Raw genomic sequence first — 69,668 nt, 5'->3', positions numbered from 1 at the left:
GCTGCTCTGGTCTGGTGGAAATGCTCATGCTAGGGTAGGATGCTCTAGGAGGGAGATGGACACCTGGAGTAAGTCCATCCAAAAATAGGTACTGAAATATTTCTGCACAGATGCAAAGCAGAAGACTTGGCTCCTTTGAAGGCCAGTTAGTGATTTCAAGTAGCAGAACAAGAAACTGAGATGCGCATGGCATTACCATTTCCCAACCCTGGTCCCAGTCCACATACAGCTTTCAAAGCAAGCAGCCACAGTGGGACGTCCCCAAACACAGAGCAATGCTTATCCCAAGGCAAGGCATGGAAATCCACCAGGACATCGGGTCAGCCTTTCTACACGAGGTCTGCGGTGCCTCAGCTCCATACCTGCTGCTTCCATCAGAGCTCATTTAAAAACACACCATTTCTGTGCATGCACCTAAAAAAAAAAAAAATGCCTTCAGACATATCATCTGTTACTTTGAGTCACCAGCAGCTTCAGAGGCCATTTGTTCAGTTTGAAAAATCGCATCTCTGAAGGTACAATATTAGCTTTAAGCTGCAGCTATCACTGTCTCATACATCAGCTCATTAAGAACACAGCTCGTCTCGATGGGGCCGATGCAGATGATAAGAGACATCAAGTAGCAGCCTGTGACAGGAGGAGCATGAGAGCCCTGGCCAGGCTGATTGGACTCAGCTGTCCTTTCCTCCCCATCCCCAGCTCCGCGAGGAATTCAGAACTAGGTCTTATTTTCATGGTTGCTTTTAGATTACTCTCACTCAAGTTACAGCGAGACTTCTTGTTTGTTTTTATTCTCTTTTCAGGAAATGCATCATTTTCTTCCTCGCCGCCTGTAAAAATTGGTGTGCTCACAATGTGTCCTCTGCAAATCCAAATCCTTGCTCCACCGAGGAAATATGTTTCTCGTTTTTCCGGTGTCATTTTCTCAGAAGTAATTTCTGTATAAACTTTCCACCCTTCTTCTCCTGCTGTTTTCTGTCTTGTGTTCAAAAGGCCTTAAAACATGTCAATTTTCAGTTTCCTCCTGTGGTACAGCAATCTTTTTAGTAACTATGATAAGCATCTCTGCTGAAGATGCAAAAACGATTCACTGCTGTTGGCTGTGTATTTCCCTCACGTTGTGTACGCACCAGGAGTAAGCAAAAGATTACTTAAAACTCACAAAGTCTAATGGGATCTCTGAGATTAATACAAACACTAGAAAAATACAATCGATGTCATTAAAAATTTTCATTTATTCTGTATTTGCATGTACTTGGTTATTTGCTGTATTCCCTAAACCTAGGAGGAATGGCACAAATCTTATGCTAGATGGAAGCCTTATGGGTGAGGAACATGGGCAGGATTAATAAGATATCTAAGGTTGTCAGGAATTTTTCTTCTGTAATATTTGCTGTTGTTTCTCATGACCCCACTCTGAGAGGAAAAGTAGTTGCTGCTGTTTCAAAAGCACAAGAGTGGGGGTGATTTTATCGCTCAGATTAATGAAATCAAGTTTTCAGCCTTGGTTTCTGACTCCTGCGTGGCCTTTGTTGGGTCTTTCCACCTCCTCACCCTCCATCTTCCCCTCCAACAGTAAACTCGGGACTATGTCACTGCTGCAACAAGAAGCTCTCTTCGTGCCGGTGATGCCATCGCCTGGATGTCACACAATTCTCTGGACAACACAATTTTCTCTTAAAGTGTGAACGAGTTCTTGCAAGGTGAAAAGTTCAGATCAAAAATATTTCCATCCTGAGCCTAACCTTCCTGCCGTCAAAACCGATTGCCAGATTCCTATTGATATAAGTGAAAGCAGAATCAGCGCTCGCATAATGGGAAGCTTTGTTTTTTCATGGTTTATTGTTGCTATCAGTGACTCCTGTGTTACTGAGGGTTTATTCACGCTGTCTCCTGGATATCTCTCTCTCTCTTTGCATATTCATCTTTCACTTCTTTGCACTGTCCCTGCCCGGGTGGATGAGATAATGGACCTGGCAGTGTTGCTTTTGGACGGCCTCTCACCTTATCAGATGGGATCAGAGTGTCCCATCTATCTGGCAAAGCCACACAGCCGGTGAATTCCACACTTCATAGGAGCTCATTTACCAAAACCAGTGTATTTGTTTGTGTGCCTAAGCATCTATTTGGTGAGAAAATGCCATCAGGAGCCACATCTCCCCTGGGCTCGTATGGGCAGTGGTGGGCTTGCCTGCTCCATGCACCCTGGGAAGCAGCTCTGACACCCTGGGTTGGGAACTCGGGAAGTGGGGAAGGAAAGCAGCCAACCCTGAGAGTCAACATTGTGTGGCAGCAACTGCGGGGTGATATGTTTCTGTCACCTGCTTTGCCATTCCCAAATGTTGTGAACTAGAGCTGGCCAGAAAAACAAGGGGAAAGGGCATTTTATTTTTTTTCCCCCATTTGGTCAGAATTTGAAATGGTAGGAAATCTTTTGCTGACTCTCAGAGTAATGCCTGATCTGCAGCTGTTCCCATATAAATGGGAGTAATTGGGAAAATGTCATATAATCCTGTGACTTTTTAAAACAAGAGTCTTCTGAAGAATGAGAAACAAATTGTTTCCCCCTCCCTTTGTCTTAAAAAAGATCACAACCCTCCAATTTGTACTGCATTTCAGCTTCCAGTCCAGCTCTTCGAAGGATGAAAGAGTTTATAGCAAGTGATAATCAAATTTATTAGCACTAGGGATGAGAAAACAGGGATAAATATATGGGAAGAGAGAAAGGGAAATGCAGGAGAAAACAGGAGAAGACAGAAATCACAACAAAAAAATATGTTCTTGTGACCGAACTTCTCAAATCCTTTCACCAATCAGTACACTTCTGGCAGCAGGTCCCACCTCAATGGCTAAGCTTCCCCTGGACTTGCAAAGCCACTTTCAAATGCCACAGGCCCGCATGGGGTCCTGACCCTTGGTTTGGGATCCCCAGCTGGGAGGGATGCTCCAGGCAGACAGACAGCCTTTATTGCACCAACAGACCCAAAGTTGCCACATCTTAACAAGTAAAAATGGCAAGAGCTGATGTCAGTGACTTGATCCCATGAATTTCATTCCGGTTAGTAAGGGAAACCTTTATCAGATGAGAAGGTTTTGTGGCATTTCTAAAGACAGACAAGCTTTGAGTTCACTTGACGTGCACCAGAAGCAAAGCTGATTTACTAGGAACAATATGTCTAGGGATGAGCGAGGTAGCGTGCTTAATCGCATGCCATCACCCAGCACCTCCAGCTGGCATCACACCAAAAGGATTCAGCATTCAAAACATTCCTTTGTTTTTCTTTGGGGTTTTTTCCTTTCAGTTTCTGCACTTCTAAGTCCCAACCAAGACGAGAAGAGCCCAGAGCGCCATCAGAGAAGACAGTTCACTCTTCACCAGGAACAGGGGGAGGAAGAAAATCAGAACATACTTTCAAACCAGATAAACCAGTTCCCAATATTTATCTTCTGTGATGCACCAGTTTAATTTTTACTCAGTGAATAGCCCATTCTCTCTTCAAAGTTCGCCTGCCAGAAAGAAGATTGATTAAATAAAGGGAAAGAGAACATCCCCAGAGCCAGTATCTAGTTAGCAGATGAACTATCATCAATAGAAGGAAGTTAGAGAATGATTTCTAGCAGTCAGAGGGGGAGGGGGAACAGGGAAAGCTGAAGATAGAGTTGGCATGTTTAAGAAAAAGATCACATGAAGTGGTTGACTGTGCTTGGAGAGAATTTGACTTCACAATCCAAATTTTCCCTCTCTACAAACTGTGTGAAATCCCTCACTGCCATTTTCAGCACAAACCGCACCTTTTAAAGAAAAGACTGAAACTTTCTCCAAAGGCAGCTGATTTGTTTTCCATGCGAGAGCTTGCAAAAACACCAATCCTGCTGCACCAGAGCGCAAAATCAGGGATCCCATGATCTGAGTTGTGTTAGGCATGAGAACCAAGGTGTGTGCAAATGAACAGCTTGTGACTGCACCATCGTGCTCTGCCTCTGAGTGAACCTATCTCTGCGGGGGAGAGTGAGGTTACAGCCACACTGGGAAGCAAAGCGCTAAGGCAGACACTATTGTTATGCCAGGAGATAATTGCCTATCTCTGATTTCTTCTCTAGTGTGCTGGTTTCTCAGGTGGAAGCAAAGCATTTACAACCTTTAACAACCTCTTCCAATAAAGCAGGGAGGAGGAGAGGTGGGTATCAATCCTTTGGCTGCTGGTGGGACCTCCGGAGAGAGTACTCTGTCCCAAGCTTCAGTCACTCAGAAGAAGCATGGTAAACAGATTAAAGGGACCTACTCGCTTAACTAATTTAGAAGAGAGGCATCATATCTGAACATAACCTCAGGGAGGCAGAAAACTGCCTGGAATCCACCGCAGCATCCCTCTGTGGGGTGGATGAAGGGGAAGGAGGACGCAGGAAACCTGGCTCTTGCCCACTGAGTCAGCCAGAGAGAAGAGCTCCAGCAGAGAAACACAGAGCAGCAGTGGGAGCTGACTGCTGCAAGCTCAAAAGGACCAAATCCAAAGCTGATTTATTTGCCCTCACTTTCACAGGCACTAAACGAGCCCGGATCCACCCAGCCCAATCTGAGGACAACGTGCGGGCTCTGTTTTACCCCCTGTCACCAAGAGAGGGATCCTTTCGCCTGTCCCTGGAGGCTCGCCTGACATTTCTTTTAAAAATTAAGAAAACAAAGCCGTGTGAGTTGAGTGAAAGTGCAATTACACAATGCTTTGAAGTGCCTTGCTAATCCTCTAGCTCCCTCGGGACATGAGGCACAGGTTTGTGGAGCGATAGCCACATCGCTTCACCCAAATGTTGATGCTGGCTCACAGCAAAGGCAGTGGAGGAACTGCTGTCTCAGGACAACGCCGTGCACGTGGACAGAAAGTGGCCCAAAACCCCTGTCCAGACAGACAGACCTTTGCTTCTAGCATTAACAGAGGAGACATCCCAGCAGAGATGATAATCCCAGTGGGTGCAGAAGCAGCCAATATTGGTGATAATTATGAAGTCAATCTAAGCTCTTAGGGATGAAACCAAGGAAGACTATGGTAGGAACAGGGTCTCTATACTGTTTATTATATCTCAATGCAGCTCGCAGGATGCTCTGTAGAAGTAAGGCCAAGCGAGGCTGGTGTGGACCCTACCCTGCCTTCTTCTTAACCCTGACACAGCTTTGAAAGGAGATGTGGCTTTGCCTCCTGCCTTCCCAGAACCTCCCTCCTTGGAGCCAAGGGATGTCCCAGCTGCAAAGACCAAAGAGAGCAGCGAGCCGCTGGGCTCGCAGAGGGACTCAGGAGAGGCGTTCCCAGCCGCCTCCAGCACATTGGCACAGGCATTTGACCCGATCTATTTACACAGCGTTTAATGCTCTTGATGTCAGTGTAGAGATGTGTTAATAACCCAATTAAACTGTTCATCCAGCTATGTCAAATCAAATCGCTTGGGGAAGGTTTGTGTGTTTTGCTTTGTAATTCTTGTACCACGTTACAGCATGCAAAAGTGATGTCCTTGTGGCTGACACCTAGCTCCAGCTCGTCATCAGCAGGATCTCATGAAACATTAGGCAGTGAAGTGCTAACAGCTAAAGTTGTCTTGCATGAACACCACCTGCGCTAGCTGACCGCTTCCTCCCCACCATGAGGATGGAGGCAAAGGCACACAAGTGCATGAGATCATGCGTGAAACTTGGCAGCCGTGCTCACCAGCAGCTTGTGGCCTTCTAAAGTGGGAAATAGCAAGGCAAGACCTTGGCAAATGGGCTGCAAAGGGGAGGGATTAAATGCCTATGGCAAGGACATTGCATTGATGGCAGGACAACCCAGCAGCTGCTCACCGGCAGGGCACGGTGCAGAGCATACGTGGCACCTACTGTGCCAGCTGTGGCTACGTGCAGGCAGTAGGACGAGGGCTCAGGTCTGCCTGAACATGCCCATGCAAGGCTGATGGGACCGTGTCTCTGCTTTCCCATCCAGCAAAGGAAGGCAGGAATGTGTCCCTGCCCCACTCAGTTGCTTGGGAGGTTCCAGTCACTCCTGTCTGTGGAGGGGTCAAAAGTCCCTATTTTGCAGAAGTGTTTACCAGAAAAGACCAGCTATTAATGTCCCTCTATCATTACCCTTGGCTGTCACCCGCTGGATATAAGTGAGAAGCCTGTGAAGCAGAGCACATGTACAGATATGTATGTGTCCATATATATCCATATATGTAGCAGATACATGCATATATATCAGTTTATTAATCACCTAATATTTAAATGATGAGGTTATATTTCCTTGAGATTGATCTGACTTCCTGCTCTATTGAACAAAATCTGTAAGCTCTGAGTGTCCTCAATACTGTCCCCTCAACTACGAATTTCATACAAACTTTTCCTGAAGCAAAGAAATTGAAAACTGTGTTACATGGTCTCACTTGAAGAAAACATCTCCCCTCCAGACAGTTCTTAAGCATGTGCTTAACTGTAGGCATGTTTAACGCCAGCTGGTATCCACAGAGCTGCAAAACACATGAATAAAGCTGAAGTTCGCTTCAACAATTCACTTAAGGGCTGTTCTGAACAGGGACTGACTTAAGCATGTGCTTAAATATTTTCTTGAATCTAAGCCTGTATTAGTGGAAAAGTCATTGTTCCATACTAGATTTTTATATGTCTGTGACTTTAGGGTAGTTTTAGTATTCTCAATAGATCGGTTCTTTGGATGGATTCCTCCACTCATCATTAATATTTGGCGTCAACTGTCTTTCTTTCTCATCCATTCCCAGAGACAAGGAAAAATTTTCCCTTCTTTCCACGGATGTATTTATGTTCCCCATGGAAATTCTTCTCTATGATATATGAACTATTTTCAGAGAAGTTTAGCAAAGCCTAAATCACAAAGGGGAAGAAAACCTCCTCGGCTTGAGTTCATAAGGGGAAAAGTTGGGATTGCAGTGACCTGTAGTGTGAATTTTTTTCTCAAGTTTAATTGTTATTTCCATTCAAATCCCTTATATCCTTAGCCATAAATAAGACTCCTGAATAATCCTTAATTTTTGTCCCCATATCTGCCACCCATAAAATTAGGAGGGAATATTTAGGATCTGTCAAGATGACAAAGTGTCCTTTATGGTGGCTGAATGAAAGAAAGAATATAACTTTGGGAGAAAGCAACATGCTTTTCTTCAGCATAGGATTTCCTCCACAGAGACATCATCACAGACTGTCAGAAGCTGGGCAACTCTCCAAAGGTTAGAGACGGGGCCAAAACTTATAATTTCTGCTTTACAGAGGGCCATTTCTGTCTCTGAGATTTTAAATACTGTCTCACCGCAGCTGTGAAATTCAGAGCTTGCAGATTGCAGCGAGCGCAAGACGTGAGCTCGCCAGCCTGGGATACTTCACATCTAGGGCTGTACAGGCTATTTCTAGTAAACTAGCTGGAAATGAGTGTTAAAGCCTGAATGCCAGGACAGACGCAGCCTCATTCTGTGAGACAACTTGCAATCGCTGCAACCGTCATGGGAAAGCTCAGCTCTGCCGCCCTCCTCCTCCCTCCCTCTGCTGCGAGACGCGTGGAGATCTCCATGGAGTGCCCACACCAAACCACCCTTAGACCCGCTGTCCCGAATAACCTCCCCTTGCCCTCTCCTTGTAGAGCTGAGTGTGGTCCACTCAGCCGGGTGCGTACCTCTGTGCCGGGGGAGCTGAGTCACCTAATTGTTGTTGGGGTGTTGTGTGGAGACCGGGACACAGGACTCTTTGTGTGAGAGCTTTGCGGAGACACAGGAAGGCAAGCGGTCTTGAATATTTCACATGTGAAGTTTCCGTGGTCCATAAGGTCACCGTCTGGATCAGACATCCACCGGGGGCTCGACTCCTACGCCTGCCACTATGCCTAAGCCAGAGAGAGATGATGGAGAGGAGCCAGTCCCTTCTCAGGCCACCCAGGAGAGATGCACTGCTTATAGGACCCAAAAGATCCCCTCATTAGCTGAGGATGGGGATAGGGTGTAGCTGCCCTTGACAGAAGGTGGGGTGACTTCACCTTCAACACTAGGGCAAACTGCTCTTAAGAGCAGGGGGTATCCTCTGAAGATACAGCCCTTCTGTATAAAAAGCCACATCCACATCTCTGTGTCACATACACAGGACTCTGTAGTGCACAGGACTCTGTGTAGCCATGACCTTGGTTTTGCATCCGAGCACTTTTCAATCGACGCAACGCAATCCAGTGAGAAGCTGAGCCTGGGAAAGGTCCACCCAGCCCAGCCTGGCTCCCCAGCAGTCGTCCTTGGGGCCAAAACAGAGCTGCTGGTCTTACCCTCACCGGGGCAAAGTGAGACAGGATTTATGGGTTCGCAGATGTCACTCTAAGCACTACACACACACACAAATGAACACACAGGAAGCCCCAGTGCATCGGCTCACAGATCCTTCCCAACCTCAGGAAATAAGAGGAGATGGATTTTCCCTTAGACATCATTACCGTGATAGAGTTCGGGAGGCAAATGCACAGCCCTGGCACTGATCCAACCAAGTAAGCCTGGGATAGGTTTTCTTTCAAGAATTTCAACCCATTCGTGTGCTTTCTTAATGATCCAAAGTCTTCAAGGAGTTGCCTTTTAGCTTTAGCTCCCTTTCAATATTTGTCATGTGTGTCAAAGTTGTTTCTTCGTGTTTCCTCTGTAGCTTAACACACTCAAGGAGAAACTTCAGTTCTTAGGCATTTGAAAGATACTTTTCCCTATTGATTTATTTTATTAATGGAAGAGAAGACGATCATTTTTAAAGTAAGGAGCAAAAACATACAAGCGTGAGAGTGGAGACTTGATGCTAATGTCCTAGCATGGAAATCTTAATGAGTGACTGGAAAAAGTCGTGGAGTCACTTATTCCTCATTACGATCAGATAGACAAGCAAGTTTTGGTGCAGAGCTGGTTTCTTAAAGCCACCTGAGTAGAGAGAAAATAATTTATGTTTTCTTCCTGGAGTGGGGCAGGGTTGGGGATTTCACTCACGTGTTGTTCACATGCACCAGTTCATCTGTTTATACTGTGTATGAAAGGTGGAGGCCAAATGGGTCGCTCGGGGGTGGAAGCAGAGCAGGGTCAAAGGAAACCCAAAGCCACATCTCAGGCAACACATGCACCATTCACATTGGTCTGACATACCATTGGTCTGACCCACTGCTGCATAACTGATTTGCAAGTATGTCTGGGCAGTGATCACTTATCCAGGCTGCTGAGCCCTTGGAAACTCTGCATAAATGCTCTACACCAGGTGGTCCTGCTAAGGAGCAGGAATGGGAATGAAGGCCTCACACCCTCCGGCTTCTGCAGGAACTTTTCTCACAACATGCCTACACCTTCAGAAACTCAAGGAAAGGCCAACAGGTCTTCAACATCTGGTGAGCCACCAGGTTGGTGGATGACTAGTCCTGTCTCGATTAAAGACTTAACAAAAGCATTTTATAGAGCAAGGTTGGTCAAACAAGCCAACAAAATTCCGTTACATACCTGCCCAGACAAAACCTGCATGTTGCAAATTAAGCACTCGGAAAAGCTTGCCTGAGCTCTGAGGCAGGGAGAGTCCCCCTCCAAACACTCCTTCTTGCTCCTCTTGGCTCTTGGCTCCAAGGAAATCAGACCAGCGGGAGCTTCTGCAGCCAGGAGCCCAGCCCCGTGCCTGGAGTGGCAGGAGAGCACCTCCAAAACCAGCTCCTCATCCTGATCTGTTAATGCATTTAACTGGAGAGTTGCTTGCTCTGCATCAAGCTGGGATTCTGCAGTCTGCACACACCCTGCAAACACCTGACGTCTAAGAGCCATCTCTAATTAAAATGAATGGTTTTTGCCTCTTCCAGGGGCTTTCATTTGGGTTTTGGTTTTTTTCCCAGCAACAGAAATTGTATATGGATACAAAAACAATTAGTCCATGAGACTTCAAAGAGCTGACTCGCATCTCAGCCTGGTCTTGGGCTGTTTCTGTTTAGCCACAAGCCGTATCAGACAAAGGTGGCTTTGCACGCTTTTCTACATGATTGCATTTCACACTCTAAACACAATTATTTTCTTAATTTTATATAAACCACAGCTACAGTTTTTTTTCTGCTTTGTTTTTCTAATGGCTGACCTGCTGTTTACTATTGGTGCTCAAGCCATAAGTAAAATACCTTTGAAATAAGCTGAGAAAATCAAAGGGGTTAATCAAGGGTTCAAAGACACTCATCGTGCTGCAAAGGAGTGCAGAGCAGCTAGGTGCCCTGTTTTAAGCTTTAACTTAGACTGTTACTATTTATTCTCATTAAATCTAGAATCATCTGGCTTAATTTGGTTTGCCAGGAATTTATTTTAAGATAATTTAGTGTAGGATCAGAGTCACCAGGCTTTTTCCCCCCCTTTTAGGAAAGAGGATAATAATAGAGGACTTTTTTTTTTTTCCATGAAAGCATATGCAATTTCCTCTATAGCCATCCAAAACAAATAATCAGGAGATTTCCCTGTGTTTACAATGGGGCTTTCTACTGACCTTCTCCGCAAAGCACTTTAGGAGAAATCAATGAAAAATACTCTGTAAGAAGTGGGTAACAATTACTGTTATTGTTACTTAGAATTAATGTAAGGTCTAATCTGAAACCAGACACAACAATTAAGGGCTTCTCTTTGCCCTTTTCATAACAAAGCAATTATATTTAACAGTAGATACAGTTAAATTGGAATATATCTGGTTTGTATACAGAGACATTTCATGTTTATTAATAATCATTGTGTCCACAGTGTTTAGACCAATTCCAAATATAAGCTATAGTGATGTATAAAAACTTTTCTTATTGGTATAACTGAGTCAACATGACTGACTTGGCTCTCCCACTTTTCTGAGTAACTGTAATTGTATCAGGGCAAAACTGGATACATGAGCCTCAATCTGTAGCAAAGCATAAGATGGACAAAAGTGAGGGCAGTGCTTTCAGATCTCATGGGGAAAGTAGATTTATTGGGCCCGTAATTTGATGAGTCTTCGCAAATTTCTTTATCTGATACCTCTGCTTGCGGAACCAACTACTGGGCTACTTTTAAGTCACAGCACTGATGGTCCATTCGGGAGTCCCTGCTCTAAATCCTTGGTGTGGAAGGAAACTAGTGATGTCTTACCTCCACTGCAGCACAACCCAAGCAAGAACAGCTTGTAAGGAAAATAAAAGGAGTCTTTGGGGCCAGTTTAGAGAGGACTCTGTTTAGGCAAAAGTTGCAATTGCCAGCCGAGCTGACAGCTAGTCTGGAAGAAGCACTCTGCTGCAGGTGGGTTTCACCTCCCCTAATGCTCTAAAGCACAGACCTTACCCAGCTCCTCCATGTATAACCAAATCACCCAACCTAAAGCTGGTGCCTCAGGTGGTTGGAAGCCCAGCCCTCTGGAGGTGCTTTGCTGCCCTGGTAGGTTCTGGAGACAGTTTTGATGGCCAGCATAGACCAGATATTGAGTTATTAGATGGCTGGTGTTGATTGAAATGAATCCCATGCGAAGTGCCCTGCCCAGGTTGGCACAAGTAACAGTAGAGATGGGAAGAGATCTCTAGGAAAGAGCAATCTCACCTCTGCGCTTTGATTTTGGAGATGCGATTACAATATTTTATGCAATGCATACCAGGAGCTTGAGGTCCACATTGCCTTCAGGACTCAGATCCTCTTGATGGAAACACATGAGTCTGTCTGCTGAGCTCAAAAAAAACAGTTTGAGGATGCAGTTACCATGATATGGCTGATCACTGAGTCCCTGTTCCTGCAAAGACCTCTGGGAAGATCTCACTCATGTGGAGCTCTTAGCGAGACAGGAATAAAAAGGGGAGAGATTTTTTTTCAAATTATATGTAATTGCTATGATATAAATTAAATGTCTTGAGATCTGACATAGCTCCAAATAGTCCTGCTGGAAAAGACACCTGTTCTGTTCTGTGAGGACGGTGCTGGTAGAGGCAGGGGGTGCTGGTACAGGAAAACACACCGCTAGACCCCTCATATATTTAAGTTTCTGCAAGACTGACTACCATTACCATCAAAACCAATGCTGCACGGCTCAAAAGTACAGAGGAAGGTACAGTAACAAATAAGACAGAATAAGGGTGATTAAATAGAACCTTTTGCTATTCTATATATCTGCCTTTAGGGAGGTAGACGCTATCAGTTGCCTACTCAGCATCTCACTCGTTAGGTCTCTGCTGTACTGATGGATGGGCATACGAGCAGCTGAGACAAGTGGAAAGACAACGCCAGCTTTTGCAAGAGATGAAGAGCTCCTTACGCACTGCGAGATCACAAATCCATCACACGAACTCTAATGAGGGGGCTGAGCCAGTACAAATACAACTGTTTAACAGTTTATTTTAATCATCCAATGAGAATGAAACAACTTAAAAGGATTCATGTTGCCAACTATCCTTTTTTTTTTTTCTTCCCCTCCTCCCTTTCTTGCATGGTATTTGTTAGAAATCAGGATTTTCCTTAACTAAATGTCTTGTGGTCTCCTTAGCTTTGTTTCTTAACAGGGTTGTCTTTATGTTAGTTTTCTTTGGCTTCCCAATAGAAGAGTAACAGATTTCTTTTGAAGTTTTTATTGATGAATGAGCTCCTATAAATAACTCTCTGTGGCAGCAGCTTGATCTCAGAGTTTACTCTGGAATAATAGTAGCAATGGGAATGGAGGAAATTTATGGCAGCATGACATGAAATAGTTTAATGGGCTTCATACTGTTTAACTTAATCTTTACAGATGTAAAAACAGAAATACAATTATTTTAACAACTATTATTACATATTGCTTTTCTAAAGAAAACAGCGACTTAGTAAGCAATTGAAGATAGGTAGTGAAGAATTAAGGAGTCCACCTCACTGCAGATTCAGGAATTAGTGTGTTGGGCCAGTGTATTTGCAAACCTTCATCTGAAGAGCCAAGGGAGATCCGAGGTGGCTGGGGAAGATGGGTCTACAGGTGGGACTTGGTACTTGCATGTAAAGCTGAGTCACAGCGCTTCAGATCAGGATGTAGGTGCTTGAAGCTGCCTAAAACCAATGTAAGTAGTGGAGCCCTATCTTTGTATGAAAAAAAAATAAAATAGACCCTCAGTATTTTCTTCCATGCCCCCTTATTTCACCTGTCTGCTTGGTGAGGAGCTGATCCCAGTCCCACCAAAGCTCATGGGTGTCTTTGGTGACACTGGGGGGACACTTGGCCACATCCCTTTTGTCTTGTAGCCCTGTGAGCAGTGTAGTTGTAATCCTCCCACTTTAGGAGATGAAACAGGTGATACACTCTCCCCAACCAAAGGATGGAAAGGACGGAGGGAGATGATGATGAAAACCGAGCATAATTTCCAGGCTCCAGCCCTCTGATACTGACCCCATAAAAGAGAATTTAACTGCTTACCATCGCAAGTCTGCTTATCTTTGCTTGTTTCTCTAAGGCGACGTCTCTTAACATAAAGATAGCTCAAATGCACCTCTTTCACCTGGGTAGACTCAGGAAGATGATGCTGGAAGAAAGGAAAAGAAAAGCCTAAAATCATCTGCCTTCTGTCTAAATGCCTGACTCGCAGGCAGACTGGCATTTAACCCAGCTGAGGGTTCGGCCAGGGGACTTCAATCAGTGTGCAAGGGCTGGGTGTAAAATAGTATGGTAATTACTAGGAAGAGCACAGGGCCTAATTCAAACGTAAGATTTCCTTTGCAGGGGTTTGAGGGTGGCTTGTAGCCAACCACAGCTCCGTTGCGCTTTTTGGTGCTTTGCAAAGAGCTTGAGTAAATATTGAAACATGTTGATGGACTGCGTAATTTCTAAAACAATAGCTGATTGCTAATAGTGTTGATTCCTCCTTGAGGGAGCATTATTTGAAATGGAATTGCAACAAAAATTATTAGCATTGTGTTTTAAACTATTTAGTGGGAAATTTGCATTATTCATAATGTTTTCCAATCCACAGAAATTGCCTGTGCAAGAAATAACTTGCAAATTCTTACTCGATTTCCAAAAATGTGGGAAAGTTTATTTATTTCTCCATGCATTCCTGATTCGCAATGTGCTCTCTAAAAATGTCGCTAAGATTTAGGCTAACCAAGCTCATGCTAAATTTAGCAACTATATTTTAAATAAACATTCTTTACGCTTTACTGAACTGGCTTTGAAGCTGGCTTAAAACAAACTGTGTTCACATGAACATTAACAATGTTTTACTTTGGACTAAGTGAACATCTGAATAAGTAATAACGTATTATTCAGTATAACCTGAAAATGAGATTTAAGACATCTAACTCAGCCAATTTAGGAAAGATTCCTATGAGGAATACCGAATCAGACCCATATTTATTTCTGGAAGAGTCCATTCTGTTCTGCTTGACCACACAAAACTTTCTTCGGGTGTCGTATTGGACACTGCGAGCTACGAGCCTCGGTGAAATCAGCTGTGACTTAGCACGCACTGCGTTTGAGGAATCTGGCCCATTTTAAAGCACTTAATGATTTGTCTGGATGAAGCACTAAAAATATACTGTGGGGAGCAATTATGCAATGTCCAGACTGATGGATTGCATAACCTCATAGACCTTTTCCATCTGTAACTTCTCTAATTCTATGATCTCGTCTTCTTGCTCTTTCACTTAAAATCAAATATGTGATCTGTTTAATATCTAAAATGCTGTCTCCCAGGAGAGCTCTTTTCTGGGTGTGCGGGGCGGGTGAATCAAGCAACGAAGCAGATCCTTCTCCCCCTTTCATTTCAGGAATTGGCTGCTTTTCACGCCAGGCTTAGGAGCAATTAGCAGGAGGCCAGTCGGTTTTGGTGTGAAAAAGGATGCTCTCTCCATTATGTGCCTTCCTTGGCAAAGGATAACTGTTTAAATTTACTATTAAAAAGGGGGGGAGAGTAGAAGTGATTACAATGTCTCTTAGAGTTATATTACCTTGAAATCAAACATGTACAGACATGCACTTTGAGTGACAAGTCCTGGAAGTGGCTTCTGCTCATGTATAAATACTTGATTTCTTTTTTATATGCTCTGGGACCAACTTTAAGAGAACACACACTGAGCATATTTAAAAACTGGAAGCCCCATTTATGAGAAATTAAATTCCTGAATTATTTTAATATGCCAAATTTTCAGTTCCTCTCATAGGAAGCCTGTGTTTGGAGCGAAGCTGCTCCATGAACCGAACGACTCCGCTGTGAGCCTCTTCCACTGTGTGCTCTTCTCTGCTCCTATGAGTTAAAATTGGCTGCAGACCTCGGAGACGTGAAACCTTGCTCAGTTGGGAGAGGTCATTCCTCTCCAGTGGAACGGAAAGGCATATATATCGCCCACACAAGAAGTATGCTGTTTATACTGCATCATGGGCTATTTTCTACATTTCTTCGCAGCATTTCAGACTTGTGTTTATAGCCAGCCCGGTGAGGTTGGGAAAGCCAGGAGGGGGAAGATTCCAGGGATGAGTTAAGTACTGGGTGGCAGTTTTCTGTTTGGCAGCAGCTTTTTTGGGTTGTGAAACAGGTGTGAAACCATTGGCATCGATTATTCGCAGCTTGTCAGGCCCTTTATATTTGTATGGCACGTTGTCTGCCTCCTACCGCACAGCACCAAAATTCATGGGATGTATAGAGGATTAAAGGATGCTCAGTTACATCCAAATGGCAGGTAATGGGGTATTGACGTGCAGGCTTATTTCTCTGCACTGGAGCGCTGTTGTTTTTATTGTACCATTACTTCTTCTCCTCTCTATATAAACAGATGACGCGCAAGAGCCGTGTGCGGTTAGTCATTCTGCATGTTGGCAATAAGACCCTTTTTCTCAGTATTCATCCGCTGCAAGTTACATCAATGGCCTGATCCCAATTAAATCCAAATTACCACTCGTAACTATTCACCTGGTTCTGAGTTCATTCGAGTTAGTGTCACTCTCGTGCAGAATGTGTTAAGGCTACTAATTTTACTCTCCCAAGTGAAACCAACATCAGGCACAGTGCGGCTTTTAAATGCTGCAGCTGTACTTGGTCCCACTCCACTACAACAAAACAGAAATAAAATCAAATGTCGCCATGAGCAAAGATTCATAAAAAATGAATTCCCGTGGCATAGAAGAAGTTACATCTCACAAAAAGGTGCCTGTGATAAAAGTACGCATTGAGTACAGATCAAACTGCAAGACTAATGTGAGACTTACTCCTTCAGATGATTCTTTTTTATTCTTTTTTGACCAGGACCTGCCACTAAAATCTGCTCTTGTACAGAAAGGGCCCTGAGGTGGAGGGGGTACACCTGTACAAGCAGGAAAGGAATAAAAGCCCTGTTTGCAGGTCCAAAAAGGTACTTTGGGAGCTGGAATAGGAGCTGAGAGGTGCCAAAACTGGAGGGTCACAGCTGGGATGCCAAGTGAGGAGAAAGGGAAGAAAAGGAGCCTGAAGACAGAGGTTAAAACTGCTTTGGGGGGGTATTGAGTGGATTTTTTAATTTGTGTGGGGCTGTCCTTATGCCCGGTGCATGCAGAAGCAAGCACTTGCCCTCACTAACAGCATCTGCTTTGCCAGCACCTCCTGGACACGTGCGGACGCCCTGGGATGGTGAGGCTGCTCAGCACTGGTCCACGTCCTGCGCAGCTCTCCCCGAGCTTGATGGGAACATCCTCAGGTCCTTCCAGAGGAGGGTTTTTAAAGAAGCAAAAAGGGAATAAACCACCTTGTGACAGAGAGCATAAATAACCACTTTCTGGGGGCAAAACCCTTCCAGGCTGCGGGGAGACCAGGAATGAAGGATTCCCACCTGTGGGAACCGGCTCTACAGCTTGACAGAGACCCAGCTTCGCACATCCTTGGAGGCAGCGTTAACCTCCCGTTTCACAGACGTGCCCAAGTCCTAGCACAGGCAAGCAGCTGGGGATGAAGAGATGATTTGAGGTCTCTGCTGGGCAAGAACTAAGCTGGATCTTTTCCCTACCCCTGCAGCTTCCCATGAGTGATGTTACCACGTGGATTCCGAAAAGACCAGTGATGTCAGCCCCGAGACTTGAACAAAAACTTCCTCCACTTATTTAACTTGCTATAATACCTGTCTTGATGGACATCTTTCTTTTGGGAAACTCATCATCAGTTCCCTTCTTTTGGAGGTTTTCTGTACTTCCCCACGTGAGAGCTCTTTGCCTTGTGTTGAAATGAGCCCCTCTGAGCTCCTGGTCCAGGTGTCAAGGCAGTTTGATGTCGGCCATTCTTTGCAAAAGCTGAATCCCAACTCACCTGAGAAATCCAGATTTCCAATAGTCCAGGTGTTAATTTAGGGACAGGCTTTGCTAGCGAGATGGGGTGGGATGGAGGAAGGGGAGGGAGGGAGAAACAGAATCATTTTGGGAAACGTTATCTCAGTCGCAAGGAATGAGTAATTTCTCAGGCCCCTATTTTTAGTCTCTCCCACTTTTTACCTCTCCTGGTCCATCATGCCATCACCGGGATATTTGCACCAGAGCTCACTGCTGTGTCCAGCAACAAGCCCCACTCCTCAGCCCTCCGGCTGCACGAGCCAAGGGGAGTTTTAGAACGCATCAGCCACAGTCCTGAACAAAATACTTTTATTGGATATAGGTTTGGTTTCATAATGAAAATTGAGAATATAGATATTTTTTTTTCCAAAAGGGCATTTATCCACTAATATACAAAAAGCCTCTATTTATGGAAAAAAAAAAAAAAAAAGAGAGAGAGAGAGAAGAATTATTCCTGATTGCTTGTAATGTGGCTGGATTCTTCCCTCTTTAAGAAAAAAGAAAACTTTAAAAACATAGCTGAAGTCTTTTTTTTTTTTTTTTTCCTGGTAGTTGCCTGGGTTGTTAACACAACTGCTTCAAAACACAAAGCCCAGCCTCTACAACCCTCCTTCAGTCTTTTTTGGTCAGAAGCAACTGATCCCAGCGAGACATGGAAACTGGCCGCATCTCCACGTTCAGAACATGTTTGCTCGTCCATCCCCCTCTCCCTGGCCACATCAGTGAGACAGAAACACTATCATGATACTCGAGAAGCACAAGTGCTAGGCAGGAAACCAGCTTGCGTTAACGCCATGAGTTATACACAGTGCTGAGTCAAAGCAAGCAGGATTGTGCAGGATGAGCCCGGATTGTTTGGTCTACCCTTATTTCAGCCACGATTACCTGCCTTTTACCCATTCCGAGGCCTGGGCCGGTAGGGCAATATCAGGAATTATTACATGCAGGCACCCATGGGTATTAATGGCAAAACAAAACTCAGCCTCCTCCCCCAGAGATGGAAGGGGTGGGTTTGGTTTTCAAAAGAAAAAGAAAAAAAAAAAAAGAAGGAGAAAACTGGAGACCCAAAGAGCTTGGCAGAAACCAGGTCTGAGAAACCTGAGGGATGCAAAGAATAAAGGTGCAGAGCAAACCCGATGGGGTCTCTTGGAGGCCAGCGTGGGACCCCTCCCCCTGCTGCCTGCCTCTGTACCTCCACCACCCACGGAAAAGAAAGCCGTTTTACCTTTAAAAGTCGATCTGGTAGGGGTGGGAGACAATCGCTAAAAGAGAGCTCCGCAGCAAGACGTGCCTTGAAAATGCCCTGAAATCCTGAGTCACCTTTTATCATTGTTTTTTGTCATGGGTTTTTGGTCTTTACCCGCTTGGCGAGGTCTGAGTCCGGTCTCTCCCTCCCATCGCACCCCCGGAGCAGCGACTGAAGGGGGGGGTGGAAGGGGGGGGGGGGAGGATAGTATAATTATGGGGCAACTACTGGAAATTAAATACCGCCTCGGAGAAGTGGAGAGGGAAGCAGGAGAGGAAGGGGATGCCGATGTGGTAAAGCCTCCCATGCACCTGGGAGTCGAGCATGAGGGAGGCATTAAGGGCCGGCCCGAAGCCACCGTTGGCAACCAGGGAGCTGCCGAGGCAGCCGACCGGGCTCTCCCGGGCCGTCTTGGGGGCTGCCCCGGGGGGTGGCTGCCGCAGCCCCTGGGCGAGGATGCTCTCGATGCTGAAGCTGCGGCCCCTCGGGCCGCTCTTGTGCGGCGGGGCGGCGGCTGCGGGCGGCCGGGGGGCGCCGGGGGCCGGGGCGCCGGGGGAAGCCGGGGCGCCGGAGGGGGCCGCTTCCCCCCCGCCTGGTCTGGGGACCCCCTCGTCGCCTGAGTCCGCCGCCGCGCTCCCCTTGGCCCTCTTGGGCTCGTCGGGGCGGGACGCTGGCCCCTCTTGCTCGCCGTCCGCGGGGGCCGCGCCGCCCTTCGCCTCCGGTGGCCCCGGGGCTTTGGGCTTCCTCTTCCTCCGGCGGTAGTTGCCGTTCTCGAACATGTCCAGGCAGCGGGGGTCCAGGGTCCAGTAGCTACCCTTGCCGGGCCGTCCCTTCTCCCGCGGTACCTTGACGAAGCAGTCGTTGAGGGAGAGGTTGTGGCGGATGCTGTTCTGCCAGCCCTGCTTGTTGTCGTGATAGAAGGGGAAGCGGTCCATGATGAATTGGTAGATGCCGCTGAGGGTCACCTTCTGCTCCGGAGCCTCTTTGATGGCCATGGCGATGAGGGCGATGTAGCTGTAGGGGGGCTTCTGCGGGGGGTCCTGCCGGGAGATGGCACCGCTGGGGGCAAAGCCCAGGGCGGCCGGGAGGTACACCATGGAGGGGCTGCCCATGGGGGAGAGGTGGCTGCTGTAGATGTGGCTCATCGCCGGCGGGCTCCCAGCTCCGGATCTTCCCTCTCGGAGCCGAGCGAAGGGACGGGGCAGGGCAGGAACCTGGGACGAGTCCACTGGGGAGCGATTTGTGCGCTCTCAGATCCCAGCCCTGCCTGAAGGAGCTCGCTCTGCTTCTGTCCCTGCTTCATAGCTCTTAAAAAAAAAAAAAAAAAAAAAAAAAAAAGGGAGGAAAAAAAAAAGTTAAATAATTGTTGTAAGTTTGCTATTATATGTTGACTTAGCACTGGAAAATAAATTGTCTCTGATAAACAGTCGTTTGTGTTCTCAGCCCACCCACATTAATTAAAATTTCATTGCTACAAAACTCCAAGCTCTCTCCACGTGTCTTGCTGGTACCAGCCAATGGTCTCCGGGTTATTCCTTCATTTGTTTATAGAATTAGTCTGTTGATAAGTCTGCCCACCCAAGTCGAATCAAGCTGTGTTTATTTGGAAAAATTTCCGGGCACCCAATATATAAACGCACTGATCTGATGTTTGAAATATCACGTCCACCCTTTGACGCTGTAAGCACACACAGCAGAGCAGGATGTTCACTGCTGGAGCTCGGGGAGCAGCGGGCAAGGATCCCCGCAGGAAAACTGGGGCATTAAACAACAACAACAACAAAAAAATTAAAATTTGAAAGAATGGAAGAAAAAGGGATGGATGAGAGGAGAAGGCAGCGCTGCGATGGGGAGGAAGGGAAAGGGGCTGTCTGGAGTCCGGAGGAAGGGGGGGCCCAGGTGTGGCGGGGCTTCCCGGAGGGAGCCTGTACCTCCCAGTGCGGGGACCTGGCTTGGAGCGGCGGCCGGGGCCGGCCCTGTCTCCCCCCCCACACCCTCCGCCTCGCCCCGGTCGCCACGGGCCACCCGGGAGCGGGCGTAGGGCGAGCCCCGTGCTCAGCCCCGGGCAGGCAGGGCTGCGCCGGGGGAGAGGCCCGGGGGCTGCAGCGAGCTTCATAAAAGGGGAATTTGGCAGGGGCGGGGAGGAGAGTCAGTATTTGTGAATGCGGGCCTGTTGCTTTATATTATGTACTTTCCTGTTTATAACAAGGAGGGGGATTATAACAACTTTACAAGTGCACACAGCTGGCCGGTGCTTACATTAGGAATTTGTGATGCTCTTTTTCTGTATAAACGTCCAGGTTTGGGGCTGTGTTTTGTGTTGTTGGATATTTTTTTTTTTTTTTTTAATTTACTGATGTAACAGTTTTAAGCCAAGGCCCCGAGGGATTCCGATGCAGTTGGAGGTGTCGGGCTGTTTCCCTAGCCCCCCGCGGCTCAGAGCTGCTTTAAATCCCGGTTAGACCCTGTTCCTTGGAGCATCACTTCTCCGGGGTAGGGAAGAGGAGCATCCTTTCCTCCTTCGGAGAGAAATATCCCACCAGTGCAGCTCCCACCACCACAGTGGGACTTTCACCTGGCAGGGGAAGAGGTAAAAGCCGGGCTTCGGGGTGTCCCCCAGCACCGCCCGGCCCTGACGATGCACCCCCGCCCCAGACCTCCCTACAAGCTCCCCTGCACCCGTGGAGTTTCTCGCCCACTCCTGCACCCGTCCTGCCTTTCTCCCGGTAAACCATCGGGCGAAGGGGTTGCATCCCCGGGGTGAAAACCAGGGCGCTGGCTCTGGAGCCGCAGATGAGTCCTAAAGTCGCCATGAGAGCCTGGGAAACACAGCCGAGGTGCGGAGGGAGGTGGCTTCTCGGGCGGGCGTGCGGGGGGGGGTGGGGGGTGTCTCCCCGCTCACTGGCTCGTCCCAGGCAGGGGAAGGGAAACCCACCCCTCTAACACCGCCCTTGCCGCTACCGCCGCATCCCCGCCCGCGGCGCATACCACCCCCCCACCGAGCCCCCGAGCCCCGTGAGCTGCAGGACCTATGCATAACGTGTGCTATAAATGCAATAAACCCCCAAATAAATAAAAATGGGGAGGCAGAAGAATGGTTTGGGGAGGGGCAAGGCTCCGCTCATCTCGACACCGGGGACCAGCACCCCCAGGCAGCCCCCCCGGCAGCATCCTCGCCGGGGAGGGATGGGGCAGAGCCCGGCTGCATTAACTCGCCCGCCGCATCCTCAGGGCAGCCTGCCGAGGCTGAAGGTCTTCCTCCCCTCACCCCCCAACTCCCCTCCTCTCCCCATCTCGGGGAGTCCCCCGCTCCTTGGGACACTCCAAGCACGGATTATTAAAACAATAAATACTCGCGTGTACGGCAGGAGACAGGCACACGGGCTCCCGCTCACTTCCCGAGCTCCCTCCCCCAGTAAAATTCTTGCTTCCTCCTTGTTTTCGCCTCTTCTCCTCCTTTTCGCGGTAGGAAATCCTTGGAGGCGGGGATGCGGCTTTTCTGTCTGCTCCTTCGTCCCAGCTCACGTGCTGCCTGCTGTCCCTCCTCTGCCGGCGGCATCACCGGAGCTCGCTGCGTTATCCGCCCGGGACCAGCCCTCCGAACGGCTCCGACGGCTGCGGGTTGGGGGGGGAAGGAGAAGGGAGGGGGGAGCTGGGGAAGAGAGCGGTGCGACGGAGAGGGGCTTTGTTGTTGTTGTTGTTATCGTCACTCTTCCCCTGAACGGAAAAAAAAAAACAACCGGCAGGGCCGGCGGTGGAGGCGCTCCGGGACGTGTTTCCCCTCCTCTCCAGCTGACAAGCCCCTTTTAAAGCAGCAGCGAGGAGCGCTCCCGCACGGGGCACCCGGGGGGAGCGGGGCGTAAACCAGGGCTCCCCCTATTTCTGTTGCATCCCGACCCGGTGGAAACAGGGGTGTCAATCAGTGCTCCCCACTCCTTGCTGCATCCCAGCCCGCGGGGTGGGCGGGAGGGCGGGAGCAGGGCACAAATCAGTGCTCCCCACTTCTTGCTGCATCCCGGCCTGGCGGGGAAACAGGGGTGTAAATCAGGGCTCCCCATTCCCACCGGAGCCCAGCCTGGGGTCCCTTAGACACGACCTCCCGGAGGGGCCCGGCAGGAGCTGCCCACCCCTCGCCCCCCTCGCCGTGCAGGATCTCTCCTCGCCCCCGGAGAGATCGCTGGGTATTGACCCGAAGTTTGGGGTATATTTCTTTTTCTCCTGGGCTTTCAGCGCCTGGTATGGACTTTCTGCAAAGTCCCCTCCAAAGTGACAGAAGAACTAGCGGCCTTCCCCAAAAACCTCCTGTCCGGCGCCTTCCCACAGCGCGTTGCCGAGCTCCAGGGGAGGGGTGGGACGGCTTGGGGCGGGGGGGGACCAGACAGCTCCGTGCCTGGGTTGTACAGAGACCTGGGGGTCTTCTTGAAAGGGTTATGTTTTACTCGGGTCGAGCAACACCAGGGAAACGGTCCCTCGGCCGGGCTGCGGGGACACCCCACGCAGGGACCTTCCCGGCGGGAACGAGCTGGAAAAATTCTGTCCCTTCCCTTCTCTTCCCGAAACCCGGAGCTGTCTGGGCTTTCGGACAGGTTTGCAAACCCGCAGGTTAATGGCAGTGCAGCAAGAAGAAAAAAAAAAACCCTACCACCATCCCCATCCGCTGCCCGGAACCGCGCTGGGCCCCCGGCCACGCAGCAGCTTCAGCCCCCCCTGGGGCCGAGCTTGGCCTCCTGATCTACTACGGGGGGGGGGGGGGGGGCTTATGCTGGTCCTTCAGCTGCGAGGGTCTGTGGGCCCGATCCGGCCGAGGCTGTCTGCAACAGCTTCCCTGGGCCTTCCTCCTTCCTTCCTCCCCCTCTCTTCCTCCCCCTCTCCCCCGGCCGGGCTGAAGTCACCTGTCGCGACAGACGCCTATCCCGTTATAGACCTCCGTATCTCAGCTTTTAAATACAGACCCGAAAAGGTCCCTGCACCCCCACTTTGCTCTCATCTCGCCTGCAAAATCAGCCCACCCAAAGGGGCTCCCCGTAGAATGGTGGGGGCGACTGGGGCTTGACAAAGAGGGGCAGATGGGGTCTGACACACACACACACACACACACCCCCCCACACACACGCACCGCCCCAGGACAGGGCACAGCAAAGAGACAACGCTCTCAGTCCCCAGCCCCTGCTCCTAAGGGGGTGGGCTGGATGCTCACCCTGTTCCCGATGCGGTTCCCGGCCGGTGGGAAGGCCTGATCCTGCAAGTTCCCGGGCCCCCAGAGCTCTTAGCACCTAACAGTGGGCTTTGCTTTTTCTGCCAAGCTCCTGAAATCTTGGAATCCTGAAATCCTGCCATCTCCGGAGCGCAGCAGCGCGGGGAGAGGGGCCGGGAGCAGCGCAGACCCCGCGGGAGAGCATCCCACTGGGACGGGGTGGGGAAAAAAACCACCAACAGAAGGTTGCGGGGGGGGGGAAGAAGGAGACCCCAAAACTCGGCTCAAGCTGCGCCCCCGCCCCCAGGAACTGTCCAGCAGCAGCGGGGGGGGGGGGGGGGGGAAGGTGGCAGAACCCCTCGGGGGGGACCCCCTGGCCCCCAGCATCCCTGTCCACCGTCCCCCACCTGCCCAGCGCCCTTCGCCGGCCGGGGAAGATGTGGGAGCATCAGCGGCCCCAGGATTTCTCGACGCGGGTGGGAGAACCCACAGGAGCCACCTGACTTCAGCCACCTCCAGGGGGTCAGGCACCCACCCGGAGGTTCATCTGACGCGGGGCTCCACGCCGGGAGAAAACACGCGGGGGTGTGGAGTGGGTCAGGGGAAGAATTCTTCCTCGTTTTATTTTTTTTCATACTTTTAGCCTATAATTTCTTTTTACCCTTTTATCCTATTTATTTTCTTTTTACCCTATTTTTTTTACCCTTTACCCTATTTATTTCTCGCTTTAAAATAGCACTTCGGATTTTGTTGCATAAAAAAAAAAAAGAAAGAAAGAAAGAAAGAAAAGAAAAAATAAAAACCACCCTCTGAGAGCCAGGAAAAATGGCAAGAGTTTTACAAGAATGTTCCTTAAAATACAGATCAAGTGAGACTAGGACATTTTTCCTCATTTAAACTGAGAGTTTCGGTGCTTTTTGCCAGCTTTTTAGCGCATGCGAAATTTACCCGATCAAAACCAATTTATATCATCGATTTTAACAGCCTACCACGCGTATGACCGCTGCCTAACCCAGCCAAGGCTACGAGGGATACTGGGAGGAGGGGGGGGGATCTGCGGGAGGTGGAAGGGGGGCACGGCCGGGGAATGTCCCCGGGAAATGTTAGACGGCTGAGCCTCTACAGCGTCTGGGCGGATGGGAAAGGACCCGGGCCTGAAAAATCCCAAAGAGCCCCCCCAAAAGTCTGCTTCGGGCTTTATCGGCATTTCCATGCCTTTGGCATGGCTATTCCCCTGCAATTCTGCATTCGGTTAAAGCTGCTTTAACAGGTTAAGGTTGATTTAGGGAAAAACGCACAGCATCTGTCAGTGCCCGGCGTCGCGAATAGGAGCTTAAATAGATAAGGAGAAGGTTAAAATCAGCCAAATCTTCGATACGAGAGAGGATTTAAAAGCTTAAAATGATTCAGAAATGAACTTCCCACCTTCTTTTAGGCTTCGCAGTGAGTTCGGGTTGAAACGACCGCTGTTATCACCCGCACCCACTCTCAGCCTTTCGGGTTTCCTTTAAAAAAAAAAAAAAGGGGGGGGGGGGGAGGAGGAGGATTTTTATTTGTTTTCTGTCGTGGGAAGAGCCGGCTCCGGGCGCTGGGACACGCGAAGCATCGCGCAAGGCCTGCGCTTCCAGGGACGGGGCAAAGGAAGCAGAAATCCTCCTCCCTGCCGCTCCTTTTTTCCCCCCGTTCTCCCCATCGGAGGCCTGAGAAATTTCCCCAAATTTCAAGCTGGTCAGGGATTCGGGATTGAGGGAAGAGAGCCGGTGCTCAGAGTCGGCCGCCCCCGCTGTGTCTTATTCGTTCTCTCCCCGCAGTTGTGTAATTTCCAGCCCCCCGTGTGAACTAAACCTTACATAAAGCGATAATCATCGTAAGAAATCTTTAGGCTCCAGGAAAACGACTTTGTTTTAAAAACAACCAGTTTTCCGCATAAAGAAGAGATGGAGAGAGAAAAAAAAAATGCAAAAACCCACGTATATACACAGACAAGCGCCAGACTTGGAGCAGAAAAAAACAGCATGGATTTATTTTAAGGTAAGTACAACAATTAGGACCACATAAGACAAACGAACTTTGAAGCAGGTTAAAGCAAATAGTCCTTAGGGATGGTCAAGATGAAATCTATTATACAAAACAGCACACGTCGTAAATAATAATAAAAAAGTATCAGATACTTTGTCTTTTTTTTTTTTTCCTTTCTAAAAAATCCACCAGCAAAAAATAAATTATTTCATCGTCTTGCGAAAAGAACAGCTCTAAAACGAAAGAAACTCTATTGCATAATTGTACACAGAAGAAGAAGAAGAAGAAATCACTTGTCATTAATTTGGACGTTAGGAACCGTTGGGCGAGACAAAAAATAATCCAGTGAACTCAACTTTAAATATTATATTAATGGCTCTGAAAAATCAGCCTGATTAGAAATCCAAACATTTTTTACAGTACAACAGAGAACTTTAAAAATACCCAGGACATATATTTATATATATATATTTATATACTTTTTTTCTTTTAAAACGTATAAATGGTCGTTGTGATATTGGTCCATAACTTATTTTTTCTGAGACCTCCTATACTTTAGCATATAAAATTTGCCACTTTTAGATAGACATATATATATAGAATTATTCCTTTCATTATTTTTTTTTTATTTTTTTTTTTTTTTAGGAGAGAACCCCCTTTTCAAGTAGAATTTACTTGCCTGGAACTTAAGGAGGCCCGAAACGGGGGCCCGAAACTCTGTGGCCCCCCCAGGTCCACGGGGAATCTGTCAGATTATTTCCCTCCCCCTCCCTCTGAAGCGTTTGGTGTGGTTTTATTTCTCCTGATTTTTTTTTTTAATAATTATTATTATTAATAATAATAATAACTTTTTAAATATTTTTTTATTTATTTATTTTGGCGAGGGGTCGCGGCTACTCAGTACTTAGTGCAGTCGTAGGAGTAGGGGGCGGCGTGGCGGTATAGGGAGGGTGCGGATCTGTAGGGGATCTGACAGGCGGAGTTGCTGCTCACCTGGTGGTCGCTGAGCGAGGCGCTTTCCATCCCCAGCCGGTGCGAGGTGAACATTTCCCGGACGTTGGGAAAAGTCTGCTGTTGGGAGCCAAAAGTATGCCCGGGCAGGTGGCTCAGCTCAGCCCCGTGGTTGAGGTACCAGGAGGCGGTGGGCTGACCCCCCGCCGCCCCTCCGCCGCCGCCGCCGCCACCGTGGGGATGATGCCCGGTCCCCAGCCCGCCCTCCTGCCCCGAGGGCAGGCTCAGGGTGCCGAGGGGCGATGGGGCACCGGTGGGATGCTCGGCCAGACCCTCCTCCAGCGGTGCGGGGGGCACGCACATGTGGCCCGGCCTCTCGCCGCTGTAGAGGCTCATGGCCCGCATGCTGCAGTGGTAGCTCCCACTAGTGTCCAGGGCCTGGCTGCACGCCGCGCTGTAGCCCGACGGTTGCCCCGCTGGGTAGCCCAGCGGCATCCCGGCGCCCGTCCTGCCCGAGGCGGCACTCACCGGGCTGAGATCCCCCGCGGGGGAAGTCCGGAGGGTCATGATGCTCTCCACGCTGAAGCCCGGTAGCCCGTTACCGGCGGGGTGATGCTCGGGCAGCGAGCCCTCGGGGGAGGCGGCGGCGGGGGGCGAGGCGGCGCTGCGGGGGCTGTCCCGCAGGGCCCCGCCGCTGGCCGGGCTCAGCGTCTCCACCTTGGTGATCACCGGCAGCTCGGGAGATGCCGTCTCGCTCTTGATGACCACCTTCTTCTCGGAGGCCGGCGCCGAGGCGGAGGAGGAGGAAGAGGAGGAGGAGGCTTCCTTGGGGATGTCGGCGCCGGGCAGCCCGGGGGGCTTGGGCTGCTCCTTCAGCAGCCGTTCCCGGGCCTCCTCCTTCTCCTTGGAGACGTCTTTCTTCTTGAAGCGTCTCCGGCGGCGAAGGAAGCTGCCGTTCTCGAACATGTTGTAGGAGTCGGGGTCCAGGGTCCAGTAGCTGCCCTTGCCCGGCTTCTTGTCGTCGCGGGGCACCTTGACGAAGCACTCGTTGAGGGAGAGGTTGTGGCGGATGCTGTTCTGCCAGCCCTGCTTGTTCTCGCGGTAGAAAGGGAAGCGGTCCATGATGAACTGGTAAATCCCATTGAGCGTGATCTTCTTGTCGGGGGCGTTCTGGATGGCCATGGTGATGAGGGCGATGTAGCTGTAAGGTGGCTTCACCAGGTCCTTGGGGGCGGCGGGCTGGTGGGGGTGGTAGGGTCCGTAGGAGCGTCCCATCCCCGCCGCGTACTGCTCGGCGTGGCCCGAATAGACGCTCATGGGGTTGCCCATGCCGCCGTACGTCCCCGCCGTCCGGTAATAGTTCTGCTCGCTTAAATACGGCACCACTCCCAAAGCGTTGGGGTCCGAGACGGAGTAGCGAGCCTGCATCATGGAGAGGGGCTGCCCGCGGCCGGGGAGGAGAGGAAGAGGAGGAGGGTGGAAGGGCCTCACCCCCGTCCGGGACCCCTCTGCGGAGAAGGAAGAGGGGGAAGAGAGAGAGTCTCGGAGACGAGCTCAATCCCGGCGTGTCCTCTAGCAGCGGCACCGCGACAGCATCCTCCGGGTCGCCGGGGCAGGGTGGTCTCTGGCCGCCTCTCCCTCCCTCTTTATTGACTGTGATACACTACAGGCGGGGGCTGCTGCGGACCGAGGAGGCGGGGAGCGGGGCGGGGGGAACCCTATTCTCGCAGGAAAAGGGAATTATATATATATTTTTTTAAAAAAATTAAAAAGAATTAAAAAATACGGGAAAGAAAAAAAAGAAAAAAAAAAAAAAAAGAAAAGGAAGAAAAATCAGCCTTGCGGAAACCCAGTTCTTGTCACAACCAACGGCCCGAACTCTCCCGGAGCCCGCCGGGCCCCTGCCGAGGGGATGTGGATATGGGGGGGTGGGGTAGGGGGGGGGGTGGGTGGGTTTAGCGCGGAGCCGCCGAGCTCCCTCCCGGCCGCGCCGCCGCCTCCCGGGCTCGCCCCGCGCCGCCCGCCCGCTTTTACCGCCCGCCGGCCCCGCCCCCCGCCCGCCGCCCCCGCCCAGCCAATGGCCGAGCGCGGCCCGGCCGCCGCAGCCAATGGGAGGGCCGGCGGGTGCCTGCGCGCGGCGCACGCAGGCACCCGCCACACACACACACACACACACACACACACACACACACAGCGCGCGCGCGCCCGCCCGCCCGCGCTTTACTCTCAAATTATATAGATATATATATACACACACTTAAAAAATTATATCTCACCCCCTCTCTGTAATTTTAACGGTTTTGGCCCCAAAAGGAGCCAGCGCTGAGCGGGTCCGGCGCGGGGGCTCCGCTGGCCCGCGGCACACAACCTCGCGCTGCACCGAAACCCCAAGTTTTTAAGCACTTTTTTCTTTTTCCTTTTTCTTTTTTTTTTTTGTTTTTTTTTTTTTTTTAGGGTTTTTTATTTTTTTGATGGCAAAGACGGCGGGAGTCGCGACACCGCCGTACCGACAGAACGGTGCCCCTGTGCCCGGCAGGTCCTTCTCCTCCCCCTTGGTTTTTTTTGTTTTGTTTTTGGGTTTTCGTGGGGTTTTTGTTTGTTTGTTTGTTTTTTAATAAATATATTGATTTTAAGTGAAACAGGCCGGCGGTTCTTCGCCCGGCGCCGGGAAAGGCCACCGGCACCCTCCCCGCGGTGCTCGCCCGGTGGCGAGTGGCATCTCGCCCCCCTTTGCCCCTCGCACCCCGGCCCCGCCGTCGCCGGAGGCTGAGAGGTTCCTCTGCAGCTTTGGGGCAGTTTGAGGGTATTTTTTTATTATTACTTTAAAAAAAAAAAAAAAGAAAGAAATCAGGGAGCGCATTTCAGTGGCTCTCTTTTTTTTTTTTTCGTTCCGGCCACCGAGGCGGATTTTCTTGTGCCCGTGAAATCCGCCCCTCTGACTTTTCTCTAATGATTTCATTAGAGGCAATCAGAGGGGGACAATTAGGGACGCGTGGTGACCAAGTGTAAACTCAGGTTTTGGGAAAACCGCTGCCAGCTGCCCTGTTCCCGCCCGGGAAAAGTTTGGATCTGCCCGGTGAAGAAACGAAGGTGGGAAACAGCGATTTCCCCCCTCCCCGCTCCGCCAAAATAAATAAATAAATAAATAAATAAATAAATAAATAAATAAAATTAGTCACTGCAAAATCGATTCGAGCCCGAAGGGACCGAGATAAGGTTGGAATTAATTAGCTGTCACTTCGGCAGGTCTCCTTCCCTCTGCCTCCCCCGAGCCCGGCTGCCCCTGCTCTGATTTCTAAGCGGTGATTTTCTTGGTTTCTTACACTATAATTCTGCCTTTCCCTCCTTGCAATTTGTGGGGCTTCCTAAGGCTTTAAAGAAAGATTATTTCCCCCCCCAAAAAAAGTCAGGCTGTGATTTTTGTTGGCTGCTGGCGCGAAGGGTCCCTTCTCCGCTCCCAACCGGGGCGGTGGGGACGAGACCGCAGCCGGCTCCGGCCGTGGGAACTCGGCGGTGCTGTTAATTACCGGAGATTTTCTTAATAAGAAAGGAAACGATTTTATGCGATAGACGGGAGGGGGGAAAAGAATAAAAAAATAAAAAATAGAGGCAGCTCCTCTACAAGGGGGTATGGTTAAAAATTATCTGCGATGGAAAAATTGATTGGAAAATTTTGCCGGACGCTTCGAAATCGTTATTTAATTTTGATGGAAATAAATGTGAGTGTTCCGGGAGGGTTTTTTCGTCAACCAAGCAAACGTCCGGGGGATTTTTTATGAAAACAAATAGTAAATTCTGCGAGGTCTGCTGATAATTTTCATGTAAATGTACGACCACCGAGAAAACATTTATTATTTTTTTTTAATGGAATAATTCGAGAACGACTTCACATTTTTATCTTCAGTTTTTTAAAAAAAAAAATCGTAATTCTTAGAAAAACTAGGGCGTTTTCTTAGCGTACATAAGCACACAGGATTTCTTAAACAACGCAACTTTTTAAAAGGCAGGAATTTTTAAATGCAAAAGCTTGACCAAAGCCACCCCTGCGGCGTCCTAGAGCTGTCCCTTCCTAGAACCCTGGTACGATCTCCAGAAATAACCTGGATTGAATCTTACCTCTCCTCGGCTGAAAACTTTGCCGAGATGAATGTCTACAGAAAAAAAACGAGAAGCAGCAACAGGTCTTTGCTTGCTGCAGCTGGGAACTTAACAGAGACTCAACCAACGGGCTCGGAAAAGCCCAAACTTCAAATTGCAGGAAGAAAAATAAAAATAAATAAAAATCATCATGATGAAAAAAAAAAAGGAAAAAAAAAAAAAAAGCCAGCTTCCAACCGGGGGAGCGCAAAGAGAGGAGTCCTTTCGAGCGAGAGGCATCGGGGAAGCGCTCCCTCTCCCCCCCCCTCCCCGGGCACGGCGGGTTTCTCCCTCCCTTCCTCCGCGGGACTCCCGGTAGCGGCGTTTGCCCGAGGAACCCGCTCAGCCCCGGGCGGGCAGGCGGCGGGTTTCCCTCCGCAACTTTTAATTTGCCTTTGGCGAGCACCCGAGAGCAGCAACCCGGACCCTTCACCTCCTCGGGGGCTCTCCCTCCGCCGGCTGCCCGGGACCCGGGGCGGCCGGTGCCGGCGGCGGGAGCAGCGCTCACCTGCCCGCCCCGGGGGCTCGGCGCGGCGTGTGCTGCCACCCAGGGGACACCGAGGGGCTTGCACCGCCCCACCGGCACCGCACCGGGACCCCGGTTGTGCGGGAGTGATGCGCGGGGGAGAAGGAGAGGAGAGAGGGAGAGAGAGAAGGGGAGACGGGGAAAAAGGGGGCGAGGGGGGGAAAAGAGACAGAGGATAAAAGAAAAAGAGAGTGAGCAGGTGAGAAAGAGCCAGCAAGAAGTGTCTGAGAGAGAAAGGGAATGGAGAATGGGAACAAGAGAGAAAGAAAGCATCAATGGCAAAAAGAGAAAGACAGGGGAAGAGAGAAAGGAAAGAAGAAGAAAAGAATGCAACAGGGAAAGAGAGAAACGAGAAAGAAGGAAAGAGAGAGAAGGAGAGAGGTAAAAAAGAGAGGAGGAAGGAAGGAAGGAAGGAGATGGAGAGAAGGAGAGAGGTAAAAAAGAGAGGAGGAAGGAAGGAGAAAGGAAGAGAGAAAGGAGATGGAGAGAAGGAAAGAGATAAAAAAGAGAGAAGGAAGGAAGGAAGGAAGGAAGGAAGGAAGGAAAGAAGGAAGGAAGGAGAAGGAGAGAAGGAAAGAGATAAAAAAGAGAGAAGGAAGGAAGGAGAAAGAAAGAAATAAAAGAAAGAAAAGAAAAGGAAGGAGCAAGCTATGTCTTTGCAACGCAAACAGTGGCACCAGTTTGGCTAAGACCAACCAATGCATGTGGCTTTCTGCTTGTTCACGGTTTTTGCATCTGTACCAGCTACCAACCCAGGAGAGGACACCCACCGCTGGCTCCAGGGGGCTGACACAAACCCCACACCTATTTCCCAGCAGCAGGCGACGTTGCTGGGCTCAAACAGGTTAGCCTGGGCCAGCCCCACCTGCCCTCATGTGCCTCCTTTGCCGGGTGATTGTGTAAGCACAAAAATTCAGTCATATGCTGTTTATTCAAACGTGGAAATCCATTTCACAGTGGTCAGAAAGACTAGTTTCTAGTACCCAGCTAATATTCTGCAGGAATGAAAACCTCATTAAAAACTGTTGCCTTTAAAATTCGTACCCTATTTTTAATTTTCAATTTCCAAAACCAAGCAGAGTGACATCGCTAGTTCGGCGCTCCCCTTTGGGTGCATTTTGTCTGTTTTCAGTGGCTGCCCTTTTGTGTTCAGCCTGCACTTCGGAGAAATGATTCCCGCAGCACAAGGAGTTTCTTTCTCCATTGTTCACAGGGTTGGTGTTAATCTGGCACTCCCTTTTTCTAGGTGTTGCCACAAATTGGGGGTGTTTCAAGCAAAGAGCTGCATTTTTGTCTTCTGTATGAAAGCCCAGGATCCTTTTTTTAACCTCTTTTCACTAGAGTATTTTATTCTATTTGGTCAAATGGGTATTAGAAGTGATTCACATACCTCCAACAGACTAATTCCATTTACAGGGATGTTGGTGGCCCTGTCTGCTTCCCGCTGAGCAGACAGGCTTTCCAGTGGCATCCGTACCAGCCACACCAGGCTGCTAGAGCTAATGCTAAAGGCTGCCGTACGTGTGATAGAAGAGACCCTGGGAAAGCAATTTGGAGCAAATTCCAGACCTGTACAATCAAAGCAGAGAACCGAACCAGCAGAAGAGGCGTCGCCAATTAGCAAACTCCTCATTTGCTTAAGATAAAGTACCCTGATTTCTAGAAAGCCAGCTCAGGCCCTCTTTTTTTTTTTTTTGGAAGCCAAACGCATGTAAGGAACAGCTTTACTGGGCGTCTTGCACGGAGGTTGGAGGGAGATGTAGGTGGTCTGGTAGGACCTCAGCCCCCCCTTGATTGTTAACGTATTAATTAACAGCACTGTTGCTACCTCACTCACTTTCCCTTCCTCAAAGCAGAGAAGGAGAGCGTGTTGGAGTGGAAACAAGTCCCACGAGCTGCAACGTGGCAATTTTGGGTGACAGCGGACAGACGGACAGCGTCGGCACACTTGCAGCCTGGGAGTGCAAATGGCAACGCTGAATTACAGAGAGGTTGTAAATTGCTCACCAAAGGCCTGATCCCGAACTCCCCGCAGAGATATCAAAGTCGCTGGGAGTTTTCCGTGAGTAGGAAGTGGAGGAATGAGCTTCAAACATTTAGGCCCAGCTCCACATGGGTGGTCTATTATGCCTGGACGGATTCCCACTGGCTCCAGCAGCACTCCGAGGTACTGAAAAGGCTTTTCCTAAATGCACCCCATTGCAGAACGGGGGCTTTAAGTACTTTCTTGGAATGCTTACGAGGGATTTCGGTGGAAAGGTGAAGGCCCAGGCTCACCGCAGCTGCTCCGCAGCGTTCAGCCCAACGTGTTGATATTAAACCCAGTTCGAAAAACACACAAAAGTTGGAGGGGGAAAGACTCCTGAAAACCAGCAGAGTCCTGGCCTTCGATTCGCACTATGAAAAAAAGAAAAAAACAGTTCAGCAATCGACAGCAGCCGCAGAAAGAAAAGGCTTTTGCCTCTGCCCAGCTACATCTGTAACTATTCAGAGAAGAGCATCCGAATTTGTTCCGCTTTTTCAGTTGGCAGCGCAACAGTCGGCTCTGACGGTGGATGTGTGTCGGTAGCATCCAAGCCAAGCAGATTAGAAACCAAATTCAAAAGCCATTTCCCCCCCCTGCCATCCCACCCCCTCCACCCCCCTTTTCCCCGGCACACTTTAAAATAAACCTCCGTTTCTTTCATTGTTCCCATGACCCTTCCATCCCACTCCGCTCAGGAATGTCGGGATTCTCAACGTCCTCCCTCTTCTTGGGGTAATTGTCAACTACATTAATTCTATAAATAATAAATAGTCCGAGCAAATAATTCACTGTTCTGTGAAATGCAAGCGAGAAGTGTACTTTCCGAGAGCTGGCAAACCCAGAAGCCCACATAGAGGCTGGATATCGCTTTGTTGACGACCATCCCATTTTAAATGGGAATAAATGATTGATTTGGGTGTTTATTTTATGAAAGGTGGGGTTCTCCCCCCCAGCCCCCCCCCAAGCTTTGTCACGTGATCGGAAAATCGTGGTATTTCCATAACGTTGGAGGCCATTCTCACATTAATGACATGGGGTGTCCTTTTCCAACTCCAGAAGGAACGGTGCCGCTGCTGCAGATTTTGGGGTGTGAGACCCCCTCACGCCCCGCTCCCGCCAGGGCCGACCCCTGAGGAAAGGCCCCTCCGTTACCCCAGGCTCCCTCACGGCCTTTACACCCCACAAGGAAGGCGGTGTGGGGGGGGAGGCGGCAGCATGGCCTTCCCCCTCCCTGAGGCTCTCCTCGCCCAGGCGAAGGCGGGCCCCACAACCACCGTCCCCAGCCCCGCTCCTTCATTTCGCCTTCGAAGCTCTTTTGGCCCCTCCGCGCCGCCGTGAGCGCGTGCGGGGTGGCGGTGGGCGGGGCTAAGGCGGAGGTTCCGCCTCTCCGTCTCCCCGCCGCCATGGAAGGGGGCGTACGGCTGCGCGCGGGTGAGCGCTGCGGCTACGTCACGGCGCGTGGAGCCGGGAGGGGCGCGAGCACGGCAGTTGGCCTGAGGGAGGGGAATGGCGGGGCCGGGAAGGCGGCGGTCGCAGCGCTCCCCCGTGAGGCGGCTGCTCCGCCGCCCCCTCAGCTGTGCCTTCTTCCTCCCCCTCCAGGTGCCTCCAAGCAGGACGTGCGGGAGAAGGTGTGGGACTATCTGGAGGCCAGTGGTCTGGCCGCCTTCCCGCGGCCGGTGCACCGCCGCATCCCCAACTTCCAGGTACGGCCACCCGGCTGCGGGTTTGGGCCGCTCCCATCCCCTTCCCCCAGCCCGAAGCCCAGGCCGGTAGGATTCTCCTTCCCCAGCTCCCTTGCCTGCTCCCCGCCTGTCGCCGCAGCCCGCAAACAGCTGCGAACCGCGCGTCCCTGCGGGGTGTGCAGTTGGTGAGTGACGGTAGAGGGTGGCAGAGCTCTGAGAAACACCACGACACGAACAGCATGCGTATATAATTTATAGCAAATAAAGAAGTGCAGGTATTCAGGAAGACATTTTTCTCTATGAGGGTGGTGAGACACTGGAACAGGTTGCCCAGAGAAGCTGTGGATGCCCCATCCCTGGAGGTGTTCAGTGCCAGGCTGGATGGGGCTTTGAGCAACCTGGTCTAGGGGGAGGTGTCCCTACCCATGGCAGAGGATTGGAACTCAATGATCTTTAAGGTCCCTTCCAACCCAAACCATTCTACGATCTGTATCTGACAAGACATGGCATGTGTGTGCTGTATTTTAATCGGTGGATACAAAAGCACCTCGTGAATGAGATAAATATTTTTATGCGTTGGCAAACTGAGGCATTCAGAACTAGATTTCACTCCCCAGGGTCTTCAGCGGCTCCATTGGGATGGAAAGCTGAGGTCACCCATCTTGTAGGACTTACCTTAGGAACACACAGTATGCTGCTGAAATGGGAATGGTGGCCAAGTTATTGCTGGCAAAGTGTTGCTGGGCAATGGGGAGAGAACCCTTCCTCCTGCTTTGGCTTCATTGTGTCTCTAGTTTGATGGGTGGGAGGAAGAAATAAGAGGACTTTCAAGTATTCAGTTACTCAGGCAACCGCTTTACCATCTGCCTGTTTTAATCCAAACTCAAGGTGTTCAGCCTTGTATCTGCCACGTGTTGAAGAGGTGATGACCAGAATAGCATTATGGGCACGTGTGTTGGGGATTTTTTAGCCCATGAGCAGCATTAGGAGGCGGGCTCTGCTTTTTCTCATGGGACTGGCAGAAACATTCTGCCTTAATTTGCAGCTGAGGTACAATAGACGCTGAAGCCGGTGGAGGAAGCCTGAGGCTTTATCATACCCTTAAGCCAGGCGATATCAGCTTAAATTACAAAAGGAGTGTGTGCTCTGCTAAGCTTGAGCACCTTACTCAGTTAAGAAGTGAATCTTCTGGGTTCAGTATAGTCTCTGTAAAGAGAGAGCCTTGTCCAGAAAGTTTTCATCTAAAAGAGTCTCTGACTATGGCTTGTGTTTAAGGGAATCTATTGTATTCATTGACTAAAAAGGGAAATTGCTCTCCAGCTTTCAGTAAGGTCTGAATGAGGGTGAAGTTAGGCGAAGTGAGTGTACTTGCATCCCCTCTTTTTCTGAGGCCGGGAAGATACTAATTGCTCAGCATCTGTTGGTATGTGAGTTTCACATAGAGAACATCACAAAATTAGCAGTATGTCCCTCACTTAATATCTGGGGAAATCAGCTTCTATAAGATGAAGGACTGTAAAATTGCCGTCTCTGCTGTGAACTCCTTGGTGATGCACTGATATCTTATGAAAACAGGGTGCTTCCCACGCTGCAACAAGGCTTCTGGGTTTACAGGAATTCAAAGCTGCCAATACTGTAAAAATAAATCCTGATGCTCCCCAGAAGAACGCTCGCTTTCTAACGCTGGAAGTAAGTGAATGTATTCTCTTCTCTTTTGATTCCTTCCTTCACGCAGGGGTCTTACCAGGCTTGCTGCTCTATTAAAGAGCTGGATGTGTTCAACAGAGCACGTGAGATTAAAGTGGATCCTGACAAACCTCTAGAAGGTGTTCGGCTGGCAGCGCTGCAGGTAACAATGGCACCTTTGCACCTCTGAGGGGGAGAGTGGGACAGAGTGCAGCGCTTGGCGGCATCTCATGGCCGATGCCTGCCATTTCTCTAGCAGGAGCTTTACCAGTCCTAAGCCTCATGAGGTTGCTCATGTAAGGATGTCTTTGCCTTTTTGGCAAAGGTGCGGGTAGGGTTTGGGGAAATGAATGTGTTTCTGCAGAGCAATAGCTGTTTCACTGTCATTTTATTCTTACTCCCTAAAACACATAAGGTAGCCTTGCCTCAGATTGCCCTACCTTTATCACAAGATGAATGCGTGACAGACTTAACTCAGACCTGTGCGTGTTCACTGGCTCATATGCATAGCTCATTTGTGGACATGCACTTTAGATCAATAGGTATGTCTTGCCCTCTGTTTCTTAAATAAAATCTTGTCTGGAATTTTGCTGTACTGGAGGGGATTCATCTACAAGCACTACACAATCAACAATGCTAACTGCTCTGTATCAAATAAGATAATTGACCACGTGGAGACTTATGGGACAGTAAAAATATTTCTTTAGCGGCCCACCTCCTTTTAATGTGATAACTTCTTTTGTTACACAGGCAAGGAAGACTTTGTTGGTTCCCACACCACGTCTGAGAACTGGGCTGTTCAATAGGATTGTTCCACCTTCAGGTGCAACTAAGGAGATCCTGCGAATATGTGCTACGTCTCAAGTAGGAATGAAAATGGGGGAGGTCTGAATTAACTTGTAGTAGAATGTTGTGTTATGATAGCCCAGGCAGAGGTTGGAAAATCAGATGCTACCTGAAATACTGCTCTGCTAGTATGTAATTCCTGGATTTGTGTACACATCCACCATTAATATTTTTTTATTGGTACTTAAATCATGAGTAAATTTAGTCTTTTTGCTGTATTTTATTATCAGAATGGTATCGATATTTTGTGAATGGTTTTTGGAACATTGTCAAGAACTTTCATAGGTGACTTAGATCATTAGGTTTCTAATAAATAGTACTGCTATGTTCTTCTGCAGTTTAGAGTGAGTGAACCCTATAAGGAATATTACAGTGTTTACAGGTTTTGCATAATCTGGTCAAATATTAGGTGTTACTAAATAGGAAAGGTCAGTTCTTTCAGAATCCTAAGTCTAAATAAATGTTAATTCTGTCATTTAGCATCAGTGGAAGTACAAAAATGTGTGAGCAGTTTTCTTTTGAAATGTGGTATGTTGCTGCCCTCTGGTGTTAAAATACCATACTGTACAGCTAAAGTCATTTGGCACTGAGAAACTGGCATTACTTTATCCGCATCTTTATTTGATTTGAAAACATAACTTGTTCAAAATGAATCGGCCAGCTCTATAGGTTCTATTTCTTTCTTTATCTCCTGCTAAAGGCAATAAAGTTCCACAGTAATCCTGTGTACAACTGAGGGTTGTAAATGGATGGTAATTAGTAGCGACTTTCTTTGTTGGAACTTCTATTAAAGTCGTTAACTAATTAGGTTTTTCAGGGTTGAAGAGCACTTTTGAAAGAGACCTTTCTCTTGACCTGCTTCAGGCCCCGTATCTGATCTGTGATCTTACCACCATGCGTCTGGCTTTTCCCCCAACCAGGCATACTAATGAATAAACGCTCTTAGCAGTTTATATTTACAAAGCACTGTGCAAACAATTCGTACCACACTGCTGTGAAGTGGATAATGAGCATTATTACTGATAGTCAGCCACAAATTACTGATCTTTTGGGGTTTGTGCTCTACACAGAAAATGTTTGGCTTTCTGTGTGAGGATTAACTCAGCACAAAGTTGAATTGGTGTGAGGAGGATTTACATTATAGTAATGTATATAGATATGTATATATAGAATATATATATGTGTGTGTATATATATGTATATATAGAATGTATATAGTATATAGATAGTACTAAGAGTGAATGGATCTCAAGATATCTTTTTGAAAGTTCTAAACCTCTGATGTTTGAAAATCCAAGTAAACACCATTTTTAACTTCTGCAGCTTTGGACAGAATTTTGCTAGGATATGTTCTTTAGAGAAGGGCCTGAAGAAGGGTGGGTGAGAATGAGGAGGGGAGAGAGGGGAAGAAAAAAGGATGGCAGGGCTATGTAAGGCTTTTGTTTCCAATTGTTAGGAACAGTGTGTTTTTCTGTTTGTCAGTATCTTAAATAGAAAGTTTTGGTAAAGATAGCTTAGCTTGGCAGTGGCGCATCCTGAATGAAGATCACACAGTAAATCGTTAAGGAATGTAGTCTCGGGGAACACGTAGGCAGCTTTGGAAGGTGCTTTTAAAGATACAGGTGTGGAGTAACAGGCAGCGCAGTGGATGCAGCATGAAATGGGGAGTGATCCAGCTTGTGTACCTGGTTGTGCTTCAGCAAAGCGTTTTGTGTGACTTCAGACAAGCAGCTTAACATCTTTATGCTGTAGCTCTCTGTGTCTAAATTAACTTTGTGAGAATTAATTTAAGAGTTTGTAGTGCTCTGATATTCCTCATGGGCATGAGTTTACATATTATGACTTGACTTTAGTAGTAGTAGTAGGGTGGGAAGTGTCATTTGCCCTCATTTTTAGAAATAGCTGTCCAATAAAGGGTTTCAAAATACGAGGTTTGATCCTAAATAAGTAACCTTGCTTAGAAAAGTGCCCACCTCCCTTAGCTCTCCTTGAAGTGTGCCAAAATTCTTGTCACTGTAGTAGGGAATGTATTCTAGGATTCCCTAGAGGATAACTTACCAGACACGTACAGCTTGGCTATACATGGAAGAAATACTCTGAAATGTGGGGAGTTACTTGGATTTATCAAAATATTCTGGATTTCTGCCTCACTGGTTGGAAGACTCTGCACTCTGCAAACTGAAAATTATGTTTTTCTTGCAGGGTATAAAAGAATACAGTGTGCCCGTGGGTCTTGATTCGAAAACACGAGTGGACTTGGTTGTTGTAGGATCAGTGGCTGTCTCTGAAAAAGGTAAGATAAAGCCTCGTAAGCTTTTCAGGAGGAGGGTCTTAAGTCACGATTCACAATGTCAGTAGGCTACACTACGATTTCCTTTTGGCAGACCTGAGCATGTCTTTGGGACTGAATTACGGTCTTGAGTTCTGTCTCTTCTGTGTGACAAGTCACTGATCCCAGTCCAACCAGGAAGAATCAATGCTTGCTTTACGCTATGCCGCCAGGACTTAGTGTGCAGACAGCAGAGTGGTTTAGAGCGTGCAGGCCGGTGTTTTTGCCTTCAGTAGAACTATTCAGGCAAGCAAGTTATTTTTTTTTTTTTGTCTTTTAAAAGAGTCAGAGGGCTCCCTGTTCAGAGGATCTGCTCTCACAAAGTATGTGGAAGGACACGTGTTACAGCTGCTGATTCAGTACCTATTTGGGGATCGGATTTTGCATTTTCCAGTATTTTGAAGACCTGCTGGTGGTGAAAAATTTTCCACTGACTTTATCCATTACCTAAAAATAACATGTTCTTTGTGCGTGACCCAGACTTCTTTACCCACATAAAGTTAACCTATGTTTGACATGAATAGGGAATTCTAATTACAATAGGTAAATAGGCTTCTATGTTAACTGAATTGGACTAAATGTGATTTATTCTGAATGGGAGGCTTCTGGGATCTTCTAGGAGTTCATTGAAACTAATGTTTTATTTTAATTTCAGTGCTGATTAGAAGAAAAGTTGCATTCTGTGAGACACGCTGATCTGAATTTTTCCCGAGTTACAACTCTGTGCTTGGTTTATCCGTAGTAGACTGCTTAGTTTAATTGTGAGCTTTTGACAGTTACCATCCTTTCCACTCAGCTGTCCCTGTGTTTTCATTTATTTTTGTGTGTTTTAGGATGGAGAATTGGAAAAGGAGAAGGTTATGCAGACATGGAATATGCAATGATGGTGTCAATGGGTGCAGTGCAGGAGGATACACCTGTAATTACTATTGTGCATGACTGTCAGGTAAGTTAAAATATCCACTCTCAAGTGACGAGTCGGAACTGTGTGCTACTGAATGGTATGTCTCAAGAAGAGACTTGGAATGATGTTGGTGAAGCGTCTTTACTTTGTTTCCGCTGTCACTGACAGATTTTCGTATGTTGCAAGACATCAGGAATGGTGTGCAATTTTAGTGGATTTGTTTTTAACTAAGTCTTTTGTTCCTTGTAGGTGATTGACATAGCAGAAAAGCTTCTTGATGATCATGATTTAACTGTGGATTATATACTCACTCCAACAAGAACTATCAAGACTAATTGCAAACGACCGAAACCTCAGGGAATAATATGGCATAAGGCAAGTTACCTCTGCTAACAGTGGCTTACTGGTACCGACATTCTGTTGATAAGTCCCCCATTTTTACATAAAAACACCTTTGTTGTATTAGAAATACTTGGAAAAGAAGCAAATGTGTTTGTCAGATGAAACAGAACGGCAGCATATGTATTCAGTGTTTTTTAGGTGGTAATGTTGAGGAGGAGAAATATATTATTGAAGCTGAGGTCTATTTTTAAGATAGACATAATTTCTCATAGTCGTTTGCAGTGTAACAGTCTATGTAAGCTGAGGGGCTTCTCTACCTTAGGTGTTTTATTCCTCAGTGCTCATTGAAATTGTCTCTGCTCTTTTTCTGGAGACAGTACTGTAGAGAGAACTTTATGGCATTAGGCTGCGTGGAATGGGCAGAAATTGTGCTGCTCTGGTCGTGAAAGTAAAGCATGACCTAGTGGCTGGTACGTTGCTGTTTATGTAGTGGATGCATGGGATTAACTTCCAAAGGATAGATGAATTTGTGGCTGGAGCTCATTTTCAGGTAGAGGAACAGTGACTTTATACTGCTTTCAATCATGAATCGTTATTTATTGATAAATATTGTTTTATGAGTTTGACTTCCCCTTACCCCAAGATTGTCAGAAACTTTAGCAGCTTCGCAAACGGTTTCAGAAAAGCATTTAGTGAATTGTTTTACTGGAAGTTCATGCTGGGAAAACTTTTTCTTTGTCATTAGATTTTCATTCCTAAAATCATTCCATTAGGGAGCAGACGCAATCCCGCATGATTGAGTCACAGTAGGAACACTGAAATGAAGTACACCCACGTCTTGCAGAAACCACTGAGGAATTATTAATGGATACTTCTAGGGAAATCAAGAGTTGTTTGTTAAGCACTTGCCAACCAGCAAAAAGAGTTAAATTTGTTAAGGTAATATATCTACAGCAAACAATTCTAGCCAGTACTATTTTTATTCCTATGGTGGGAGAGTGTTTTACCCTGCCTGTGGTTGAGGATTTGAGGTTATAAATAAATAAATAAAAGCTCTGTCTGTACTAGTGCATTTTTTCCATTGAATTATTTTTGAATCATAATTTTTTTAGGATATTATTGAATGTAATTGTTCTGAAGGCCTACCCCTTGTGCCCCATCCGTCTTGCCAACATACTTTTGATCCACAGTCTGTCTGTCTTAGTGTCAGACTTCAATCTCAGTAACATTTGCTAATATTTTTTCTCTTTTTCTGTCTGTTTCCATTTAGCAGGGACACTTTTCAAAGGTCTGGGGAACACAGTCTCTTGCAGGGGCGGTTAAACTTTTGTGCAACTTTTACCATTCATGAAAAGTCAGTCAGTTCCAAGCAATGTATCAAATTCGATGTTACCTTTGCATTTCTTTGCTCTTTAGAGAAAAAAATCAAGATCAATGGTATAATACACACCTCATAAACTAATGAAGTGTTTGCCACAGCTCCTTTGTGCTTGTGTCTAAAGCTTGAGGAGGTGCTTGGTAGAGTCATATCTAAAGCTTGTGCCACGCTGAATTCAGCCAGTTTGCATGAGACAGTGGAACTTTTTTTTCTATAGTAATCTCTACATTAGTGGTGTTTTCTGAAGGACACAGCTCTTGGTGAATTTTCTACAGCTTTCACTGAGAATGGAGCACATTTTAACATCAAACCTTTATTTGAATATTTGAATTTTGGTTTAACACCTAAAACTGCTTTTGGCTGTTCTTCAGAGCATATGTTGATTAGATAAGAATATTGGAGATTACTAGCCAGAGCAGGGGTAATCATACATTTCTGTTGTTCTGGGAACAAAGTTTTCTGTCTGCATGAGGAAGAAAGAAATTAGCATCATTCTTTCACAGGGAGCTGAACAACTTGTATATATTTTGTTTGTGGTTGTGGTGGTAATGGTGTGATCAACTCTTGCACAGAGAGTCTTGGAGGTGGGAGGTCTAGTTAATCGACAGGGTGTCAAAAATGCAGGATTTGATACGAGGTATTTAAGTGTTTATCCTTTGGCTTTTCCTGGCTGCTTCTACATCCTTTCCTCTTCCTTTTCTCTACATCCTTTTCTCCTTCAAATCCTGGCTTTACTGGTGCATTCCTGTTCCTCAGAGAAAAACTAAATGAACCAAGAGGTAGTGGGTAAATAAATAACCCACTTCTAAATACGATGTTTTGTCAACAGAAAGTAGCTTAACTTTATTGTTAAGGTGTGTGATGCGTAAAATACATTGCAAAAAAGTTCATCCTTCAGCAACATGGCTGGATCAAGCCAAGACAATGATTTAAGAGCTTAAATTAAAGGTGTTTGCAAACATGGGATTACAGCTGCGCATTGTTGTAAAGGATGTGCTTTTCTGAAACTGTTAGGATGAATAGCCATTAATACCTACACTGTGTTTTCAGCTCAAAAGAGGTAAAAAGGTACTTAGGTAGCAAACAAAATGCATGTCTCCAGGCTAGATTTCTGTGCTCAAAGAGGTATTGCATTTTCCTGGAGTGTTTTTGCTTGTTATGTGCTATGTAGGAAGGAAGCAGTGTGTCAGATGTGGGGATGGGGTAAATAGGTGTTACTCTATGAGTAAATGATTCACTTCTTGGGGTAATTGGCATGATTTGCCCTCAGTTGCCTCTTTTTAGTTCTCAGTGCAGAACTTCCAGCTGAGCTATTTCATGCTGTTGAGGTAGTTATGTTTTTCCAAACAGGAAGATGTGAATTACTTGCTGTGATTTTTGTCATAGAAATCCTGATTTAAAGACTTCCAAGGAAGTATAAGAGCCACAATACTATTAATACCAAAGAAGCTTTATCTGTAGCTCTAGAAACACATCTAAATACAAAGGCAGTACTGGAGTGTGTGTAAGGGTAGGTTTTTTGCATCTGAGTTCAGGCTTTTGAGAAATCAGTATGTGCTCTTGGAGGACAGCAAGAGCTGCTAAGAGCTGAGCACTCTGGAAAACTTTTATTTGGATGCCAGTGGAGAATTATTTGGCTTCATCTGTCTTGAAAATCTAACCCATTGTTTCTGGGAACTCTAAATTCATGAAACGGCTTACTTTCTCATTTAGTATTTTGTATGGAGTAGCTGTGATCTTTATCTGTGACGCTGTCTATTATATTTGTCACAATTATGAAGTTATTTGTGCTGTGCTTATTTTAAATTGACACTATACAGACCAATTAAAATATTTGGGGTCATGAAGAGGGAAATGAGAGTAGTTGGTGGAAAAATCACTAGATTCTAGCAAGCATTTCCTTCTGTTTCTTTAATCATTCTTTTGCTTAGAATTTTATAGAAGTAGGAAAAAAAAATCCCAAAATGAAATGAACTGGGGGAAATCCCTGGGCCTAATGTTGAAAGAGTTTGTGGTGGCAGAGATGGAAACTGTCTGTCAACAAACAGCTTTTGATTCGGGTCTGAGATATAATATTTGGAAACTAAAATGATGTTGTTTCAGAGCTCAAAAAATTCACACATCGTAGCTGGCAAAACCTTCAGCAGGGACACAGTGTTGCTATCAGAAGAAAACTGCTGTCAGTTGAGCCAAGGTTTGTTTTATTTTGTTGTTTGGAGGGATAGCATGAACAGGGCATGTTTCCACGCGTGGTTAAACATCTCAACACCTTTGCAAATCCAACCCTTGCTGCGGAGTCCATGGAATCAGTTTTTGCTGATGGATTCCAAATGTGGCTTGCATAAGCTTCTCCTGAGGGACACTAGCAGACTTAACGGGCTGCCAGCTCCCAGAAATATGCCCTCGGATTGCGTGCACATATTTGGACATTTTGTGCAAATGAATGATAAAATGTTCGACCGTGCTGGCCTGTCCTAGCTGTCTTGGCTTTGTCTGTGCTTTAAATCCCTGTGAGTTCAGTGCTCCTTGACACAAGCAACTGATTAAGGAGACAACACAATAAGTGGGCTCTGTCCTAGAGGCCTTTATGAGGAATCTAGGGTCATAGACCCCTAAGGGTGCGCGAAGATGAATATTTCAAACACCTTCTGTCCACCAGCCTCAATACTTGGAAGGGCTGGTGGATCTGCTGTACTAAAGATTGTTTGGTCTTGTTTTCAGCCTTCCATGGTAGGGCAGGGCAGCAGCAGCATCTCTCTCCATCTTGAGCCACATGTGTTATATCAGTTGGTGTGTGCAGATGGGTAGCTGTGTGAAGCAGAATTAAATAGCAGACCTAGCATACTCTCCAATCTATAGCTGTCCTGCCCTCATCTGCCGTACATCACAACTGCACTGCCTCTGCTGCCAGGGAAATCAAAGTGGTGTTTGGCTTGGCCTGCACTGTATCAGGGGTCAGCATTACTCATTCTGTCAGAGGACAAACACATCTTTCATTTTCCCCAGCAAAATATTGAAAGTGGCTGCATTTACTGTTCTGGAATAACAGAGGTTGAAGAGAGCCCCGATGTTCCAGCAGAGACGTTGCAGAAGTCCATCTGCAGTACATTGTTTTGGGACCAAACCAGGTGTCGTAAGAGTGGATGCTCAGGGTTAAGTGCTGAGAGATTTGTATTGGCCGTCAGCATCCAAGGCTGTTTTCTTCAGGTTTCTGTCAGAAAAGGGGCCACATTTCCCTTCTCAGCTCCTTTCCCATAGCCTGGTAATTGTGTGCCAGAAGAATTCATCTACCCCGCTGTCCTCTTTCCCCAAGGCTCTCCCAGCTATGGCAGGGAGTAGGCAGGATTGTTAAATGATTAATTGCCTTTGGTGAAGTTATTTTTAACCTGAATCACTTCAGTTACTGAGTTTTACAGCACAGACCCACAAGCACTTCTCTTGGCCAACCCCAGAGGGCTGAAGTATGGAACTGGCCTGGGAATTGGTGGTCAAGGGATAATAGGAAACTTCTTCAGCTGGCTTCAGTGCCAAAGCCAATCATTAAGCTAAATCCCAACACTCAATACCAAGTTTACAAACATCAATAAATGGTTTGGCCTTGACTTTATAGGGATGGGGGAAGCAAGGACAGAAACTTCCTCCACTGGGTTTGCCCAGGTTCATATAACTGGATCAGTCAGACTTTGGGGTAGAACCCAAGCCCCGTGCATCCTCGCTTAGCCTAAAGCAGTAGGCAAGGCTGGGGAGGAGTGACCAGCCGGCACAGGACCAAGAAACGTGCAGCTTGTTTGAAAGAGAGGAGGAATATCTTTGGCCTCTCTCCATATGGAAATAAATCATTGCAATCCTCCACAGCTCACAAGACAAAAGAAACTTTTTGCATGATCGTAATTAGCAACACATTGTACTACCACAGAGTTCTTTTGTTTGCTATTTTGCAACAGAGCAGAGCAAGCTTTTTCCTCTCCTCTGCCACCCACTGCCCTCTTTGCCCTTTTGGCTCTCACCCCTTGCACCCCAAAAAAGGTAGTGAATTGGTTTGATGAAATCCCAAACTGAGTTTCTGCCTTTCCTTGACATATAAGTGGGCAAAAATAGGGAAGGATTTGAAAGATTTGACCCAGCTGAAAGATTCTGTGAGACCCCAGGGAAAACAGCCCTTAAGGTAAATCCTCTGTCTCTCTTATGCAGCAGAAGGATGTCAATTGACAGTGTCAGAACTTGTCTAATGTAGGGTTTTTTACAGAATGTTTTCTATTACAAGAAAAATCCCAAGTGCCAAATCAACTGCCTTTGTTGCTTTGGTACTGAAAAGGCTACTTACTCTTATATCTGCACAGGGCTGAATTTAAGGTAATGATAGGTTCGCTTCGTGGTGGTGTTTGATCAGAGCTTCAGCTCTCATAGAAAGTAACAATTCATAGCCCTTACGAAGACATATATGCTGTTGTAACGACATCTTCCTGACTTTGCAGGGAGCCTGAAACAGTAGCTTCAAGAGCTCCAGTCAGGTGCCAAAAACTACTGATCACTCTAGTGAGGGGAGGGGCCATGTTGAAACCTGGCCAGTTGAAGTCTCTCAGAGAGTGTGCTGGTCCCTGGCTTATCTAAATCCTCTCCTTGGTTTGTCGTTGAAAGGCTGGGAGTTCCTGAGATTATCCTCTCGGTGCCTACCTCTTTGATTCCCTTAATCTACAAAGTGGTGAGGGTTTGCCGTTGGTAGCATTGATCTTTCTAATGAAACACCCAGTCCATGCCTTGGGAACCGAGTTTAATTTCAGGGTGAAAGGAACTGTACATACACTTGGTAAGAGGTTGAGGTTGTGCTTTGGAGGGATTAGTTGCATGAGAATAGAAAAATGTTTTTCCTGTTTGGTTTAATTAGCATAGAGCTTACATTTCACATAGAAATTTGACAGAGGACAACAAATGTTCCTAATTGTTGGCCAGTAAAAACAAAGTAAGATGGCTTCAGCCATTGGTTTGATGTTGTATCGCCCAGGGAAGGGGAGTTTGCTGTCAAACACAGCAGTCTGAATTCTTGGCTGAGAAAAACAAATCAGACCAAGAATCCACAGAGCAATAACTCTTCAAAATCTGAATATGGCATGTACCTTTCAGAGTGTGGAGGCTCCCAGAGTCCCAGAGGAAGTTCTTGCCTCTCTGTACCGCCTGCCAGATCAGGCCAGATTTGTTCAGAAATTTTTCTCAGTCATAAGTTTGCTTGTTTAAAGGGCCTGATCCCAAACACCTTGATTCTGGGTCTGCAGTGTGGCAGAATGGGGGTGGCCTCTGCCCATACTGGTTAGTCCTATTCTTCTGTTTGATATTACATTAACAAGATAGAGCTAGGACAGGCTTTTTGTAAATCATATTTTTATTTAGTTTCAGCCTGAAATAGACTGTCCTTGTTTCCTCTTAAGAAGAGGAGCCCTGGGGATGTTTCAGAGACTTCTCTTGACTGGCTTTCCTGTTACCTAAACCTAACATAGCCCTCACCCTGTCTTTGATTTTCCTCAAGGCGCTTCAGAGCAGGGCTACTCTAGGTCCCTAGAGATCTGTAAATTTTAGACTTTGTGTGATGCAGCCTGATCCAGATTCACTCTGACTCTAATTGTAGAACCAGGAATTCAGGAGCTCTGAGATGAGAGCGAGCCGAGCCGGGAGATCTGCAGGCACATTCTAGCCAGGATATGCTAGTGCTAGTCCAGCAGAGCCTGCTGAGTACCCTGCTAGAGAGGCTTGCTCACACTGTGTGGGCTACTAGCTTGGGTCTCTGCTAGCTCAGGCATCGCTTCCCTAGGCTCTGTTTTGCTCCCTAAATTTAAGAATTGGATCTTGTGTTGATGGATGTTCTGCTTGTCCAGCAGCCAAGTACGAATTATTCCTCTTTCCAACTGCAGTCTGCAAGCCAAAAGCTAGACCACATTAGCCGGGGAACCACTGTGTTTCCTGCCAGTCACTGAGTGCAGCCTGGGGCATCTCATGCCTGAGATGGATAGGGTTCAGCTGTTGAGAGGAAGAGCCCTTCCAGAAGAGCTGCTTGTGAACTGGGGATGGATGGGAGGGACAGAGGGTTCACAGTTTTGAAGTACAGCGTCCAGGCGCTCTTCCGTTGTGTGATCCAACCCAGCAGACTGGTGTGGGATCTGATGAGTAGCTGCGGGTGGTGTGGGAGGTCAGATGACAAGAGGGAGGCTGTGGTGATGTGCCATGACCAGAGAACGTGCCTCCAGCTGGGCCCACACTCAGAGGAGCCCCGCTACAAGGCACGCTCCCCAGCTGCAAACTTCACACCATCATCCCTCCCCATTGTATGACCCAGCCTACGGGATATCCTGTGTTGGGGGAAAAGAGCACGAGGAGGTCTGCAGAATGAAAGTGCCTGATGGTCTGATGAATTGTCGGTGTGTAAGATTCTGCCAGAGCAGGAGCACAGGCCCTCGGTCAAAGCAAATATTAAGGGATAACAATAAGAATGCAAATCTGAAGGCACCCTGATAAATAAATGTCAGAATCGAATAGTTCTGAGTTTGGTTTTGATTTTCCCGCTGGATCTACATTGTACTGCTTGCTTAAAGAGTAACTAATGTTTATTTTTGTCCTACAGTGTGTATTTAGGGAGCAGCTTCAGAGTCAGGCCAGCAATTAGTAACATTTTGAATGCTCTGGCACTCTGAATGGTAGCAATTTAATAAGGTTCCTCTCTTTTTATGGTGCAAATGGATCCTGATGGTCTTACCCTTTTTCTGGAAGGGAAGAAATCTCATAATTCTATCTGTCTTCCTCCTTTTTAGGTCAGCTATGAGATGCTGGAAAAAATCCCCATCCTAAAAAGTCTTCGATACAGAGAGAAGCAGGCTGGCAAGGATGTTACCCTCCAAGATGAACGTTCAGACTTGGCAAATGCCACCACACCAGCAGCGTTGAATGAGAAGGCGATGGCTGAAAATACAAGACCGCAGGCTGCAGTGGGCTCAGCTCAAACAGGACAACATTTTGTTGAAAGCGATTCTTTAAGTCCCAGATTAGGGGGATCTGGCATGATTACTACTGTGTATGTGGGGAACATACCTCCCAACGTAAGAGTGAGCGAGCTGAAATGTACTTTAAGGGAATTCCATGCAACTCCTTTACGACTGAATTGGCAAGGAGCACAGCACAGGGCTTTTCTCGATTACAAGGATAAAGCAACCGCAGAGAGTGCTGTATCCTCTTTGAAAGGCTTGAGCCTCGGGGGTAATACTTTGCGAGTTGAGCTGGCCAAGAATCAGAGAAACAAAGGGCAAGTTGAAATCAATAGTCAGAAAGGAATATGAAGAGAGGAAAAAAAATACGAGTTTTCATTGTTTTGTGAGAAGCCAACCTAAGTTTTCAAGGGTATTAGTATATCCTCTGATTACTGCAGGCTAAACAGCAAAGTGCAAAGCCAACTTTTCAAAGAAATGAGGCGTACATCTCCCAGCTGACTTGCCTGCCTCATTCCTCCAGCTGTACATGCAAAGTGTATTTGTCAAGACAGATGAGAGGAGGACCGTTTCTCTATAAACAGTTATCCACAAAATACCCACACTCTGTGTATTTGGTTTTTGTTGGCCGTGGGTTGATTTGCTGTGCGGTGTGTACATTTGTTAGGCCTGGATCAAAAACCTGCCCCTTGGTAGCTGTGTGCAGCCACATGTAGCGAGGTGATTGTGTTCTGTCATCTAAAGGTTGTACCTGCAAATTTGTACTCCTGAGCTTAAAAGCCAGCTGCAGAAAATCTGTCTTAAGAGTTACAATTCTGTTTACTAAAAAATGGGGTTTGCCTGTTGGGAGTTTTCAGCATATTTTTCATAAAAATGGCCGGGGGGAGAGATTGCCCTTATTGTGCTCCTGAAGAACGGCTGTAGAAACACTGGCTCAGCTGCTGAGTTCTTTAATAGCTATTAACATCAGGTGGAAGAAATGGTAGCCCCTTTCTCAGCCTTGTTTTATGAATCCAGCCCTTCATAAACCTTGTATTTCTTATTTCAGTTTGGCAGAGGAAAGCGAAGACCAGTTTCACCTCTGCTTTTCCCCAAAACCCTTCAGTTACCTTTTTCATGGATGCAGATAGTTATAAAATAGATAGTTCTCCTGATTGTCTCTTATAATATGGTGTGATTCCATTGCCTCCATGAAATTACATTAATATAGAACTGCTGTAGTGGAAATGAAAAGCAGACAGACCGCTGTCAAAACCTGTGGGTGACTTGAGTTGTTGGAAGGGTTGCTGGAGATAGGAGCAAAGCCTGTTCCTGCTGTGCCTTTGTCACCACCAGTGCGGTCTTCCTGCACCCACAACATCAGACAGTGATGAGGGTTAGAGAGCAGCATGGGCAACTTTGCATTGTGAAAGTGCTGTCAAATACTAGCCTGAACAGTAAGATTTGCACACACGTGAACATTCGTGGCGTAAAGGAGAATGATGATTTATTCGGTATGGCTTTTATTACTTTTTTTTTTTCCTTCGGTTTCCTATTCCTGAAAAATAAGTTGAATTTTGGCTGAACCATCCTTTCTAAACAGAAGCACTTTTGCCATTGATGCTGGGCACATAGTCAAAGTAAGCATCTAAATGGATATTTTTTTAAGTATGAGTTGGAAACTTTTTTTAGCCAGAGGGTACTGTTAAGTATATTTTAAGCACGTTATTATGCCTCAAGGGTCAGACATTTCGTACTGTATTAAATAAAAAGTTCTCATCGTTATCAAGTACTCTGTACAGAGGGGTTCAAGGAAATCATTGCTTCAACTTCTTGTAAGATCAACAAAAGAAAGGTTTCTGAAAAAAAAAGTAGTGCCATGCTCTACAATGCTCTCTTTTTCTCCAGCTCAAAACTATTTTCAGTATCACTCAGTCTGAATTAAAGCATAACCACTGCAGGGTCTTCTGCGTCTTGTTTCAGCGCTTGTGCACTTCAAGGGTAGGAATCAGGGGTTATGTTACTACTTAAACATACTCATTACATCATGAACTTAGGGAAGGAAAGAAAAGCCAAAAAAAAAATTACATGTCTTTCTCTTCCTAATGATGGCAAATTAAGCAATGCGATCATCTGATGTTCTTTTTGACTCTTGCAATACTGCTTGCTTTGGTGAAGATGCCCAGCCGACCTTAGCAGTTAAAAAGCAGCTGTTCTGCCAGTGAAAACTTCCAGCATCTCAAACTTCCCTTGTTGCATTACAGATCAAACCAGCCTTTTCTGGTTAAATTTGTGGGAATTTCATCCTCTGCCGTATTTCCTTTCTTTACATCTGAAGTTTCAGTGCAGATACGTTTACATGTTAAGTGATATGTAGATGTGTTGCATTTCCTTGCTTTGCTCTCAGCGCTGCCTGCAGTCAGTGGCCAGTTTTCTTTGGACGAACACGTCTAGATGGTTTTGTGTTTGCAGTTGTGGTTCTGTGTGTAACCCACAGGCTGAGCTGTGCTGGGTCTGTGTCCAGGTGGGCAGCTCTCTCCAGTTCTCTTCCAGCCTGGCACTTTATTCTGTCCTGTATTGGTTAGACCACATTTCACAGTACTAATATCTTATTGCTTTCCCAATAGGCAATTAACCACCCAAACGGCAGTACGGAGAAGGTATTAACTAGGCAGAGGTATGTAGCTGTAGTTAGGCTCGGAGAAGAAAAATAATTACCATAAGCTTAAGCTAATGCACTATTGATTAGCATTTTGAATGGACTTGGAATAATGATGATGATGCTATGATATTTGTATTTCCAACTTAAGCAGTCATTCTTGATCCAGGTTATTAATAAACAGCAAGGTCTTTTGGGCCTTACCATCTTAAAGTCATTAAAGAGTGTTTTTAATTCAAAGTAGCAGCTGTTCCCGGCCAGAGTTTGGCAGCCTGTTGCAAGCCCATCTGCACCAGCAGCTCCAGCGAATCAGTCGCAACTGAAGTGTGGCTACAAGTTCATTTCTGTCATCTGTGCTTCAAGAGCAACAACCTGCAGGGAAGGAATTAGTACAGGCGGCTGTTGAAAATGGAGCCTGGAGCTGCAGAAGTCTCACCAGGGTTCAGAGCTTCTTGCTCTAGTAGTCTAGTAGTAAGGGGTTACATGGAGGCAAAACAATAGTCCTCAGAAGTCACTTTTGGGTTGCCGTAGGATTCCCACAGGGAAAACAAGAACTTGAATATTTACATTCTGCAAAAAAAAACAGCACGACTTGCAGCAAAGCTGTTTTATACGGTTACCTGTGAGGAGGATGGTATAGCTCACGCTCTTTGAAAAGTATCATGTACCAACACAGCAGGAGTTTGAGCCTCTGCGCTCTGAAGTCAATGCAACGTCTGTCTTGGACAGCAAGGGAAGCAGTGAGAAGGATGGGGGCCCTTAACGCCACGTGGGAAGTTGTTCTTCTTTAGCTAAAAGACAGTGCAAGATGCTAAATTGTTATTTAATGAAATAATGCAAGACTGCCCAAGGCATACGCTTACGTGGCCTTCTGGTCTCTTGGGTTGTATGATGTGGATTTTTTCTTGTGGGCTGACCAAGTTCCTAGTTGAGGAAACAGCAGATTTTGAAGGAAAAGTGAATGGGGCAGTCTGCATCTCTTAGATCTATTGTTTCAGGCTCTCTGCATGCTCAGGAAGACATCCGTTATGCATGAGTCACTTCTGACTTTAAGTCCACAAAGCTCCGAAATGCAATACATTTTAGTGAGTCCTTGGACTCTGATCTCATAATGGAACTCCAGGAACCGAAGCCTGCTTATGTCTTACTTTGGCCCAGACAAAAGATCAAACCATAAAGTCCATGCCCTGAAGAATTTACAGTCTGAATTAACAGGCTTCTAAAAGGTGAGAACCTTTACTGGAGTAATAATTCTTCATTCCCTACCCCTTGTAGTTGTGGCCCTGCTGTTAGCACCTTGGTTGAACTTGGCTACATCTACGTAGATACAGTTTGTGCCTCATCTCAGGTGGATACAAGCCCTTACATCCCTGCTCTCGCTGTGGCTGAAGGACCAGTCTAGGACTGTGGAGGCCTCAGTGCTTCAGGCCAGTTCTCTCTAATGCCTTTTTGTGACCACTCATGCCTGGAGCCATGGGGAGAAGGCATCTCCCAGCGCTTCAGCCCCGGTCTCTTTCTGTAAGGCCAGTGGGACTCTCATCATGAAAACATCTACAGTGACAAAAGTAGTGCCTGGATGCTGCAGAAAAGTCTGAAACGCTGGTGATAGATGGGTAGTCTGCTCTTAATGGGGAAGGCAGTGATCCCTAACGCAGACTGGGTTTTAGCTCACTTGCAGCAGCAGAGGAGCCCGCGCTTCGCTGCTGTGCGATGAGAAGAAAAGTTCAGCAGTACAATGGGAAATACTTTACTGAGCCAACTTTGTTCAGAAGTAATTAAAAATGAGGTCTTTCTATTCTCTCTGCAGTCTGATGGCCTCGCTTGTCATGTGGCTGAGCGCATTCTTTCCAGCTCCTTTCATGGCACAAACAAGTCGGGATGTTGTTGTTGCCCGCCCCTCTTTTTTTTTTGAGGGTTCGGAGGGGAAAGATGCTGAGCGGCTCCGGAGGCTGGTCGGTGCGAGCGAACCCAGCTCCGCTCTCAGGGCAGCTGGGAGAGTGTGGGATCCATCAGCGACCACCCCAGGTGTCGCAGCACCGACGGGAACTTCCCAGGGTGACTCTGTCCCCCTCTTCCTACCCTTGCTTGTGGGAGAGATGCGGAAAGAAAACAGTTTGGGATGAATGGAGCCTCTACCAGACCCATTAGGCTGGAGAACATGGTCACTTTGGAGGGGATTTTCTTTTGTTGAATGATATTAGTCACAGCGTGGTGTGTGGCACAGAGCAGTGAGGCAACATTGTAATCTGCTAACAATAAAAGCGAGGTGGCTAAGTGCCACTCAGCGCTGAAAACTATACAATCATCAGGGTTTTCCTTCAGACAGCTATGTCCATGCATTTCCTGGAACGAGGACAAGGCCACACAGCTTCAATCCACCCAAGACAACAGCGAGTAAACAAGCCATGTTGCTGTGTAGTCTTCTCCGAGTGACAAGAGTCAGAGACTGTTTGTTTCTATGGAGAGAAGAAGGAAAAAAAAAAAAAAAAAAAAATAAAATTTATCCTCAGCATCAGGGTGGGAAGGGAGTAAAGCCCTCTCCTGGGTCCAACAGCCAGGTCCCCATCCAGCCCTCCAGCATCTCCATGCACATCAGTCCCTGGTCCCCTCTCAGCGAGGGGTCTTTAAGGACAGAGGCTTCAGCTCATTATCTGTGGAGACCAAACAAATATATCAGAAAAGGGGATGGTTAAACACTGTCTTCAAGTCATGTCTTTTTTCTTTTTTTTTTTTCTTTTCTTTTTTTTTTTTTTATTTCATCATCTTCTACTGCTCCAAAGGGAGAAAGAAATGGTTTTTAGGTGAATGTTTCCATTGAAAAAAAAAAAAAAAAAATCTAGCATCTTCCTCCACAACTGCAGCGAGGGGTGAGGAGGGGGAGGAAAAGCCTGTGCTGGGATTTCTCTCCTTCCAGTTCCTCGGAAGGAACAGCCCCATGCAGCAGTTCTGGCTCTGGAGGAAACATCTGTGGCGGTGGCCATGTTACTCAGGCAAACATACCCCTCCGTGAGGCAGGCTGCTGTGCACGAGTGCTTTTATTTCCTCGTTGCCATCTATTAAAGATTATCTCCCTGCAAGAAGAGCGCACCATTTCCCATGTTTTCATGTGTAATGTCCGTGATGTCTGCTATAAACATCATGAGACGTTTCCCTGCCCCTCCTGCACTGACATGGGTATAAAAGTCACTGCTTTTCATCTTTCAAAGCGCTGCAGAAATGTTTAGGGTCGTGTATCCTGCCATTGTTCTGGGCTGGGCATCCCACTGAAGTCACTGGGAGAAATGAGTTCAGGATACGGACCTATCTAGTCAATCTTTACAGTGGCTCCAGAAACATCCACGTTTTACAGATGGGAAAGTGAGGCAGGCGGAGATGGCTCCTGATAGACTAGATCCAACTGGTAATTCCTACCGCTTTGGAAAACAACCAGAGAGAACAGACTAGAAACTCATCAAAAGCTGTCAAAAACAAACCCAACCCCACAGCGTGGTGGTGGCCTTTGGGCTTTTCTATGTGACAGGTACCTGCTGTCCCAGGCAGGCATCTTGTTGCTTCCCATTGCAGAGCTGCAGCATCATGGTCACTCTGCCTCCACACACCGGCCAGAGCCACCAACCAGCCCTGCTGTGGCTGGAAAGGGTATGATCCTGCAGGTCCTCCTGCTCCAGAAGAGCCTTCTGAGCATCCCACACAAGCCCCTCTCCAGTCCAGGGACAAACCGCAGCTCTCTTGCCCTGTCAGACAAGACATGAAAGACAAACTGAGATACTTTTCCCAAAACGTGGCTCCTCCAGAGGTCTGGCAGGTCACATAAGTGTGTTACAGCCCACCCATCCCATGCAGGAACCCAGGGAGCTAAACCAGAGTGATTTCTTCTTTCTTTAAGGACCAAGGCAAACATATAGGACTGTTAATTGGGAGAAAAAAAAAAAAAAAAAAAAAAAAAAAAGGGGGCAGGGAAAAGAAGGGAAACATTCATGAACTGCTGCAAGAGCTTCTACATTTCTGAGAATCAGTGTATCCATTGCTGCCACTCCTTAGTATTTTTGAGTGAATAATTGTTCAGACAAGAGTAGTACTTACACATTTCCAGAGGGATATCGTGTTTTCCGAGTGTTTCCAGGCACCTGCGCTGCTCAGACGGTGAAACGTGGCGTTTCCATCTCTCTGAAGAAGCGATCACTCGGGGAGCTGGTCTGCAGCGGCTTTTCTTTACCACCACAGAGGGACACAATTGCTCTAGCAAGTTCTGCTCCCAGTGAACTCTTGGTACTGTAAGTCCCTGCAAAACTTTCCAGGCCCTGTCATCTTGCTTTCCCAGGTGTGTTTGCTTATTTTTTCAGTAATTAGCCTGAAGCTGAGCTGAGCCGCAGAGCTGCACTTTCTGTACCATTCTGGGTCTTTCAACTCCTGCTGCTTTAAATAAAGGCAGGCCTATGTTCAGGCTCATATATTTACACCAGCGTAAGAAATCCTGAAGTAAAGTGGCACTGCCAGTGTCCCCACACCCCGTCCCCTAACTAAGCAGAGATGGTTTGAGCTCCAAGATTGTCATTTGCCTCTCTGATGCTCGTACCAGTGGCCTGCAGGCTTCTGGGGATCTCTCAGAGGACCTGAGAGAAGCATCCGAGAAGAGGAGATTCACGTTTACGACACAGAAATTCACCTCAGTGAATTTTTCTGAAGGCTCTGCATCTCCCTGGCAAATGTTTAGCTCGTTTCAAGATTGGAGTTAAAACATCTATGGAGGAGTTTGATGGATGAGAGCAACCCGTGATAATGGGAATTGGTTTCAAAGAGCCCGTGCAAACACACAGATCTCCAACCCAGAAGCTCAAATAACAATAAGGTTTATTCCTACTGTTGTCTTTCCTTAATAATATTCTGATTTTAATTTCTTACTGGGCAAGATGAATACTGGCAGTGAAAGTTACTTAAAAAAACAACAGAGCTGCGTGCCTTTCCTCACTTGTTGAGCCAATCTGATAATTGTTTCCATGAATAACATCGGCTCACGACTGCAGAGCCGCTGCTAACACCCAGGGCATCTCCTGCTCATCAGGGGGACCTCCTTTAGACAGACACAAACTCACTTGCATCAGGTATTTTGTCCCTGAGGATGACTCCCAGTAGCAAAGATTTCTTGGCCCACAGGAGGACCCCAGCACTGGCTTTTCCTACAGAGATTGGTGTCAGGCAGCAATGATGCTTGTAAATACATACGGAGAGGGAACAAATGTTCAAGTGTGGTCTTCCAAAAACATTTCAATGGCATAGAAATCAAAGCCCCCCCCTTTCAAAAGTGAAAAGAGCTGTGGCTTGGAGCCCACGAGGTACATAGATCCCAAACTTCTTGGGTTTGAGGTAAAAATCAGGTAGAAATCCCAATTATTCTGATGGATCTGATCCTTAACGTGCCAAGAAGTTGGTACCAAACTCAGAACTTGGTCTTCCAAACACTCATTTAAGATTAAAGGTGCCTGTTCCCATTGGTTAAGTCTCCAAGGGACTCAGTTTTCACAGAACAGTAGGGGTTGGAAGGGACCTTCAGAGATCATCTAGTCCACCCCCACCTTGCCAAAGCAGTTTTTCTGCTAGCCTGGGTAACCAACCACATCTGAGGGCATCGTGTGCCAAGCCTCTGTATTCATGGGCTCCTTCATGCTATCCCATGCCAAGTATCCCTGTCTGTCCCACCTGGGTGCAGGAGAAGCCTGATCCAGAAGCATCCCACAAACAAGTTTCGCTTGGCATGGTCCATCACCGATGTTGCGATGCTAAATCTGAAGATAAAGGGAAGGTCGCCTTCGGAGCTCCGGGTGCCAGAAGGGAGAGAAAAATAAATAAATTAAAGAAAGCAAACCTTTAACACTAACCCTGTGGTCAGAAACCGGCAAGAACAGGCCGAGTTTTAAGCCCAATTTGGGGAAAAAGGGGGCTGGGCGGGGAGCGAGGTCCCGGTGCCGGTCGTGCCGGTCCGCCGCCAGCAGGTGGCGCTGCCACCAAGGGAACGGCCCCGGTCACCCCCTCCCCGGTGTCCCCCCTCGTCCCCGGAGTCCTTCCCCGGCAAGCGTCCCTCCAAATCCCCCCCTTCCCCTCGGCGGCATCCCTGCCCCCGAAAACAGACCGCAGATTGCTCTGACGGGCCCCCACTCTAAATGTACACACCCCACACCCCCCCCCAAGATATATGCCCCCCCCGCCCCACATCTCCTTTTGCGGTGTCTCCACAATGCGTGTGCCTGCTCCGAGGTCCCTGCCTGACCCCGTGCTCGCTCCAGCTGTACCCCTACACAGAACCGTGTGCCCCCCCCATAAGCACCCCCCGGGCACATGAGCCCAGGGGCAGGTGACAGCAGCAGATGTGGAGCTCCAGCTCCATGGTGGCCCTGCAAGGATGGGAAGGAGCACCTAGGGAGGAGCAGAAGGAAGAATCGAGGCTGCCGACGCCTCGCCATCCGAATCTTTACTATGGCCCTGGGTGCAGCACGCCTGGGGACCCCCAGGTCCCCTGAGCCAGGGCTGCATCTTGTGCCAAATCCCACTGGAGACACCAGGTCATGCTCCAAAATTTCAGCCCTGTAGAAAACTCCTGGACCTGCACAGGGCATCTGCAATGAGAAACTCTTTCCTGTAGTAGAAACACCAAAACCCAAAGAAAACCGTGATGGTGTATCACCTACAGATCGGGGAGTGGGTGACGAGGAGCAGAGAGCAGATCGCTGATACTGAACTGAGCCCCAGCAGCTGACCACGGTCAGATCTGGGCCGTTACGTGAGCAAATACCGCATTTCTGAGCGAGCCTATGTCTCATCTCCTCTTAGAGAGCTCCAACAGCATTTCTGAGCGAGCTTCTTTCTCCTCGCCTCCCACCAGAGCCCAACCGATCCTGCAAACGGACAAGCAGAGCTTGTACAAAGGGACCGCTTGTGACAGCAGCTGGGTTTATTGCCGTCCCCTGGGACAATATATGCAGGGGAAAATCAAGTTTGTCTCGTGCAGAAAGCAGGAGCCTGCCGGGTTTCATCCTCTCCTCCCTGGCGTAGGTGTCTGAGATGGAGAGCTGTCTGTTTAGACTGCGCTCACTGGCTTGAGGAATATGTGGCGTCCACGGTATGCGGTGGTTCTGTTTTTCCAGGTTTGGAGACCGACGGGAGGGAGAAAAATGAATCATGCAAACCTTTGTTGGGGACCAGCTATCGAACCCCTTCAAGCTGGACCTGAGGCTTGTAAGATGCCTGCCAGCCCTTTCCAGCCCGGCGCAGGCCGAGCCGTGAAGGCATCGGTGCTGCAGGCAAACGAGCGAGTCCAAAATTCATCTGAAGGATGAAAATGAACCTTAGGAGTTACAGCGAGATTTCAAGGAAGGAAGAACCACTTGGCAGAGACTGAACTCCTAACCCTGGACCTTAATCTCAACCACACCTAGCGCAGATATGTGCTTCAGGAGCGAAAAAAACCCCTCAGTCTTCAGGTTGTATGTAAAAAGGATGGTCACAACTCACCTCCAGCAGGGATGGGCAGCAGCGCAGGTGATGGACGGAAGGGTCAACCCATAAAGGCATAAAAGCAGTGAAACCCCAATAAATACTGCAGGTTGAATGCTGTTAGCTTAAACAGACCTGCTCTCAAAAGAAAACCCCAAACCCTCCAAAAAAATCCAAGGCAACAACAAAAAAACCTACTCTCTGAGAAAGGCCTCCACCGATTCTGACAAAGCCTCTCCCACCTGCCTTAACTAAAAGAATAATTAGATTTGTTGTTCTTATCAGCTAACTTTACTTTTAATTAAACTCATTACACACAGCTGGGCTAATTAGTGTGCAGTAACCTAATTTCCCTACAGAAAGACAGAAATACGCAGTCAATAACCAAATTAATTTGTGTCCATCTATTTTTTATGTGCGTGCATATTCGTAGCATGAGTGTTGATTATAGAAACATTGGCCCAGGGATTAAAGCAAAATTTCCTCGATATGGCAGTAACCTTAATTACACCAAATAAACCCAAACTTCGCAGGAAAAGACCTTTTTTTCAGATGAGCCGAGCTTGTGTCCCCGCCGCCTGCTCTCCCCTCGCTGCGGATTTATCGCTGCCCAGCGCAGGGCGGTGATGGTGCAGGAGTTCCTCTGCTTGATTTGTATTATTTTTTAATTTCTTTTTCACGCCGGAAAAAAAACCCGCGGGAACTTTGAGCGCTTTTCTCGGCGCGGCCGCGGCCGTTACCAGCGGAGGTTCCGCGGTGCCGCGGTTCATCCCGGCGCGGCTCCGCAGGGATGCGCGGCTTCGGCTGCCCGAAAAATGCCCGTGTCCCTCTCAGGGTGGAGGAGGAGAGAAAAGGAGCCGCGGGTGCATCCCTGCGGGCACTCGCATTGTCTCCAAGCAAGAGGCAAAGAGCTGTCAAACACCGCTTTTTGCTTTCTCCTTGGAGGGGGGGGGGGGGGAGAGAGGGGCAATAAAATAATAATACGAATAAAAAGATAAAAATCGGCTCCACTTTTCCTCCCTCCTCCTTTCATTATCCTCATTTTAAATATTTCTGCGTAGCGAAAGGGAGGGGGACACAGACCCGGGACACCCCTCGAAAGCCGCAACCAAACCCCAAAAAGTCCCTGTCGAGCCTCCACCGAGATGGGGAATCGTTTCATCAAACGCACGAAGGTTTGCAGCGGCCGGGCCGGGCACTCCGCGCATTGCGGAGCGCTCCGCGGAGCCCGGCGGAGGCCACAGACTCCTGAGATATAATTACGCGTGTTACACCGCATGCTCGTTTATTTGCTGCTCATACAATCGTGAAGCCCATGTACAAATAACATACATGTTTTATTTCGGTTCGATTTTTTTTTTTCTTTAGGAACAAAACGTACACAAAAGGGCAGGGCGAAAAAAAAAACCCACATAATTACAATTTTATACAGTGCAGAAAGAATTAAAATATGTGTCACCGAACTGTACAAAGTCAGGGCGAAAAAAAAAATAGAGGCGGGAGGGAGGGGAATAATCCTTCATTATATATATATTTCTATAAAAACATATGGAGGATTGTCTTTACACAGAGATCATGATCGGTTTAAAATTTACAAAGGTTAACTAAAAAAAAAAATCTATATGGCAAATATTGCCAACAGAAATTCACCGATTTAATACTGATCAACTGAGACTATTCGTGTCTCGATTATTAGCAACAACAACAAAAGAAATGTAGAATAAATAACAGAATGAGCATGGCTGTCTCTTTTCAAAGTGCCTTATTCTCTCTGCATAGGGTCTGATCCTGCAGTCTTCATGCAGGCAAAAAAAAATTAAAAATATTAATAGCTAAAAAAAAAAAAAAGAAAAATCCCTCTGAGAGATTTTTGGTGTATGACAGCAAAAAAAAAAAAAAAAAAAAGAAAAAAATATATCTCGGAAGAAGGGGCTCGAAGTGAGACGGGACGGAGGGGGTTGAGGCGGGGCGACCCCGGCGGCCAGCCCGCTCCTCCCCGCGGTGCAGCGCGGAGAGGCCGCGGGATGCGCCGGCGCTGGGGTCGGGGTTCTTTCAAGCCCCCCCATCCCGCTCCGGCTCTGCGCCTCCCAGCCGGGATGGTGGCATCACTCAACGCGGCAATTACAAAACCGAATTAGTAATTTTTTTTTATTATTATTATTTTTTTTTTTAAAAAAAAAAAAAGAAGCATCAAAACCTCATTTTTCAAACCCTTAACCCAAACTTGCAGTCGGGGGTTTCGAGGGGGCTGCTTTTGCTTTCCTCTCAACCCATCCCCAATCGAAGAAGCAGAAGAAGGCAGAGACCGTCGGTGATTAAAAACCCGCGGTGGAAACCGGGTCCGGCCGATGCTCAGCTGCGGGGCGGGCTCAGCCCCGGGGCCGCACGCCCCGGTCTCCGGCCGCTCCCGTCTATACCTCCTGAAGAAGTCTGCAAAGACCCCCCCCTCCCCTTTCCACCGAGAGGGTCCTTTTGCTGGGGGGGGGGGGGGGTATGTGTGTGTGTGCTCAGTGCCCGGGTCAGGCCTTGCCGGCCCCAGGAGGTGTTTTTTCCGCCCCGTATCACATAACGCACGGCTTGATGTCCTGGTATGTCACTTGTTGGTGGTAATAGGAGCCGCTGCCCGCTGAATGCATGGAGGAGGAGGCCATGGCGTTGAAAGAGAAGACGAATTCCTTTCTGTCGCACATGCTCGGAGACTGGGAGTGATACCGCGGGATGCCTGTGGGACGGGGGGGGGGTCGGAAAAGATTGTCAGCCATCGGAATTATATTTAGTAGAGGAGGTTGAGCGCAGGGGGGAGAAGGCTGCCGTCTGGGGTAAAAAAAGAATAAACAAAACCCAAACCCTCCGTAGCCCCCACGTCTCAGCGTGAAATTGGGTATATTTTTGCATGTGCACAAATAGACGGGCGCTCCCGGGGCTCCGTCCGCGGGCGCGGACAGGTGCGGTGGAGGAAAACACCGCGGCTCCGGGACGCTTCCAGGAGACGGGATTTGCTTTGGGTTGGGTTTAGCTTTTTTTTTTTTCCCCTCATTTTGCCCCCTTGAAGTTCCCGAATGAGTTTTCCTCTCGCCTCCGCCCGCGCGGAATGTCCGCGGGGCGCGGAGCCGGGGAGCACGCAGGGCCGGCGGGGCCGGCGGCAGAGACCGGGCGGAGGGAGGCGGAGGGCGAAACGCCGCCAAGATCGGGGCTGTTTCCGCCGTTCTTGCCGCCACCTCGGGACAGAAAAACGCCCCGAAAATTTTGGGTGCGCTGGGGAGGGTCGCCCGCCCGGGGACCCCGCTCCCCGCCGCTCCGGCGCCCTTAATTTGGGTCTTAATCCGGAGCATTTCGGTTAAGGCCGCGGGCGGGCCCGGTGGTTCCTCGGGACGGATTTTTGCTGCTTTTTCCAGCGGATCTGGGTGCGCTCACCCGGAGCCGGGACCGACCCGGGAACCAGGCGAGTGCCCGGTGGCGAGCGCTGGCCCCGGCCCGGCCCGGTTCGGTGCTGTGCCCGGGCTCGGCCGCTGCGGCCCGGCCTCGCTCATCCTTTTTCCCCGCTTCGCTTGGTCTTTTTGACCCGCTAACGCTCCGTTTCGCACCCTTTTCTGCCAGGCAATTCCCTAAAGTTCCCAAAGGCCCGGGGTGATTTGCAGGGACCCCCCCCAAACCCGCTCCTTCACCCGGCCACGAATCCCAGGGCTCCCCGGTGTCCCCCCGCTCCGGGGTGAATTTGGGCCGCAGGACGAAGCCCAGCGCCGGCCTCCTCCCTCCCGAGGCCTCTTCCCGGCCAAAACACCATTTCCCCCCTCGCCTCCAGGAGCCAGGGCAAATCCTTCCCCGGCAGCTCCATCCCGGGGTGTGGGGTCCGGGGCCCCCGACTTCTGCATGGGAAGAGGAGCGGAAGGTGGAGGAAGGCGCTGGGCCTGGAAAACACAACCCCGAGAGGAGCTGATGGCGGGGGACAGGGACGGGCGGATGGCGGACACCCCGGTGGGGAAATCACCCCCTCTCCTTTTTCTCCATCCGGAGTCCTCCAGGTCTCGATGGAGGTGGAAGACCCCTCGGGCTCATCTCCGGCCTCGTCTTCCCGCAGTTCCCCGCCTCTCTGAGCCCACCGGCCCTAGGCCCGGGGCGGCCCCGGCGGCAGAGCAGCCGTCCGTGGGAGCGGACCCCCGGCCCGGCGATTCCCAGCCCCGCAGCGGCGGGGAGCGGGTTCCCCCGTCGGGACGAGCCCCGACGGCTGCCCGTTTGCCGCTGGGAAGGGAGGCGAGGAGCGGGGAAGGACGGCGACCTCTTCTTACCCGGGGAGGTGCATTAAAACCGTCCACGAAGCGGGGCCGGGATCCACGCGTAGCCTCCTAGCCCACCCGCCCCACCGGCAGCCCCCGGCCGACCCCGTCTCGGGTCTCTCCCACGCGTGTCCGCGCCTTACCTTGCAGGTCGGCGGTGTTGTGGCTGTTCTGGTGCAGGTAGGACTGGTCGAGGGAGTGCGTGGAAAGGCTGGAGGAGAGCGGGTTGGCCGTGGGGTTGCAGGGCGAGAGGGGCTGCTGCTTGATGTAGGACGCGCCGGTGTTCAAGGCCGCCGAGGCGGAGGGAGCCCACGCCGAGGCCGAGCTGGAGTAAACCGAGTGGGGCTCCATCACGCCGCCGCCGGCGAGCAGCGGGGAGGCGGGCACGGAGCTCTCGTGGTGCGGGTAGTCCCCCGCCGAGGAGCCGGTACAGCTGCCCATGTAGGAGTGCCCACCGTTGGCGGGCAGGTGGGGCACGGAGTGTCCCGCCAGGCCCATCCCCTCCACGTTGCTGGACAAATGCCCGTTCATCATCCCCAAGCCCCCTTCGAGGGAGAGGCTGTTGGGGGGGCAGGAGAGCCCGCCGGCCGAGCCCTGGAAGCCGTAGCTCTCAGGGAGGTGGTTGAAGCTCAGCCCGTTCATCATGCTGTACATGGGCTTCAGCGCTTGGCATTTCCTCCTGAAGCCGCGGGGTCGGCGGCGAAACGAGCCCTCCTCGAACATGAACTCGCTGGCCGGGTCGATGGTCCAGTAGTGGCCCTTGCCCGGGCGTCCCAGCCCCTTGGGCAGCTTGATGAAGCACTCGTTGAGGGAGAGGTTGTGGCGCACCGAGTTTTTCCAGCCCTGGTAGGAGCCTCGGAAGAAAGGGAAGCGGCTCTGCAAGAACTGGTAGATCTCGCTGAGGGTCAGGCGTTTGGAGGGCGAGCTCTGGATGGCCATGACGATGAGGGCGATGTAGGAATAAGGCGGTTTCTCCGGCCGCCGGATCCCCGCGTTGGTCTTCTTCGCCTTGGGACCGCCGCTGCCCGGGGCCCCGCCGCCGCTGCCCGCAGCGCTGCCGGTCGCCCCGCCGGGAGCCGCGGAGGCGGCGTCCATGGCCGAGCTCTGCGGCTGCTTCTCGGCCACGGAGGACATGGGGCCGTAGCTGCTCTGCACCGGAGGAGGAGGGGGCTGAGAGGACAGAGCCTGCTGCGCTTCTGCAGTCATCTACGGCCAGGTCCGCGGCGGCCAGCCCCGGCCCTCCTCCGCCACCCTCCCCTAGGCGCCCCCCCAAAAGGCCACGCTGCTGGGGGCTCGCCGCCACTCACACCCCCACCCCCCCCCCCCCACCCACCCCGGGTCTCCTCCCGGCCCCCCGGCGGGGTTTCTTTGCACCGGGAGACTTCACCCCTCCGTTGATAAACAAATGGAAGCGACGACCCCCCCACCCCCCCCCTCTCCCCGCTCCTTTCCCTCCTCCTCCCACTTTATCCCTAAATCCGAGCCTGGCTGCAGAAGGCGAGCGAGAGGCGGAGGGTCGGAGGGGGTGGCCGCAGGGAGGCGGGATGGGGGGGGCGGGTGGAAGCGATCTAGGCTCGGCTGCTGCGAGAGAGAGAGAAGCCGGCGGCCGCCGCCGCCTTCGCCTGCCCCGCTGCCCCTCGGCGGGCCGGGCTACCGGGACCGCCGCCTCCGTCGTCGTCCCCCCCCCGCCGTCTCCCCGCCCCGGCTCTAGCTGGGTTGGCGCTGCCGGTGCTGAGGGGAGCTGCTTCCCATGGCGGTGGCTGTGGAGTCTGGCCCCGGCCCCGCCGCTCGCCTTTTGCTTTATCTCTTTGCGGCGGCGTCTGCCGCTCCTTGACAGACGTTAAGAGCGGAGAGGAGATCCCCGCCCCGGCCCCGCTCCCCCACGCCCTCCCGGGCGGCCCCCTCCGCCGTCCTGTCCCGGCCCCCCTCCGTTCCCCGCTCCCAGATGGTGGGCAGCTTTTAAAGAGCCCTTTCCACGCCGCCCTGCCCGACACGGGGGCTGCGACGCTCATCCCTGCCCTATGTATGTGTGTGTGTGTGGGGGGGTGTGTGTGCCACGCGTGACCGCGGCGCTGCGTGGTTTCCCTCCCTGTCCACCTTCCCCCCCCCACTTCTGCTGAAAACCACCGGGGAGGGTGGGAAGGGCCCCACGCGGGCCGTGGAAGGGGCCTGCGGGCAGCGCGGAGGTTCCGTGGGAGGCGGAAGGGAGCGGAAGGCTCTGCCCGACCGCGGCCTCCGCGCAGCGCGGAGCTTCACCCACTTTAAACCCCCTCTTCGTGCGCTCTTTTAAGCTCGGCGGGCCCGGGCAGGATGTTTATACTGCGCAATGTAAACACGGGCTCGGGGGTGCTTTAATAAAAAGAAATCGGCGAAAACTCTTGCTGCCTCTCGAAATGCCCTTTTCTGCCTCCGCCGCCGGTCCGGGGATGGGAACGGGCTTCGGACCCCTCGCCTGCTCCGAGGCTGCTCTAGGGATGAGGGTGGGTTGGTTTCTTTTGCGGGGGTGGTGTATCAATCTGTGCTGAATGCTTGCAGTTGAATGCCAGGAGGCTGATGCTCAGCTCCGGCGGATGCCACGGGCAAGGGGTGGGGGAGAAGGAGAATAGGAATGCAGGGGGGCAGAGATCCCCTTTCCCCTGAAAAAAAAAAAATAATCAACCTCACAAACCCCTTTTGAGCATCGGCCCATCAGGAGAGCTGTCACTCAAGGTAAGTCGCTTGAAAACTTTGTCACCTTCTTGCGGTACCGCGCGTGGAAATCTGCGCTCCGGGGCGGGGTGGGAGGATGGGTGGCACGGCTGCAGGAGCCTGGGCTTTCATGGCTGCTGGCTGGGAGTGGAGCAAGATGTGCTGGCTACTGCAGCCTGCTCACTTTTAAGATTGGGGAGAAGAAGAGAGAAAGGAAGGGGAAAAAAAAAAAAAAAAAAGAAGAAGAAAAAAAAACTTCCTCCCCCCTTGCCCCCCGCCGTTGCAGGCCGCGGCGCAGTGCTGTGGGTCCGTCTCGCTGCATCCTCTCCAGGGGCGGGCGGGGGGGATCAAGCCCCTGTCCTCCAGATTCTCTTTTAAAGTTTTGAATGATAATTTAATACCTTTTGAAAGAAAGATAGATACCGATCGGGTTCCCAAACTCTCTCCGTGTTATTCGCGGGCAGTTGTGAGCAGTCTCTGGGGCGCCTGTCACATCTGTGATACAACCAAGAGGGATTTCACATCAGGGGCTTTCCCCCCACCACCACCTTCTTCCCTTTCCCATCTTCTGCCCCCTCTCCGCAAAATAAATCCTCCCGCAGAAAGCACCGGCCCTCCTGTTCCCGGGGCAAAGGGGGAGCTTTGGGGACGGGGACGGGCGGGGAGAGCCTTGGGCAAACCCCAGGCCTGGGGCAGGTACCCGGGGAGAGGGTGGGAGGCGGAGGGGGAGCAGTTATTTCTGGAGCTTTTCCCCTGAGGAGGAGGAGGAGGAGAACGGGCTGCTCCGGCTGCCCGTGGAGGCGGCTGCCGCTGCTCCCTCCCGTCCGCGGCCGCCGGCGCGGAGCGGAGCGCCGAGCACAGCAGTTGCTCAGGGACGGGGGAAAAACCCACCCCCAAAATGGCTTTTTCGGGAAGCGATCACCTTCCCCCGGTTCTTACAGCCCTGGGGTGGCTGGCGCAGAATAAACCCTCCGCTTCTGGCTGTATTTCTGTATATGTTTTCCGGGGGAGCGCATCGCTGAGCCCGAGCTTTGCTCCGCATCGAATGCTCCCCCGCGGGCCACGAAAAGGGTGGTTTTCCTTCCTTTACACCGCTCTGCGACTGAATCTCCCCGACCTGCCCCAAAACCACCCGGGGATGGAGCTCGAAACACCACACAAAGAGCTCGTGTAAAACCCACGTTCAAAACCGTCGCCACCGGCAGCGTTTCCACGAGGAAATAAAACATCTCCGAGAAAAAAAAAAAAAACCAAAACAAAAAAACAACAAAACAAACAACTAAAAAAATCAAACCATCCCCCTTTAAAGAATATCAATCCCCGCACGCGTGTCCTTTCTCACTCTCGCAGTGTCTTTTCAGAGCGTGAATATTTGTTTTCCGATGTATTTATTATAGCCAGCGAACGTTAAAACAGAAATATATCTCCTCGGGTTTTACAGGCCTCGCCATGGGAGTAGCAGAAACGTTGGAGTGTTTTAAACCCAGCCCGTGAATTGGGGAAAGGAGAGTTTTGGGGAGGAAAAGCAGGGCCGTGTGGTGTCTGATGTCCGGGGGGGGTGATGGTGTGCGGGGCTGGATGGATGGTGCCGGCCTTGGAGGGACAGAGGGAAGGGAAAGACGCCGGGAGAGAGGTTGGTGGTGACACTTTATTGCTTATAAATCCTCCGCGCAGGTCCCAGAAGCACTTTCAGATTCAAAACGGGCCTAGGATGGCTTTTTGGAGGGGAGAGGACGGGAAAGCTTCTGGGTTGAAGATGAGGGTTGGCCCCCGCAGACAAACGGGACTCGCTTTTGCTGTTGTTTGCTGGTGGTTTGGGTAGTTTAATCAGGTCCACCCCCAGCCCCCGGCGGGGGAGAGATGCAGGGGAAGGTTAAAAAAAAAAAAAAAAAGAAGAAGAAAAAAAAAAAAAAGAAGATCATCTAGAGCAATTAGCCTTGCTAATCCCGGCACCGTTTGCAGCCCGTTTTGCCGGCCCCGCATATTCCGCGCGACCACCCCCGGCCCCGCTGCGCTTCCCAACCAGCTCCTTCCCAAAACCGCTCTCCTTCCCGCACCCCCCGCCTCCCCGCAACTCGGCAGTATTTTGTGTAAAAATAGACAAATCTGAGCTTTCTTCCTTTTCCTGCGCCGAAGGTATTTTTACTAGCTAATTGCTTAAGTGAAGTCAACTTTGCAACCAGGCCGGGTGTAACCCGAGTATGGAAATGTATATAGGTGGTATTGTTATAGGCGGGCTGGGTGCTGCTCCGAGAGGGGCCGGGGTGTTCCTGCGAGCCCGGACCACCCAGGGCGAGGGGAGTGACCGCCTCGTGTCCCCCTCCCCGCTGCCCCTGCTTTGCATTAACACCACCCGCAGGACACCCCCCCCCGCTTTTCCCCAGCACCAGCCCTTTTCCTTCGGCTGTTTTTTTTTTTTCCTTTTTTTTTTTTTTTTTATCGTCGCGCCCATCCCCGTGGCCGCTGGCCCCAAATCCGCGGCAAATTGATCCCTAAATGTTTATTTAAGGCCGAGAGGGTGCGTTCAAGCGAGGGGCTCAAGGTTGGGCAGAGGGAGAGGGGCGCTGGGGGATGTGTGTGCGAACGAGCCGAGGTAGAGGTAGTATTTTGGGGGGGGGGGGCACACGCACCCCCAACCATTTTTGCGGGTCCATCACACGGCAACGCTTTTCCCCACGCGTGTGCGTGTGCCCGGCGGGGGTGGGGGAGCTTTCCCGGTAGGACCCAGTGCCCAGCCCCGGCCCCACGCATCCCCGGGGCTCGGTGCGGGTAGAGCCCGGCCTCCAGGGCCGAACGGGACCGGGTGGAGATTTTGGGAAAAAAAACCAAGCCGAAATTGGGAGCGGGTGAGAAGCAGAGCTGCAGAAGTGCCTTACGCGGCTGCGGGGAGGTGCGGGCTGGCTGTCAGCCGCCGTGCCTCAGGCAGAAGTTCAGGCTTTGGTCAGAAAGGAAAAAAAAAAAAAAAAAGAAAAAAAAGAAAAGAAAAGAAAATCTTACGCTCCCCTCCCGCTTTGTCTCCCTTTTCCCCAACTCTGCCCGTCCCGAGCCTATCCCCCCCCCCCCCCAAAAAAAAGCCCACATTT

At 49.2% G+C, this 69,668-nt stretch overlaps 4 protein-coding genes across 4 annotated transcripts; 1 reads left to right on the top strand and 3 right to left on the bottom strand.

Annotated features, from left to right (window-relative positions):
- Window positions 1-18,733: 18,733 nt before the first annotated feature.
- Window positions 18,734-19,654, bottom strand: FOXL1 (forkhead box L1). The gene has a single exon (XM_074158129.1). It carries the CDS (start codon window positions 19,652-19,654, stop codon window positions 18,734-18,736), a length of 921 nt encoding a protein of 306 aa, XP_074014230.1.
- Window positions 19,655-26,619: 6,965 nt separating this feature from the next.
- Window positions 26,620-28,104, bottom strand: FOXC2 (forkhead box C2). The gene has a single exon (XM_074158067.1). It carries the CDS (start codon window positions 28,102-28,104, stop codon window positions 26,620-26,622), a length of 1,485 nt encoding a protein of 494 aa, XP_074014168.1.
- A 6,661-nt stretch (window positions 28,105-34,765) lies between these two features.
- Window positions 34,766-50,100, top strand: MTHFSD (methenyltetrahydrofolate synthetase domain containing). Its single transcript, XM_074158058.1, has 8 exons — window positions 34,766-34,793; window positions 34,962-35,065; window positions 36,780-36,893; window positions 37,481-37,594; window positions 39,779-39,869; window positions 40,739-40,851; window positions 41,059-41,184; window positions 49,327-50,100. The coding sequence occupies exons 1-8, from the start codon at window positions 34,766-34,768 to the stop codon at window positions 49,846-49,848; spliced, it is 1,212 nt and encodes a 403-aa protein (XP_074014159.1). The 3' UTR covers window positions 49,849-50,100.
- A 12,084-nt stretch (window positions 50,101-62,184) lies between these two features.
- On the bottom strand, window positions 62,185-65,103 carry FOXF1 (forkhead box F1). Its single transcript, XM_074158068.1, has 2 exons — window positions 64,041-65,103; window positions 62,185-62,345 (listed from the first exon to the last, which is right to left on the bottom strand). The coding sequence occupies exons 1-2, from the start codon at window positions 65,101-65,103 to the stop codon at window positions 62,185-62,187; spliced, it is 1,224 nt and encodes a 407-aa protein (XP_074014169.1).
- Between the last annotated feature and the right edge of the window lie 4,565 nt (window positions 65,104-69,668).

This window comes from Numenius arquata, chromosome 13, assembly GCF_964106895.1.
Source record: "Numenius arquata chromosome 13, bNumArq3.hap1.1, whole genome shotgun sequence".
NCBI classification, from domain to species: Eukaryota; Metazoa; Chordata; class Aves; order Charadriiformes; family Scolopacidae; genus Numenius; species Numenius arquata.
This window is presented reverse-complemented; position numbering and strand designations above follow the sequence as displayed.

What these genes read in the sequence shown, in the direction of transcription:
- FOXL1 (XM_074158129.1), bottom strand. Translation starts at nt 19,654, where the DNA reads ATGAGCCACATCTACAGCAGCCACCTCTCCCCCATGGGCAGCCCCTCC.
- FOXC2 (XM_074158067.1), bottom strand. Translation starts at nt 28,104, where the DNA reads ATGATGCAGGCTCGCTACTCCGTCTCGGACCCCAACGCTTTGGGAGTG.
- MTHFSD (XM_074158058.1), top strand. Translation starts at nt 34,766, where the DNA reads ATGGAAGGGGGCGTACGGCTGCGCGCGG. An exon ending in TTCGGCTGGCAGCGCTGCAG is followed by an intron (nt 36,894 to 37,480) that starts GTAACAATGGCA and finishes TTTGTTACACAG; the next exon opens with GCAAGGAAGACTTTGTTGGT. An exon ending in GAATATGTGCTACGTCTCAA is followed by an intron (nt 37,595 to 39,778) that starts GTAGGAATGAAA and finishes TTTTTCTTGCAG; the next exon opens with GGTATAAAAGAATACAGTGT.
- FOXF1 (XM_074158068.1), bottom strand. Translation starts at nt 65,103, where the DNA reads ATGACTGCAGAAGCGCAGCAGGCTCTGTCCTCTCAGCCCCCTCCTCCT. An exon ending in CAACACCGCCGACCTGCAAG is followed by an intron (nt 62,346 to 64,040) that starts GTAAGGCGCGGA and finishes CCCGTCCCACAG; the next exon opens with GCATCCCGCGGTATCACTCC.